Consider the following 60,948-nt stretch of genomic DNA (forward strand, 5'->3'; position numbering starts at 1 on the left):
GGGAGCCGATCCGTGCCGCCCAGCGCACAGTTCTCCGAAGGCGCGTCGGCGTTGGCCGACCACAACCTGGCGAGGAGGTTGTGCCAGGGGATTCTTCTTCCGGCCGACGTTGAGTCGCTGAGATCTCGACAGGTAACCGAGATGCTGTCCAGGTTCTATCCGACTATGGTCGAGGTAAGCTTCGCATCACCTTCTCTTTTTCTTAGAAATTTTTCTTGTTATATGATCCTGACGAAGCATTTGCAATCGGCAGCTGATCTATACAATGTCGGAACTGGAGGCCGGGTACCGGAGGTTCGGCAATGTCCGGGCCGCTTATAAGGAGAGGTTGGCGGCGGCCGAAGCCGAGAGGGCGATGTTGGCCGACCACCTTCAGCAATCGGCCGACCGAGAGGCCAAGTTAGTAGACGAGGTCTTCCGGCTTGGGTCCGAACTTAAGTCGGCCAGGAAGGAGGCCAGACACAAGGGTCGGGCCGTGCGTCATCTTCGGCGCGAACGGTACGGCGCCACCGCCGAACTCCAAGGCGAGCGCGAGCAGCTTCGGGTGAGCCTGGAGAAGCTCGCCAAGGCCGAGGAGGAGCTTTCGATCGCCCAAGCCGACGCCGACATAGCAAAGGCGGAGGCGGAGTCGACGAAGGAGTCGCTCGGTCGGGCGGAGGAAGAGGCAAGGTCGGCGAGGGAGTCGGCCGATCGGGCGGTTGAAGACTTCAAGGTCTCCGACCAATATCGGGAGGAGATGCTCGAGTCGGGTTTCGCCTCGTATCGGGTGGGGTACGAGGACGGTCGGGAGGCAGTCCGGGCCTTGTATCCGGAGCTTGACCTTAGCAGCATCGTCCCACCGGGAGCCGAGAAGGAAGCCACCGAGGAGATGGCCGACCAGCCGTCGGGAGGCGTAGTTGCTGCGGAGGAAGTCATCCCGGAGGAAGCGGCGCCGACTGCCAGTCCCCCGCCGACCGAAGGACCAGCTTCAGCCATCGACCCGGCTCCGCTTGTGGCCGACACGCCAGTCATCCCCGATCTCCCGTCGGTTGAGGAGATCGACTCAGATGGATGATCGGGCCATACCGATTCCTTTGCTTTTTCTGTTTTTTGGAATGTATGTAATCGGGCTTCGACCCGACTTTGTACATTTTGGATGAAAATTTTGAATGAAAATTTCTTCTGCTTTCCCTTTGTTTCCTCCTTCCAAATGTATAGTTGAATGCCTTAGCGAGTCATTAACTTGTGTAAGTCGCTAACTCTTATAAGTCGGTAGGACGTTCGGCAACTCGTGCCGCTACGAAGGAGGGGTAAGTCCCGACTTTGGGTCGGCTTCTGATAGTCAAGCTTGTCAGTCGGGCGCGTCTTGTCGAGTCGGGAGCCGACCGAACCTGGCAAAGGTTCGGTAGTCGGGCTTCCATGGACGCGATTAGTCGAATGTCGTCCGGCGTAGTGTCGGAGGAACGACAACAAGTCGGATCCCCATGCTCTTGCGTCGGGTATTCGTTTTGTGTCTTTCGATATACGGTAGTAAGCCGAATATCGTCCAGCCGGCCGTAGGTCGGTCGGCAAGTCATGGACGCGACTAAGGTCGCGTTGTGCGATAGACGGTGGTAAGCCGAATATCCTTCGACCGGCCGTAGCCTGGTCGGGAGTCGCGACGACAGTCGCGTGGGCTTTTCGCCTCTCTTTTGGTCGGGGCCCGATCGGCTTGTCAGCCGATGGTTTGGCCCGAAAGTTCGACCGTAGAAGGAGTGTTAACTCCCGTCCATAAGGGTTCATCGGTCCTTGTAAGGGTCCGATGCATCGTCGAAGGAGTGTCAACTCCGTCAATAAGAGTTCATCGGTCCTTGTAAGGGTCCGACGCATCATCGAAGGAGTGTCAACTCCCGTCAATAAGAGTTCATCGGTCCTTGTAAGGGTCCGACGCATCGTCGAAGGAGTGTCAACTCCCGACCATGTAGATGAGTCGGTCCTCGCAAGAGTCCGATGGATCACCGGCGATAAGATCGTTGGTTCCAGGAGGACACTAAGTCCACATTGGCATGTCGGGGCTTGACCTTGATGAGCACCGATCATCAGTCGAAGAGTTAAAACTCCGAACTTTCAAACTGAATTTGTATTCCGACTATCGAATTACAAAGTTCAGTGGCAATACAGCTTCAGGTTGTCGACGTTCCAAGTTCGGGGAATGGATCTCCCCTCAAGGGTCTCCAGTCGGTAGGCTCTCGGACCATAGGTGTCTGCTACCTTGTAGGGTCCTTCCCAATTAGGAGCCAGCTTCCCTTGGTCCAAGGGCCTCGACACTTCTGCCTTCCTCAAGACCAAGTTGCCAGGCCTGAAAAGCTTCGGTCTGACCTTGACGTTGTAATACCGGGCGATCCTTTGTCGGTACGAAGCCATGCGAATTTGGGCCTCATCCCGCAGTTCGGGGAGGAGGTCTAAGTCGGCCCTCCGACTCTCGAAGTTGTCCGGCTCTCGATACCGCTCGACCCTTGGAGATGGCAGGCCAATCTCGAGCGGGATCATGGCCTCCGTTCCGTAGGCCAAACTGAAAGGCGACTCTCTGGTCGGAACGCGGGGGGTCGTTCGATAAGCCCACAGAACGGAGCCCAGCTCGTCGACCCAGAGACCTTTGGCTTCGTTTAGTCGGGTCTTGAGTCCGTGGAGCAAGGTTCGGTTGGTCACCTCGACCTCGCCGTTGGACTGGGGGTGCCCGACCGAAGTCAGTCGGTGCCTGATGTGGAACCTGGCGCAGAAGTCTCTGAAGTTTTGGTTGTCGAATTGCCGTCCGTTGTCGGTGATGATGGTGTGCGGCAATCCGAACCTGAAAATGACGGATTTCTGGATAAAGTCCTCCATCTTCCGCTCGGTGATCTGTGCCAATGGTTCGGCCTCCATCCACTTGGTGAAGTAGTCGATGGCGACGACTATGAACTTCCTCTGACCCGACGCTGGTGGGAATGGACCGAGAATGTCGACTCCCCACTGGGCGAAGGGCCACGGAGCGACAATAGGAGCAATTTGGCTGGCCGGTTGGTGTTGGATGTTTGCGTACTTTTGATATGGCTCGCACCTCCGGACCAACTCGGCCGCATCCTTCTTCATGGTAGGCCAGTAGTAGCCCTGTCGTAAGACCTTGTAGGCCAGGGACTTGCTCCCTAGGTGATTCCCGCAAATTCCTTCATGAACCTCTCGGAGAGCGTAGTCGGCGTCGGTCGGTCCCAAACACCTAAGCAGGGGAAGGGAGAACGACCTCTTGTAGAGTCGGCCGTCCATGATGACATATTGTGAGGCCGACCATCGGAGTCGCTTGGCCTCCGTGGGATCTTCGGGACTGATCCCGTCGGTCAGATACCGGACGATCGGGTCCATCTAACTTGGTTCGGACGTTAGCTGCTGTACTCCCTCGACCCGATCGATGCTCGGCTGCTCGAGGTTCTCCACGAACGTCCGACCCAAGGAGTCGAAGGCCGAAGTCGCCAGTCTGGAGAGTGCGTCGGCACGGACGTTCTCCGACCTAGGGATGTGGGAAATTTCAAAATACTTGAGGCGTGCCACGAGGTCCTTCACTTTCTGAAGGTACTTGACCATGGTCGGATCTCGCACCTCAAATTGCCCTTGACCTGCCCTACGATCAGCAGATAGTCGGAGAATGCCCGGAGGCTGTCGACGCCCAGCTCCCTTGCCATCCTCAAGCCGGCGAGGAGTGCCTCATATTCGGCTTGGTTGTTGGAGGCCTTGAAGTCGAACCGGAGGGCGTACTCGGTGACCACCCCATCCGAATTCGTGAGCAGGAGCCCGACCCCGCTTCCCTGAGTGTTTGAGGCTCCGTCGATGTGGAGTACCCAGGTAGAGATCGGGTCTGGCTCAGAGACCGCATCTCGTCCTGGGTCTTCAGCTCCCGACCCTTGGTCGGTTGTCGGGCATTCGGCGATGAAGTCGGCCAAGACCTGAGCTTTCAGGGCAGGCCTTGGTCGGTACTGAATGTCGAACTCGCTGAGCTTCATCGCCCACTTCGCGAGTCGTCCAGATGTGTCGGGTCGGCGCAGTATCGCCCTCAGGGGCTGGTTGGTGAGCACCACTATGGCGTGGGCCTGGAAGTATGGACGGAGTCATTGCGCGGAGACGGTCAGGGCAAAAATCATCTTTTCCGTCTCCGAGTATCTGGCCTCTACGCCGTGGAGCACCTTGCTGGTGTAGTAGATAGGCTGATGGGTTCGGCACTCATTTTCTCGGACGAGCACCGAACTGATCGCCTCAGAAGATGTGGCCAAGTAGAGATACAAGGTCTCCCCGTCCTGCGGCTTTACGAGCAGCGGTGGGGAAGCCAAGTACTTCTTAAGGCCTTCGAAGGCCTGTTGGCACTCATCCGACCAAGAAAACCCATTTGCGTGATGCAAAGTTTTGAAAAACGGAAGGCACCTTTCAGCTGATCGAGAAATGAATCGGCTAAGAGCAACAATTTTTCCGTTCAGCTGTTGGACCTCCTTCTTGATGTTCGGATGACGCATGTCGAGGATTGCCTTTATCTTCTCAGGGTTGGCCTCAATCCCTCTCTGAGAAATGAGGAATCCGAGGAACTTCCCGGAGGTCACCCCAAAAGCACACTTGGTCGGGTTGAGCTTCATTCGGTGTCGTCGAAGGGTGTGGAAGGTCTCCTCGAGATCCTGAACATGGTCCGGGATCTGCGTGCTTTTCACCAGCATGTCGTCCACGTATACTTCCATATTGCGCCCGATCTGATCTTTGAAGACCTTATTGACAAGTCGCTGGTAGGTGGCGCCGGCGTTCTTCAGTCCGAAGGGCATCACCCGATAACAGTAGAGGCCCTTGGGAGTCACGAACGCAGTGTGCTCCTCGTCTTCAGGCGCCATCCAGATCTGGTTGTACCCGATGAAGGCGTCCATGAAGCTGAGCAGTCGAAATCCGGACGTCGCATCCACCAGCTGGTCGATTTTGGGAAGCGGGAAGCTATCTTTTGGGCAGGCTCGGTTGAGGTCGGTGTAGTCGATGCAGATCCTCCACTTCCCGTTGGCTTTTTTGACCATGACAACATTGGCGAGCCAATCGGGATACGTGGATTCTCGGATGAAGCCTGCTTCGAGTAGCTTGTCCACTTCCTCGTCGATGGCCCTTTGCCTTTCTGGAGCGAAGGACCTTTTCTTCTGCCTCACCGGTCTCATCGTCGGGTCGATGCTGAGTCGGTGGGTTATGGTTTCTGGGGGGATGCCCGACATATCTGCTGCCGACCAAGCAAATATGTCGGCATTGGCCGTCAGCAGCTCCGTCAGTCGGCGTCGTTCGGTGTCGGGCAATTGAGACCCGACCCAAACTTTCCTGTCGGGATTTTCTCCTATCGGGATCGCCTCGAGCTGCTCGGCCGGCGAACCTCGCTCTTCCTCCTCCCGCTGGTCCAGCTTGTCGATTGTCAGGGAGCCCTTCGACTCGTCGTTTTGAGCGGAGATTTGGAAGCATCGTCGGGCGAGCTGTTGATCTCCGTGCATCTCTCCGATTTCGTTTTTGGTCGGGAACCGAACAAAGAGATGGTACGTCGAGACGACCGCCTTGAGGGCGTTCAGTCGGGTCGTCCAAGTATGGCGTTGTAAGCCGAAGGGACTTGGACGACCGCGAAGGTTAGGTGGACCGTGCTTTGCCGTGGTTCGGTGCCGACCGTCACGGGTAGGGTGATTTCTCCCTCTGTCGTGACGGTGTCTCCGGCAAAGCCGATCAAGGGCATGGAGACCCTCTTAAGTCGGTCGATTGACAGTTGCATCCGGGAGAAGGTCAAGTAAAACAAAACATTCGTTGAACTTCCATTATCAACAAAAATTCATTTTACATCATAATTTGCTATTGTCGCCGACATAACAACAGCATCGTCGTGGGGAGTTTGGATGCCCCGAACGTCATCCTCCGTGAAGGTGATTACGCCGTCCGGGCGCGGCCTTTTCGTCGGCTCCCCTCCCACAGACGTCCCCAGGCCCAGCCGCTTGGAGATCATGTTGATGACTCCGGTCGTCGGCTGATTGTTCGCCGCTTCTTCAGTCGGCTGGGGTCGTCGATCGACAACTGGTTGGGTCGGCGGACCCTTCCAAAATTTGCCGAGATACCCCCGACGGATGAGAGCTTCGATCTCATCCTTCAACTGGATGCACTGCTCGGTGTCGTGGCCGTGGCTTCGGTGAAATCGACAGTACTTCCGACGGTCGAGGCCTTTTGCCTTCAGAGGCAGAGGCCGTCGCAGGTATTCTTCCCCCTCGATCTCCATTAGGATCTGCGCACGAAGAGCGGAGAGAGGAGTGTAGGAGTCATACCTGGGGCGTGCCGGCCTCGGAGTCTGTTGCCGGGGTGACTTTTGGATTCGTCGGGGCGGCGAGACCCGACTATCGGTCGGGGGCCTGCTGGGTTCGGCGGGCTCCCGACCTTTCCTCCGCTTCTCTTTCGGGCCCCTGGGTTCGGCCAAACGTCGGTCGGACGCTCCTTCGTCCGCGCGCATATACTTGTACGCGCGCTCCAATAGCTCGGCATATGTCCGGGGGAGGGTCTTGTCCAGAGAGTAGGTGAATCGGGACGCCCTCAGGCCCCGCTTCATGGCTGAGATAGCCATGTCTTCGTTGAGGTCCCGGACCTCAAGCGTGGCCATGTTGAATCGCGCCACGAAGTGTCGGAGCGTCTCATTTTCTCCCTGCTTGAGGGAGAAAAGGCTATCCGACGTTCGCGGCGGCTTTCGGCTGGTGCTGAAATGGGCCACGAACGAGTGCTCAAGCTGCCCAAAGGAGTGGATACTTTCTGATCGGAGACCGGAGTACCAGGCCCTGGCAGCCTTGCGGAGCGTAGCGGGGAAGCCGATGCAAAAAAGAGCGTCGGTTGCCCCTTGAATTGTCATGAGAGCTTTATAGCCCTCGAGGTGGTCGACTGGGTCGGTGGAGCCGTCGTATGGCTCCACGTGCGGCATTTTGAACTGACTGGGAATCGGTTCGTCGAGGACCAGTCGGGAGAGAGGTTGGGCAGTCTGAAAGTCGACGTCGTTCGAAGACTTCTGGCCGTCCATCTGCAACTGGGCGAGTCGGCGGTCGATTTCCTCGAACCGACGCTCGTAGTCGTCCGCTCGTCGATGCTAGGAGACCCCGGGAGTAGAGTCTCCGGAAGATTCTGAGAGGGTGGCCGACGGCGTGCGCGGTCGTTTCTCCTTCCTTGCCCGTTCCAACGGGGAAGGAGAGGGCCACTGGGACCATCGGTCGTCGCGCCATGGTCGTCCCTCCTCTTCTCCGTGGGAGCGCTGTTGAGGGCGCTCGCATGGAGGCGACGGGGATCGGCGCGGTCGTCGGCGGCTGCTCCTGGAGGGCATCAGATGGGCCGCCGGTTGCTGCTGGAGGCTTTTGACTGCGTCCGTCAGTACGGTCATCTGCCGTACGATGGCCGCAATCTGCGCCTCCGTGGTCACTGCGGGGCGCGGAGAGCTGGGCTCCGCCACCGACGGTGATGGGGGGGCCTCTTCCCGACGGGAAGAGCGCCTCGTCGATCCGGTGATCCTCGATCGTTGAGCTCTTGTCTTTGTCATGCTGTCCCCCTACCTGGCGCACCAATCTGTTGCGGCCAATCGCCTCGTCGCCCGATCGCCGGGGAGCGTGCACCTGCAAAAACGAGAAGTCCGCACTGACCGGAGGCGGCTCCGACGGGGACCCTCCGACGGTCAAGTCAGAGAGGTGACTGGGCAACAGTGAAATGAAGACAGAGAGCTCGATCGAGAGAGAGAGAAAGGGAGAGAGGGGCGAGCCTGTGGTTTCGAAGTCGAGAAGTGGGAGCGATCCCCCGCACTGTTGCCTTCCCCGGTTTATATAGTGGAGCACGGTATGGCGCCGTCATTAATGGCGCAGACAAATGAGGAACTGTCAACTCACTGTAGACTGTCAGAGTCGCCGTAAAAGTGTCATGTCGCCGTGTGGCCGTCAAATCACCAGGGTTGACAATGCCCCTAGATAGCCGTGCCGCATGTCGCTGTCAGAGCTGACAAGGTCTGGCGGCTGTACGGCGATTGGAGGAGCCGACCGACCCTAAGTCGGTGGCCAGCTGAGTGGCGTCGGACCCCTCCGTCGGTCGGCGAGTCTTTCGTGAGTCGGCCATCAGACCTCTGGGTTCAGTCGGTCGGAAAGGTGCGCCCGACATATCCTCAGTCGGTCGTGAGCCGATAATTAGCCGGTGATGGCGTCCGTCAGTCGGTCGGTCCGGCCGTCGGTCGGTCGGTTCTTCCAGCAGTCGGTCGGTCGGTTCCTCCGGCCATCGGTCGGTCGATCGGTTCCTCCGGCCATCAGTCGGTCGGTCGGTGGGTATTCTCCAACACCTGTAAAATTCGAGAATTTAGATTTTGAATTTATCAGTTCCACTTAGTTTATTTTTCATTAATTTATCTCCATGTTGTCTTTTAAAATTTTTCCCTTATTAATATTAATATTGATGTAACTAATATTAGAGTCACTGTCAAGAGCCCACAAAGGATAGGGATACCGATCCATTTCAAGAGTTTTGTGGTATAATTATTTTTTTCACACATAATGAAATGAATAAGGATAGTTATATTGCAATTACAATAATTTTACTGCATCTATTTTGCCGTGATACAATTGAAGTTGGAGAAGAACTTTGTAGCTTGATGAAAGGAAAGACTTAACAATATAAATGGTAAGAATTTGCATGAGGTAAACATGTGCCATCTTAAAAGAAAACAACTTTAAACAACTAGATTGATAGACTAGCAAATAGACTTGCACAGACCCCGACCATAACTTATGGTCACGGCAACCATTTGTTATGGTTCATCCTAAACGAAGAAGCTAAAAAATAATTGTCTAAGTTTGACGTGTTAAGGCCTCAAGTCATCATTAGTTGTTTATAGATTTTATTGATGCATATATTATTGTTGATAAGTAACCCACTTATATTTGTCCCATCCAAACATCGTCATATCAGTTGACAGAAGGCAGCAAATTATAGATTCGCTTCTGCCTTTTTTTTAAAAAAATATATAAAAAAAGACTTTGGATTATTTTAACATCACCGTGATATTCTTGTAGGAAGACTATGTTGGAAGTGAAGCATAATGCAAAGGATAGAAATGCTTTATGACAAAATAACATTCTTGGTCCTCAAATTATGATGCATTAACTAATTTTATGAGCAAGTAATACCTAAAACATTTTATGCTTTTTATGTTGACATTGCATCATGGGAAATCTAATATTTGTATAAGATAATGAGTTTGCCTACTTTCAATAATGAAAGTAATCAGGCTAGGAATATTTTCTATCAGAAAAGAATATGCCAACTAATTATTTACCAAAAAAAAAGAAAAGAAAAGAAAAAAAAGAAATGCCAACTTCTAAGTTGCAGGTAGAAGAAGCAAACTTAATTTTTACCAGAAGAAATCATGATGTTTGCAATTATTACTTACTTGATCTTCTACAGCCTTAAAGGTTTTGCCAAATCACATTCTTTTGCCAAATGTTTGACTAAAACATCTTCTGCTCTAGCTATATTTTCCACTATTTTGAAGTATGATTTTTATTTTGGGTATGGGAATGCTAAAGGATGCTATATAATTGAAATAAATTCTTCGTTATTATCAATAAAAATCTCACTATGAAGTTCATATAAACCAGGAACCATCAATGATTGCTGTTAGCTGTTAGTGGGTTTGGTTTACAAATCACCAAATCTCACCTCCCCAAGATTTCATGAGTCATCTTTGTGCAACCTATGCTTATTATTTGCATATATTAATATGTTTTGAGACTGTCCCAACTAAATCTAAATCATATATATTTCTTAAGCAAACTCATCTTTCTTACCAAAAAAAAAAAAAAAGCAAACTCATCTTCACATCCCTAATTGGTACCATGATTTTAAAGTTTTTAGTTGAACAAGGGGGCAGCTCCTATATCTAGGATCGGTGTTTCATCAAGCCATTTTGCACTAAGATGTGGTCCATGAGATGGCTAATATTTATTTATTTTTTGAGAGAACGAGTGGTTTGGTTATTTAAAATAGAGAGACAAGCATCTGGTTGTTGATTCCTTTAGCTTAGGGCATAAGAGCCCAAATAACAACTTGTTTAGTGATATTTAAGCTTGAGAAACCATCCATTATTAGATAAAAAGGTAAACTAATCAAGATTTATATTTAGAACAATTAACAATTTTTTCTTATGTAACCATGCACGATAGACAAGAGAAAATTCATCTTCGCAATTGACGTAGAGGTAATACTACCAGATCATCGATACTTCTCCCAAGGATGGAATAATTAAGCAATTTATTATATAATACATAAAATTCAAGCTATCTCCATCACTTTGTCCATTAAACTTTTGCTAAGTCACATTTTTTTAAATAAAGAAAGACTGCAGCATTTTGTGTTTAACTTCCTTCGATTATTTAATTTCTTCTTTTATACATCATGCATTAGGCTTTTTCTTTTGTCAACCATATATGAGTAGTATGAGGACTTCATGTTACACATTAATTACAACTAAGGAAAATGCGTGAGTGGTGGTAGAAGAAGAGAGCTATCAAAATGTGAACTAGTTAGAATGATTTCTAAAAATGACTCCCCTTGAAGTCAACCTACATGCACTTTGAAATGGGTAGGAACATGTACCCATCAACAACTACTCACTGATCACGCTTAAGTTGACTGCAACAACATCACTGGATATCTTAGAGATGAAAGAAAAATTTCATACATTATGCAACGCATGTAACGACCAAATCGCCACCGTGCTCATATGCACGGTGGTTTCGCTTGCATATATGTAGGAATTTCATGTAAAATTCCCAATATTGAAGGAAATAGTGAAATAAATGTTTCATGTGGTACTTAAATGCTTATGGTTAACATGATTCCAAAATGCGTAGTTAGTCTTTTGTCTCTTGTAAGTGTTCTCCTTTTTGTTTTAGGTCCTCTAGGGCCTCCTTCGTGGTGTTGGAAATCATTCATTTTGTAAAACAACTGGTAAACTAATCAAATTGGCCAACTTTTTTGATATTATTTGGATTCTGAATAACATTATCTCCAAGCCCTCCAGATTGACAAGCTCGAAATGATTGAGGAGTTGTTTAAATTCAAAACTTACACATTCATGCAACTGGTTTGGTGCAAACTTCTTTGGTTGTTAATTATGTGTTTTCTTGCATGCTGCTAATAAATGGTTAGTCCCAGCATCCTAGTCCAAGTATCCTGAAATGTTGTCAGGACTCAGGACCACTCAATGCAAGAAGAGGAAGAAGAGGGAAACAGTGTAGCATGGAAGTTCCTAAAATTAAAGGGCCAGGAGCTTAAACCAGATGGACTTTGTTCCATTGCCACCATATCCCCAGGCATGTCTCCCAAACAAACAGCCATAGAAATATACACTAGATGCTGAATGGAACACACCTAGCCACCAGTTTGCTCTGGCTCAAATTGTCCTTTCTTTAATTTGTATCCAGAACTAGACAGACAGGAAGACACAACTCATGCTGCTGCTTTCAATTAAGACTTCCTACTTGATAAATCTTAGAAGTCAGGACTTCAATTATTTGTATCACAGCTCTTTCCATGGTCCATCAGGCTATTTGTTGGTACTCAATTGATGGGATATGTTTCCTCTCAGATTGGGGGTCAAAATTTATAATATAATATAATATAATGAAAACATAAGACTAGGTGATGGTAGGTTCACCGACCTAAACCCAGAATCTTTTCTAAGTCATGTTGGCATCCAACCATTTACACTCTTTAGACAGAGAGGGCATCCTAAATGTCTCTTCTTACCAGCTTTTGTATGCATTACAGAGCTACATTTCTTGTCAGTTTCATTAAGTTTTCAGACAGCAAAAATCATATCACCCCTTTTGAGCACTTTTAAGTCCTAAAGAGTTCAGACCAAAAGAAAGTAATGCAAGATATCACTGATCCATCTAAAGGAGACCCATAAATCTCTCCATTACCAACAGGAGGGTTCTCTGTTGTCTAAATAATCATGTGAAGCAAAAGTTCATTTATGCAGGAAAGCTTGAGCCAAGACGGAGACTCTGAACATCCTTCTCAACATGTCCAAACTCCCAAACATCAATGACTTTATTTTAGGGCTGCATAATCTAAGGGCCTGTTCGGGAAATCCAGCGGGATTGGGCTGGATTACCTATGGAAATCTGAGGGCCTGTTTGGGAAATCCTGCTGGACTGCAGGATGAAAACAAGACTTATGGAGGTCTTTTTATGTTTTTCTCCGACAGGATTTGGATTAAAAAAGGATTGGGTTGACATGGGTCATACTTGAATGGATATAGACTGTATCTTTCGCATGGAAGAATGATCGATTTTTTTCGCAACATCAGCTGTTGGATTGTATTTTGCACGTCTTTCAAAGCCCTCCAACCCTCCCTTCCATCAATCAGCACAAATCATAAGATAGAGATGGTGCTTTGAAAGCTGTGCAAAGCACGATCTAAGGGTTCACAATGCAAAAAAAGATCTACTATTCTACTGCGTGAAGGATACAATCCGTACCATACTTAAACAGACTGTGTAATCCATGATCCAATAGGAAATCCTCCTCAATCTTGCTGTATTTCTCACACATGCTCTAAGCATTGCAACTTGCCAGCAGAGTACCATACCTAACTAGTGATGAGAACACAGAAAGTGGGAGGCATGGTAGGGTCATGGAGGAATAATTAGCATGCAAAAATGGTGGCTTTCTATGCAATGGCATACACTATGAATTGGTAGCTCCTCACCATCTTTATGCTTCTTTGCTTTGGTGCTAGAGATGTTGCTTTTGGCCTTAGTTTTCATGCTCGGTGCTTCTTCCATTTGCTGTTTCTTAACTCTCACCTTAAAGTTGGCTCAATGGGCTAATTATCAGCTTGCATCCAACGTGGCCATTATAAGACTTTGGTATTTGGAGTCAAATTTATATTTTGCCCACAAGATAATTAAAGACTAGACCAAAAGGTTATCTAATCACCCGGGCTTAAATTTGACTGGTCTCAGGGTTGGCATTAAGGTTTGCTTGATTTTAAAGTTAGGCCAAGGAACTTTTTGGTTGCTTGTGAATTCTTTTAAAATATATGACTATAAGATGCTTGTTTATAAAATGGGTTTTCGAAAATTGGGATGGTCTTTCATGTATGATTTACAAGCTCAGGCAAAGAAAATGTTTTATGAAAAGCAACTAAATATATATTTTCATAAGATTAACTCATTTTGGATGTTGTATGAACATCTGTTTTGCACAATTCATCAATTAAACAACCCTTAAGTATAGCTACAGTATGTCAGATAACTGTCGAATTTACATCAAGAACTGGATTTTGACATTGACCTATATTAAATCTTTATCAGAACATGGGCACCTATATTACATCTTAGAATTAATTGTCTTTTGATGATAAACTAAGCCCTATGTCCAAAGAGTCCCCACCCTACGTCCAAACTAAGCCTAAACTAAAGTGACCTAGGTCACACAGGTTAAATATTAATTATCCAAAATCAATAGGTAAATGTAGCCTGACTTGAATGAAGAGAATGAGAGTTTTTATTTTTTTATATTTTTGCTGACTATAGAATTGAGAGATGTTGCGGCTAATCTCCTGTCACTTATCGTCGGTGAAGAGCACCTGCAAAATAAAGTCCTTACAAACCGGAATTGTATCCGGCGGGGATCCTCCGATGCCCAAGTCATAGAGAGTGGTGAACAGTAGATGAAATTTTGAAATGACAGAGTTTCGGTCCAGAATTATTTTACCCATGCTGCTCATTTACCTTCTTTTTATAAATGATTCTGATGTAACCGTCGAGCACGTGGTTCCGCTTTTATGGTGCTACATTATCAGACCATAATCATAAGTTAATGGATCATTTATGCCCACTAATGACCGTGATACGTAGTCGATAACCGTTTATAACGGTTAGATATGTTGAGAAGATAAGCCGACTATATGTCGGTAATAATAATAAGTCGGTAGTCCTGGAGATCCGAATGAACATCGATCGGTAATTCTAATATGCCGATGATCTTTGATCGGAGATTAACCAAGTTGTTCGTTGTCGGTTGATAATACCGACTGTCGGTTGGTCAACTGATTGTTAGTCGGAGTATTGCGTTCATAAGCCGATGTAGAGTCGGAGTCGGGGTTAGTTGATTTGTCTCAACAGTTGCCCCCCACTCCCAAGTTAAGGTGATCTATCATATTGGACGAAGGAGTTGTCACGTGCTGCCTCGAACCCCGACTCGACTGCTGCTATTAATGAGTTTTTGGAGTACGAGAGATCTCCGTCTATTTTTGTTTCGATAGCTGTGAAATCATTATTGAGCCCTCATTTTCGAAAGATAGTTCGGCACGGACGATTTGATTCTGACTAGTAGATTTTGACCACGTGTCAAAATATCATTGGCTCTGAACTATTCATACGGATAATGATGAGGTGGCATGATCGGGAGTAGATGCATCGAATCGTCCGACTAATGGTCGGTCTAGATGTTGCACGTGTCGTTATCTGATGAAATTCAGATTTGACGATTTCATTCGGATGTTGAAGGATCCTATATATATGGAGTCGCTTTCAGCCAGACTTTTACTTTGCATTTGTCACTATTCTCTACAGCGGAAGGTTCTGTTGGAAGGCTGCCCCAATACTAGGAGCTTCGAGTTTTGTTCTTCGCACCCCTCTTTTGCTTCAGGTCAAATTTTCTTATCTTTATCCTTAGGTTCTTCTCCCTTTAGGGTTTTTCTTCTTTCTCTTCTCTAGCTTTCCATTTTTATGGTCAGTAGAAAAGCTTCTTCTTCTCAGATAGTTGTCGGAGAATTCGATCGACGACTCTCCTTCGGATTCAAAATGAAAGTTTCTTCCTTTTTGGAGCTAACATTGAACGCTCAGGAACAGTACCGTATCTCAAGCAGTATCAGTTGTCCGCTCCTGACTCGACGGTCGGATGAATTCTCTCCTTCAGTCAGGTCGTGATTTATGTCGAGGACCTTCGAATCGGTCTTCGATTTTCGATTCCGAAGTTCGTCTAAATTTTCTTGATTACTACGACCTCTGTCCTGCTTAGTTGGCTTCAAACTCTGTCCAGCTGATCATTAGCTTTGCTTTATTATATCATCTTATACCGACTGTTCTCATCCTTTTCTTTTTGATCTTTTTTAGTCTTCATCCTTATCCAAAGGCCAAGGGTTGATGGTTCTTAATCGAGAAAAGGCTTTCTTTTGTCACCGATCTTCCATCATTCATTTATGGATGGAAGAATCAATTTTTCTTCATTTCTTCTTTTCTCCCTGGGGCTTTCCTTCGTGTTGGGGCAACCCAAGATTGGCCCAACGAGAACAGTCGGTGGAGGTGATAATCAGAAAGACTTCATCCTACTGAAAGACCTGACAGTTTCACTGTAGTGAGAGCTGATGACCAAACAAGCTCTCTACGATGTCGGACTTAGTTCGATCACTTCTTTAGGTATAACATAGTCGGCTGTTTACTTTTTGCTTTTGTTTGTTTCTGAACTGTACTGATTTTTTGCTCTGCTTGCAGCCATGCAGCCAAGGATACGAGCATCGTCTGCCAACATTCATTCGCATGCTGTCAAGAAGAAGGCAGCAGCTGAAGCTGGCCCTTCTTGACCGTCGAAGAAGAGTCGGGTTGCCACTCCGTCCACACCAACAAGAAAATCCGACATTCCGTTGGAGTCAATTTCTCAGCCATTTTAGCATTGTCGGGGCAGCCGAGGACACGAGCGTCGTCTGCCAACATTCGTTTGCATGCTGTCAAGAAGAAGCAACAGCCGAAGCTGCCCTTCTCGACTGTCAAAGAAAAGTCAGATCGCTACTCCATCCGCATCAACGAGGGAATCGACATTCCGGGAGCCAATTTTCAGCCAGTTTTAGCATTGTCGGCCCCGACAACACTTCCTGAGGTACCGTCTGTGGAAGATGGAATGGCAAAAAATAATGAGCTACAGCAGAACCATCTGTGGCTCCATCAGCTGAGGTTCGGATCGGGGTAGAAGTCATGGCTAACCAGAACAGTTGTGGCTGCACCATCGTTCCTCCGACGGAATGCTCTCGAGCATAGTCAAGCACCAACTTCCCTACGTTCTCGAGCGGGGCTGCCGATCAGAGATTAGGAGAAGGTGCCGGTGACCTCGAAAATGATGGGTCATCAGGCCTTCCCATCCTTTTTGACATTAGGATCCTCGAGGGTAAGTCGACCTTGGCTAATCCAATTGGCCAAGCGGCTCATCCAAGCTGCCTTCTCCCGACTGATCGAGAGAATAGAAAAATCGGACCGTCATGAGATTTTTCTTCTTTTTATTTGATGATGCTCGGGGTAAGTTTTTCGATATCTCTTTTTTTTTTGATTTGGTCTGACTTGATTATCTTCTGCTTTCAGTAGGCACCGATATGAACGATCTAGAGGTCGGCTATCTTAAGATTGCTGACTTTCATCGGTCTTGGATGGACAAAGTGCAGCTATCATCGTCGAAAAGAATACTGTGTCGAACAACTTCAGGTGGTGACTGAACGGAGAAAGAACTTCTGGAGTAGATCTCCCAAATGATGGTCGACCTACAATCTTTCAGAGCCGAACTTGAGTGGCTCATCAGAATATCTTGTCTCTTGAGTCGCAGATCAAGAGCAAGAAGCACTCCATCCATCAGCTCGGTGAGAGAGGGATGGATGCATTGATAACTTGAAGCCGAATGTGGAAAGCATCAGACCACTCTGGAAAGGTTGGCACTGGCCGATGCTGATCGGCCTCCGCGAGAGCTAAAGCAGAGTCGGCAAAAAAAGTCCTGAGCTTGGCCGTCGAGAACTTCAAAAATTTTGAAGAGTTTAAGGAAGAAATTCTAGAAGGCGGATTTACTTCATATTACGTCAGTACGAGACGATCGAGATGCGGTCAGAAAGTTGTACCCAAATCTGGACTTGAGCAGCATCATTCCTCCTGGCTTGGGAGATGATGCTACTGAAGAAGGGCTGCACAGACTGAAGATGACATACTGACTGTACCAAAAGCTGTTTCAGTAGTCAATGCTGCATCGGAGCAACGGAATGAAGACAACGACTGGTGATCGTGTAGTATTTTTATTTTTCTTTTGTAATCAAAAATTTTGTAATCAAATCTTCGGTCCAATTTTGTAACTTCATTTCAATGAATGAAAGAAAATTTTCAAAGTACCAACTCTTTTTTTTTCTATGCATCTGTAAAGTTATTGAATCATAGTTTGACTATCGAATATCATCGACGAATCGAGCATTCGTAGTAATTGTAGAATTGTTGATTAGTCGAATATCAATTGACATATTTACTCTTTTAGATATTAGGATAAACGATGATGAGCCAAACATCATCGAATGACCTAGTCAAGTCAGTATGTCTAGTTATTTGGTAAACGGTGGCAAGCCGAATATCTTTCGACTGATCATAATCAAGTCGGTATAGTTCCAATTCGATCTGAATCGTATTGGTATTATATTTGCTTAGTTAAAACTAAGTCGGCATAAATAGTCATTCAATCGATTTTTACAGTGAAATGAGATATAGTCGATAGATATAGTCGATATATCACTTTTATAGTAAAAATTGAGATATAGTCGATGTGTCGATTTTTACAGTGAAAAATAAAATATAGTTGATAGAATTGACTATCCATTCATCGATTTAATATTACTTTGTAGTCGGTTGAAACTTTTATGATTCTGAAATTCAATATTTATTATGAGCACTGTACATATGAACAACTTTATTGATAATACATCTTTAAGTTATGAGCATTTCACATTCGAGGAATAACTACTCTCAAGAGTTTCCACCGATATGCGTTCGATCTAAGTATGTCAATTATTCTGTAGGGTCTTCTAATTTGGAGATAATTTTTTTTAATCCAGAATTTTGAACTTTTGCCTTCCTTAGGACATATTTTTTGGATGGAAGATCTTGGCTTAATTTTTGCATTATAGTACCAGACTACTCTTTGCGATATATTGCCATCCAACTTGAGCTTGCTGTTAGACTTCTGGAAGTAAGTCTAGATCGGCTCTCCGACATTCTGAATTGTTCAGCTCATTATATTGTTCCACTTTGCTGATGGTAGTTCGATCTCAAGTGGATCATCATTTTATTCCATAGGCCGGTTAAATGATGATTCTCCCATTGGTATACGAGGAGTTATTCGATTTGCTCATAAGATCGGATATAGTTCTTCCACCAGAGGCCTTTAGCTTCATTCAGTCTAGTTTTGAGTCCATGCAGGATTGTTTGGTTTATCACTTCTACCTCACGTTGGATTGTGGATGGTGACTGATATAGTTTATGTAATGTAAAATTTTGTACAGAACTCTTTAAATTTGATTGTTGAATTATCGATCATTGTCATGATGATGGTGTGTGGTTGATCAAATCTACATATGATTGATTTTGAATGAAGTTTTCTATTTACTTTCAGTGATTTATGCCAGAGATTCAACTTCCATCCATTTGGTGAAGTAATCAATGCGATTACTATGAACTTATCTGATCAGATGCCGAAGGGAAAGACCAAGTATGTCAATTTTTCACTATGCAAAAGTCATGGTACATAATTGATGTCGACTGACTGGCCGGTTGATATTATATATTTGCATATTTTTGACATGATTCACACCGTCGAACAAGTTCAGCTGCATCTTTCTTTGGTGGGCCAATAATATCCTTGTCATAAGATTTTGTAAGCTAAAGATTTATCTCCTAAGTGATTTCACAAATCTTTTCAAAACTTTTTGAGTGCATATCGGCATCTGTCGATCCCAAATACTTCAGTAAGAAAGAGAGAATATCTCTTATATAGTTGACCATTCATCAAAATATATTGTAAGTCATCCATTTGAGCGTTTAGCTTCTGAAAAATCCATAGGTAGAGTTTCATCAGTCAAGTACTGGATAATCAGATCCATCCAGCTTGGTTCATCACTGATTTGTAGTATTTCTTCGACTTTATCGATACTCGACTGTTCAAGGTATTCGATAAATATCCGATCTAGTGAGTTGAAAGAAGTGGTTGTGAGTCACAAAAGTATATCGGCTCGAGTATTTTCTGTCTTTGGATGTGAAAGATCTCAAAATATTTTAGAGTTGATATTAAATCTTTCATCTTCTGAAGATATTTCATCGTGATGGGATCTCGGGCTTCAAACTCGCCCTTAACTTATCAGCAATCAACTGTGAGTCGATGAAGATCTTCAGGTGTCAATATCAAGTTCTTTAGCAATCTTTAAGCTAGCTAAGAGTGCTTCATATTCGGCTTGGTTATTCCAAGTTTTGAAATTGAATCGAAGGGCATATTCGGTTACAACCCTTTGAAATTGGTGAGGATGAGACCAGCTCCACTGCCTTGCGTATTAGATGCTCCATCAATATGTAGCACCCATGCTGATGTTAAGTTGGGCTCAAAGTTGTAGCTTATTTTTTTTGTCATTAGATTCATCCTTAGATTATTATCAGATATTGTACACTCAGCGACGAAGTCGGCCAAAATTGTGCCTTCATTGATGGACATGGACGATATTGGATATCAAACTCACCAAGCTTTATTGCCCACTTTGCCATTCGATCCGATGTATCAGGTTGGTGTAAGATCACCTTCAATGGCTGATCTGTCAAGACGATAATAGGATATGCTTGAAATATGGACGAATCGCTGTGATGATACGATTAGAGCGTAGATCATTTTTTTATTTTTGTATATCTTACTTTGATATTGTGAAGCACCTTGCTGGTATAGTAGATAGGCCGTTGAATTCGATTTTCATCCTCTTGGATAACTACGAACTAACTACCTCCATCGATGTTGCCAAATAGAGATACAAAATTTTTCGATCTTTATTTTGTAAATAATGGTAGAGATGCCAGATATTATTTTAGATCTTCGAAGGACTGTCAGCACTCGTCTGATCATGTGAAGTCTTTTGCTTGTCTCAAGATTTTAAAAAAAGACAAGCATCTGTTTGTCAATCTTGAGATGAATCGACTGAGCGCGATGATCCTTCTATTGAGCTTTGTATCTTCTTCTTCGAGCTTGGATGCTTTATATTGATGATAGCATTCAAAAAAAAAAAATTTTCAGAAGTGACCCCGAATGCACACTTAGTCGGATTCAATTTATCTGATGTCGTCGAAGTATGTGAAGGCTTCTTCCAGATCTCGAACATGATCAATAATTTAAAAACTTTTACCAGCATATCATCTACATAGACTTTCATATTTCGTCCAATATATTTTAAAAATCTTGTTAACTAGCCATTTTTAAGTCGCTTCGATATTTTTTAAACCGAACGGCATCACTTTATAACAGTAGATACTTTATCGTTACAAAGGCTGTGTGCTCCTCATCTTTAGGTGCTATCCAAATCTGATTATAGCTGCAAAACATCTATGAAGCTCAGAAGTCAGTGTCTAGAAATTGCATCAACTAGTTGATCAATTTTCAGTAGAAGAAAATTGTCCTTCGGACAAGCTTCATTCAGATTCGTATAGTCGATGCAGATCCTCTACTTTTCATTGGCCTTTCTCACCATTAGTACATTGGCGAGCCAATCGGATAATTAGCTTCCTGATGAAGCTAGCTGTGAGGAGCTTATCGACTTCTTCATTGATAACCTTCTGTCTTTTAAGTGTAAATGACCTTTTCTTTTGTCTCACCGGTTAACCTTTGGATCAATATTTAGCCGATGAGTTATTACCTTCGGAAGAATGCCTGCATGTCAATAGCCGACCAAGTGAAAATATTGGCATTTGCAGATCAGACAACTGTGATTCAATTTAGATTGTCTTCTCAGAATCTTCTTCTTTTAGTGGGATGAAAATCAATTGCTCAGCTGGTCACCCCTTTCTTCATTTTTTTTGGGTCTAATTTATCAATGAACAAAGTCTTCAGATTGATTATTTTGTGTGAAAATCAGGAAGCAGCATAGACAAATTGTTGATCTCCATGCATCTCTCTGACTCCATTTCTTATCGAGAATTAGACTGGTAGATGATATGTCGAGATTACTGCTCTTAGAGCTTTAAATCCAGATCGTCCGAGTATAGCATTATAAGCTGAAGGAACTCGGATAACAGTGAATGTTAAGAGAATAGTACTCTATCGTGGATCTGTTTCGATAGTTAGTGGGAGAGTAATTTTTTTTCTACAATAACTGCATCTCCAATGAAATCGACTAATGGCGTCGAGACTCTCCTGAGTCGATTAGTCAGTAGTCACATTCGGAAGAAAGTCGAGTAAAATAAAAAATGACAAGCTTCTATTATCCATTATTTTTTTTTACATCGTAATTTGCTATCATTGTCAAGACAACGATAGCATCATCATGGAGAGTTTGAATTCTCCGAATATCTTCTTTCGAAAAAGTAATTACATTGTCAAGTCGTCGTTTCTTCGCCAAATCTTCTTTGAAAGTTGCCCCCTAATTTTTCTGTCATCCGGAGATCATATTGATTACTCCCACCGTTGGTCGATTGTTGAGTATTTTCTCAGCTTCTGACTGAGGTTGTTGGTCGGTGGGAGGTTGAGTCGGATGATCTCTTTAGAATTTTTGAGGTAGCCTCGTCGAATCAGGACTTCTATTTCATCTCTAAGCTGAATACACTGTTCGGTATCGTGATCGTGATCACGATAAAATAGATAGTACTTCTTCCTATCACAGCTCCTCGATGACGCTTTCATTGGCAGGAGGTGGCGTAAATACTCCTTTCCTTCGATCTCCATCAAGATCTACGTATGGAGAGCAGAAAGAGGAGTATAGGAGTCATACCTGTCATAACTATTTGGCTTCGAACTCCGTCGTCGGGATGAAGCTCGTTTATTGATAATCGGTCTACTTGATTTGGTCTGAGCTCCACTTTTCTTCTATTTCTTCTTCTGATCTTTTTCGTTTGCCTGGCATCGGTCAGAAGCAGCTTCGTCTATGCGAATGTACTTGTACGCACACTCCAGAAGTTCAGCATAGATCCGGGAGAGAGTTTTATCTAAAGAATTGTGAATCGGGATCTCCTCAGACCCCTCTTCATGGCCGATATAGTCATGTCTTCATTGAGGTCCCTGACCTCAAGTGTGGCGGTATTGAAATGAGCCATAAAATCTCTCAACATCTCTGTCTCACCTTACTTAATTGAGAAGAGACTATCTGATATTCGTGGCGGCTTTCGGTTAGTGCTGAAGTGGACCACGAAAGATTGTTCGAGCTGTTCAAAAGAGTTGATGCTCTCCGATTGAAGTCCAGAATATCAGGCTCAAATAACCTTTCGAATAGTTGTCGGGAAGCCAATGCATAAGAGGGCATCGGTTGCCCCTGAATCATCATGAAAGTCTTATAACTCTCCAGATGGTCGATCAAGTCGGTGGAGCTATCATATGGCTCCATCTGTGGCATCTTGAATCAAGAGAAAATCGATTCATCTAAAATGTGCTGAGAGAGAGGCTGGGTAGTGTGGAAGTCGTAGTCGTTAGAGGACTTCCGACCTTCCACCTGAAGTCGGACAAGCAGACGATCAATTTTTTTGAACTTACATTCGTAGTCGTCAAACCATCGTTACTGAGAAACTCCAGAGATAGGACCCCCTGAAGAGCTTGAAGAGGGAGGAGCAGAAGGAGTCCGTGGCCGTTTTCCTTTTCTGATACTATATGCACAAGAAAGAGAGGGAGAGCACGGCGAATGATGGGTGGCATGGTGGAGTGCCGAGAACGTGGCTGCCCATCTCGATGAGAGTGTCGAGACGGTCGCCATTTGGAGAAGAGAAAGGTGAGCACCGTGGAGGACAGCGACTGTGCTTAGATGTTACGGAATGAGCCACCCACTCCACCGACGGCTGCTGCTGCTGCTGCTAGGTTTGCTACTGTTGGAGGCTTTGAACCACCTCCGTTAAAATCTTCATTTGCTGCATGAGCGCAGTAATTTGCACATCCATAGTGACTACAGACGCGAAGAACTGGACTCTGCCACTGGAGGTGGGGGAGGAACATCTTTCGGACGGGAAAACTATCTCGCCGATCCCGTCGAATGTTGGGCTATGATTTTTGGCATGATTTATTGTATTATCCCCCTACCTGATATGCCAATCTGTTGCGGCCAATCGCCTGTCGCCTATCGTCGGTGAAGAGCACTTACAAAATAAAATCTCACAGACGAAATTGTGTCCAGCGGAGATCCTCCGATGCCTAAGTCAGCAGGAAGTGGTGAATAGCAAATGAGAATTTTGAAATGACAGAGTTTCAGTCCAGAATTATCTTACCCATGCTGCTCATTTATCTTCTTTTATAGATGATTCTGATATAACCGTCGAGCACGTGATCCCGTTTTTATTGTGCTAAATTATCGGACCATAATTATAAGTTAATGGATCGTTTATGCTCACTAATAACCATGATATGTAGTCGATAATCGTTTATAACGGTTAGATGTGTTGAGAAGATAAGCCGACTATATGTCGGTAATGATAGTAAGTCGGTAGTTTGGAGATTCGAACGAATATCGATCGATAATTCTGATATGTCGATGGTTTCGATCGGAGGTTAATCAAGTTGTCCGTTGTTAGTTGATAATATCAACTGTTGGTCGATCAATTGATTGTTAGTCAGAATATTATTTATAGGCCGATATAGAATCGAAATCGAAAGTTATTGATTTATCCCAACAAGAGATAAGACCAGCAAGGCTTTAATTAGTGCTAGCCTCAGAAAACCAAGCAAAAAAAGACCATAACACGTGCACCCCTGCATCCAGTGCCATTTCGACTACCCAAGTTAACAATAATTGTTTCTTAAACTGAGTGGCTAAGGATACGGTTGAATGAGTATTATTATTTAACTACATCAATTTAAAGAGCATACTGGAGATAAGCCTCGGAACAGTTGGGCTTAGAGCCTTGTTTTTTATGGACTAGTGTGCAGATGTTCTTCTAAAAGAATGCATCAAAAACCAAGCATTGACTTGTAACATTCATTAGTGTCCAGGTAACACAGAAAATATACCTCAAAAAACCACAAAGATGGTGTGTTATATTCTCATTGCTGAGTGATTTTTCTGAGATGTTTTTCTAGGTTACCATAGCATTGCCCTTAAACATTAGGTTGATTAATTAGTCCTCGTAGAGTCTACAGAATTCTTAAGCAACATGTGCAATGAATTGTTTCGATAATTTGTGACATTGTATGACCCCTGCCACATCGATGCCATTCCTCCTCCCGAGGCCTTGATCATTTGACCTAAGATTAAGCTAAGCAATCTCCTACATCGAGCATATGTGGATCACGGTTACTGAACATACCACATGTGCCATTTTCACACGTGCTCTATCAATCATCGTTGTTGTTAAGGGTATAATGGTCTGAATCTTGAACAAATCTAATTTAAAGCTAACGCTGATCCTAGCTTAAATACGAATATATGAGTAAGATCTGAGTCTCAAGTTCAGATACTTTCTTCGAACTAAGTCTGTTATGGTGATAGGAATGAAATAACATGTACAAAATTAGGAGTGACAATCTGATTAGGTTGGATCAGATATGAATCGAATACAGGATATAAAAAATTTATTAATTTAAATTTGATTTATTTATTAAATAGATCAAAAATTTAGATCCGAATACGATCACTTTATCAATCCAAACCCGACTTACAATATGTTGAATCCAGCTAAACGGGTTAATGGTTAAGCATTGCCACCCCTGTCCAAAGTTAATCCAACTAGTGAGTCATAGCCATCAAAATATTGGGTGTGGTCCATTTTTGGACCCACCAGAACCCCACTGGGCGCATTTGCCATGTTACGTTCTAAATCCTCGAAAATAACTATTTTAGAACCAAAACCAGTCATGTGCTCATCCTGGAACCAACATGCCCACTTGCTCCCTGAGTGCCATGACACACCACGCTGGCATTTTGAAAATGGTGGCAGGGTCTCCGACCCAACTGCCAAAAGCCAACTCTGGCTCATGCCTACTGTGAGCCTCCAACAATTAATGTAGATCTTTTGCAAAACCAATGAACCTAGATAACGCCTTCAAACTAGCTTTTTTTGGTTGAGTTCCTGTGTTTGTGATAACCAACGTCATTGATCTCAGGGATTATATTAGAAGCCTGGGGTTTCAAAAGTAATTTGATAGAATAGAATTGATCCATTTGCTGACCAAAAGCAAACACTTTTTTTTTTGGTAAACACTTCGACGTCTGTTCGTAACGGTCCCTTGATGGAAAGCCATCCAAAGACTTTGCATGACCAATGTCAGACAAGCACATGAAGCCATGCTTGTGAGAAAGTTGCCAGCTTGTTTATCCTCATACTTTAAATCATTCAAAAATCTTCCATGAACCGTTTAATCCAAATTCAATTCCATGTTAATTTCATTCAGAAAGTATTCTAGACCACCGATTATGTGCATAAGAAAAAAGTTCATTTGCCCCACAACCACTGAATTAACAACTTCATAATCAACTAACCAGTTTTTGGCAACAACCAATGGGAGTTGCATCAATCTCCTCTTACCACATTGCAAAATAATCATCTATAAGCATGTAGAGAAGCCGAATAGCATTATTCTTTGTGTAATTAGTTTTTCTATCAAATTTGTCATCATAATTCTTTTTAGTAACATGAAGTGTGCAAGTTGTCTTGAGCACTTGTATTAAGCTGGTATCGATTTCATTGATACTATAAACACCATATTTTTAAAAAACTTAAATGGTATCTAAATATATATATATATCGAGATACATACCAAAGCATTAGTTCTAAGAAATCTTGAGTCATCTCTATCTATTGCATGCACACATTATTACTATCAAATTTTTAGCATACCAATATCACTCTTCTACAACTTTCATTTGAGGAAATTTTTAATGGTTTTGGCCAAGGAGTTCTCTTTCATTCATAATTTTTATGTTTATTATTTATAGTGCACCTAATGCTAGAAAATTCTAGAGCTCTAGTTCCAAGCGACCCTATGAATCTATCAAAACCTATACCAAGATCAAGGCTGCGTATTTTTCATTCAAAAAAGGGACAAATTCGCTATATCATGAAAGTTGTGCTATCTACAAATCAAGCTTATCCACAAAACGATATGCATGTAAGGTGGTTGTCCATGTAAGTAATGTGAAAGCTAAGGGCAGATTCCTTGTCCATTCAAATTATAAACCCAAGCACACCCATTCCCAGCCCATCCCACTGTCCACGCTCTCTTACTTGGCCAAGCAACCAAACCCAGCAGCAGCCACCATGCCCACCCCCCTCACCCACCACCACCTTCTCCTCCTCCTCTCTCTCGCCGTCGCCGCCTCCTCCGCCGCCACCCCTCCGTCCTCCCTCGTCACCTCCGCCTGCGCCCACGCCCGCTACCCCTCTCTCTGCGTCCGCACCCTCGCCCCCACCTCCCCCCGCTCCCCCACCGACCTCGCCCGCGCCGCCACCGCCGCCGCCCACTCCGCCTCCCGCAACGCCTCCTCCACCGTCCGCAGCCTCCCCCTCCCCGCCAACCCGCGCGGCTGCGCCGCCCTCAGCGACTGCACCTCCCTCCTCTCCAACGCCGCCGGCCAGCTGGCCCGCACCGAGGCCGAGCTCCGCCGCCTCCGCCCAGGCACGCTCCGCTGGCAGCTGGACAACGCCCAGACCTGGGCCAGCGCCGCCATGACCTGCCAGGACACGTGTCTCGACTCCTTTCGTGGGCTTGCGGGGCCCACCCGGGATGCCGTCGCCGGCCAGGTGGTCCAAGTCTCCCAGCTGACCAGCAACGCTCTTTACCTCATTGCTCGCCTAGCCTCCGCCCAGGGCCGGGGCCGTTGACATGTATACTTTGACCGGCGTCCAGAATCTAGCTGCCGAGATGCCTACTGTGTTATGTTGTTAAAAATGTAATGGGAAACCTTGTGGTGTGGGGGGGCATAACTATCGTAAGTGGGTTTTCCTTTTTTTTTTTTTTTTCCCTTATAAAAAGTTGTAAGATATTGCTGTGTGGAACGTCTGAATCCTGGTGAAAGTAAAGCTTCAGTGAGTGCTTCTGTACCCTTGATTAGTTGCTCTTCTTCTTCTTCTTTGAACTCTTTAGTTTTTTATTTTGATGGGTTTAAGATGGTTTAGAGATTGACAAACTCGAAGTACTAGTATGGCAAACAGAATAGCAAGTTTTTAGTTGATTTGATTTTACAAATATGTGCAAATTTTTAAGCAACAGACCAATTTATTTGAGGCTTCTTTTTTTTTTTCTAAGTTTTTATGCTACATGAGAGTGGGGCATCATAATTAATTAAATTTTATAAGAAAAATAATGGGGATCAATCAATCACCAAAACTTCACGAGTGGAGGGGGATGCGAGCCAATTAACGTTGGTTGGCATTATAGTGACATTAATTGACAATGGTTGGTTTGGAACATGTCAAATCATGCTAGTCATGTATAGCAACACTGAATATTCTCAATGACGAAGAGCGACCCCAATTGTGGACTATTGCCTCATTGGAAATCTGAATGATCTTATTTAGACCTTTCTAAAGAAGGTTTCTGCTAAGTGCATTCTATTGAATCGATATGTATGCCATACCTCTCAACTAGGCTTAGAGAAAAGCTACCAAACATTTGAGGGATACAAATTATATCTTACATCATGTACATGACGTAGTGGTGCACAATGCCAATCACCATCTCGATTCATATGTCTCATTCGTTATGCATTTACCTTGGATGGCTGTTCTATTTGTTTCTATGACTATATGGTGTAAGATAATTGCTCCTGATTTTAGATAATTATAATAATAATAAAAAAAAAATGTCCACATATCCTAAAGTGGGGGAAAATGTATTCCCGCGTCCCTAGACACGGAACTGAAGCAAAGGTATCGAGCGATAGATCGGCAAGGGGAGGGAAGTATTTAACCGGGGAAAGGGCTAAGTCCATTGTCCCGATTTCCACTTTCTCAGTACCTGGCCGCTGCCGCCGCATTCTCTCTCCCTCTTTCACTCCAGAGTCCTAGCCTTAGGGTTTCTTCTCAAAGCTCTTCTCCCCGCCATGGAGGGCCTCGAGATGGAGGGTGAGATGCCCTGCCTCCCCGAAGACGATACCACCGGAGACGACCTCGCCACCGGCGTCCTCGCCCGCTTCCACAGCTCCACTAGGGACGACCACCAGCACCTCTGCGCCGCCGTCGGGGCCATGGCTCAGGCGCTGAAGGACCAGGACATCCCCCGCACCCCTGTGGCCTACTTCGGTGCCACCGCCTCCTCCATCGACCGACTGTCCCGCAACCCGGCCTCCGGCTCCGACCCCGTTGCCACCGCGCTGCTCTCCTTCCTCTCCATGGCCCTCCCCAGGGTCCCTACCGCCGTCCTCAGGACTAAAGGCGCTTTGGTTGCCGAGTCTCTGGTTCGGATTCTAGGTTTTGGGTCGCTGCCGGAAGGTGGCGTGAAGGCTGGGTTGAAGTGCGTCTCTCATCTCCTCGTGGTTGGAGACAAGGGGAGCTGGTCAAGCGTGTCCACTCTCTATGGAGTTCTTATTGGCTTTGTCACAGACCACCGCCCGAAGGTACGCTTTCTATTAAATAGTCTATTGAAAAATTACTGTCTAAATGATGTGTGCTTTTTGTGGGCACTAGGAATACAATTCATGTTGGTTTTTACATTTTTTTATGCATGTGTTAAATGCTCTCTTTTTTGGTTTTGCACGACAAAATTTGGACGAGCTAAGTGGAAACAAAGGTTACAAACTTGTGCACTCCTATCTGCGAACAATGTCATGTCGAGGATTATGTTGTCTACAGATATAGAACTTGTTGCGGCCAATCGCCTCGTCGTCCGATCGCCGGGGAGTGTGCACCTGCAAAAAGAAGTCCGCACTGACCGGAGGCAGCTCCGGCGGGGACCCTCTGACGGTCAAGTCAGAGAGGTGACTGGGCAACAGTGAAATGTAGACGGAGAGCTCTGAGAAAGAGAGAGAGAGGAGCGAGCCTGCGTTTGTAGGAGAGACGGGCGGATCGATCCTTTGCACTGTTGCCTTCCCCGGTTTATATAGTGGAGCACGGTATGGCGCCGTCATTAATGGCGCGGACAAGTGAGGAACTGTCAACTCACTGTGGACTGTCAGAGTCGCCGTGAAAATGTCATGTCGCCATGTGGCTGTCCAATCACCAGAGTTGACAATGCCCTCGGCGGGACAATGCCCCTAGGTAACCGCGCCGCATGTCCGTGTCAGAGCTGACAAGGTCTGGCGGCTGTACGGCGATCGGAGGAGTCGGCCGACCTTAGGTCGGTGGCCAGCAGAGTGGCATCGGGTTCCTCCGTCGGTCGGCGAGTTTCATGTGAGTCGGCCATCAGACCTCTGGGTTCAGTCGGTCGGGATGGATACGCCCGATATATCCCCAGTCGGCGATGGACCGTTGAATGGCCGGTAGTTAGTCGCTGATGGCATCCGTCAGTCGGTCGCCCCGACCGACGATCGGTCGGTCTATCGGCCAGTCAGTCGGGCCGCCAGTCGGTCGGTCGGGCCGCGCAGTCAGTCGGGCCGCCAGTCGGTCGGTCGGGCCGCCAGTCGGTTCGGGCCCTTCGACAGTCGGTCGGTCGGTCGGTGGGTATCCCCCAACAGTTGCCCCCCTCCACTCTAAGTCGGGTGGTGAGCTGGCCGATGCTTTCGTTCGGGTAGCAATTCCGGACGACTGGGAGTGGATTTGCCGCATGCGTGGATCCGACCGTACTGCCGGCTGATCCGATGTCAGACGCCTCATAAACGCCACGCGATCCGGACGTCTAGTCGGTGTCAGAAGTCACGTCGGCGTCAGATGTCAGACGCTATGTCTTGTCGTTGTCAGACGTTACGTCGGTGTCAGAAGATCGGGCGCCGGACGATACGGCGTCAGACGACCGGATATTCGGCGCCGATCGCGGGAGAGTGGGGCGCTGTCAGGCGTCCCTTCGAGAACGCGAATCGGCGCGGGCGCATGAATGCGGAGCCGCGCTCCGCGTGCCGCGTGTCGAGGTAGTTGGCCGGCGCTCCCTCCGGCATTTAATGTGGGCGGTGCGACCGTCCCGGGACGGGGCGCGCCGAATCCTCCGCCAACCGGCGGGCGCCACGCGTCGCGCATCTGCAGGCCTTTGGTCGGCGCGGAAGCATCTCGGCCGTCGGTCGGCCCTATATATATAGGACCTCCCGGACCCCTGACCCACACTTGCCATTTTGCTGGGGAAACTCTGTCCGGGCGATTTCTCAGTCGTCGCGGGCAGAGTTCTCTCGCTTCCGGAGGGATCCATCTGGTTCGTGGTCCCCTCTTCTCCTTCTTCTTCCTTCTCTTCTCTTCCTTCTTCTTTCGGTTCCGGCACAATGACCAGGAATCCGACCCAGGGAGCTCGGTCGGGGAACCCGACCGACGACTCCCGATCGGCTTCGGAAGATGAGGCCTCCTCGCTTTCGGGGCCGAACGTCGATCGGCTTCGGGAGCACTATCGCATCCCGGAGCAGTTTCGGCTCTCCGCTCCAGGGGCCGGCGGTTGGGTCAACAACCCCCCGTCTGGTGATCTGGCGCTATACGTTGAAGACCTTCGCGTGGGTCTTCGGCTTCCGATTCCGGAGTTCGTCCGGAATCTACTAGATTATTACGGACTCTGTCCGGCGCCACTGGCGCCGAACTCTGTTCGTTTAATCATTTCCTTCGCGCTGTTGTGTCAGCTCTCGCGGGGGTTGTGGCGCCGAACTCTGTTCGTTTAATCATTTCCTTCGCGCTGTTGTGTCAGCTCTTGCCGACCAACCCCCGCGCTTCACTCTTCCGGGCATTCTTTGTGCTCCGACCCCACCCTAAAGCCCGAGGGTGGTGGCTCTTCACCCCCCGGAAGGGTCTTGCCTTCATCACCGGTCTTCCATCGTCCATTCATGGATGGAAGAACCAATTCTTTTTTGTTTCCTCCTCTCCCTGGGGCTTTCCTTCTCGCTGGGGTGTGCCCCGAACCGAGGCCAACGACAACAGTCGGGTGGAGGCGGACGACCGGGAGGACTTCCACCGACTGAAAGATATGTCGGTCCCGAAGCAGAGGGAGCTTGTTACCGAACAAGCTCTCTATGATGCCGGCTTGAGTCTGGTCCCCCGAATAGGTATCGCCCGATCTCCCGGCTTTTCTTTTTGTTCGGCTCTTGGTCCGGCTTTTAACATTTTTGTCGGTATTGCAGGGACACCACCAAGGATGAGGCCGACGGACGCCGAGATTCGGCAGTTCGCGACGAGGAAGAGGCCAGCGTCAGGGGCCGGCCCTTCACGCCCTCCAAAGAAACCAGCTCCAGCTCCGCCGACCGTCGAGGCGTCGGCGACCGACCAGTCGGAGCCGGTCATAGCCCTCGCGGCTCCGACGGTCCAAGTAGAGGAGAGGCCGACTGAGGAGGCGGTCGAGGGAACATCGGCGGCTTCGCCGGTGCGGGTGGAGCCGGATGACGTTCGGGAAACCGAACATCGCCCGGCGGCGTCCGTTGGCGCAACGGGGGGCGCCGGGTCGAACTCCAGCGTCCCGTCGCTGCCGGTCCCGTCGGTCGGGGCAGCTGATCGGGGAAAGCTCCGATGGAGCCCGCGGAGGAGGATAGGTCGGGGAGCCGCTCAATGCCTCCCAGCGCATACTACCCCTAGGGTGCGTCGGCATTGGCCGACCACAATCTTGCGAGGAGGTTGTGCCAAGGGATCCTCCTCCCAGCCGACGTAGAGTCGCTGCGATCTCGGCAGGTGACCGAGATGCTGTCGCGGTTCTACCCGACGATGGTTGAGGTAAGCTTCGCATCACCTCTCCTTTAACTTAGAAATTTTCCTTGTTATGCGATTCTGACAAGGTTTTTTCCATCGGCAGCTGATCTTCACGATGTCCGAACTGGAAGCCGGGTACCGAAGGTTCGGCAACGTTCGGGCAGCCTTCAAGGAGAAGTCGGCGGCGGCGAAGCTGAGAGGGCAATGTTGGCCGACCAGCTTCAACAATCGGCCGACCGGGAGGCCAAGTTAGTCGACGAGGTCTCCCGGCTTGGGTCCGAACTTCGGTCGGCCAAGAAGGAGGCCAAGCACAAGGGTCGGGCCGTGCGTCGTCTTCGACGCGAACGGGATGGTGCCACCGCCGAACTCCAAGGGGAACGCGAGCAACTTCGGGTCAGCCTGGAGAAGCTCGCCGAATCCGAAGAGGAGTTGTCCATCGCCCAGATCGACGCCGAAATGGCGAAGGTCGAGGCGGAGTCGGCGAGGCAGGAGCTCGCCGTGCTGAGGACGAGGCAAGGTCGGCGAGGGAGTCGGCCGATCGGGCGGTGGAGGACTTCCGGTCGTCCGACCAATACCGGGAGGAGATGCTCGAATCGGGCTTCGCCTCATACCGGGTCGGGTTCGAGGACGGTCGGGACGCCGTCCATGCCTTGTACCCGGAGTTGGACGTCAGCCGCGTCGTCCCGTCGTTAGCCGAGGAGGAAGGAGCCGAAGGAGAAGGAACCGAGGAGATGGCCGACCAGCCGTCGGGAGGCGTCATCGTGGCGGAGGAAGCCGTCCCGGAGCAGGTGCCGACCGAAGTACCCTTGCCGACTGAAGTCCATCCTTCGACCGCCGACCTAGCGCCGCTTATGGCCGAGACGCCGATCATCCCCGATCCTCCGTCGGTCGAAGAGATCGACTAGGACAGATGATCGGGCCCTGCCGACTATTTTTGCTTTTTTGTTTTCTGAAACAATACATATGTAATCGGGCTTCGACCCAACTTTGTAATTTCCTTTCAGCAATGAATGAAATTTCTTTCTTTCTGCTTTTGTTTGTAATGCCGAACATTGCTGCGATGTCGATCGTTAGTCGCTAACTTAAGTAAGTCGCTAACTCACGTAAGTCGGTAGGACCTCAACAACTTGTGCAGCCCCGCAAGTAGAGTGCTCCCGACTTTAGGTCGGCTTCCGATAGTCGAAGTCGTCAGTCGGGTGCATCTTTGAGTCGGGAGCTGACCGAACCTGGTAAAGGTTCGGTAGTCGGGCTTCCATAGATGCGTTTAGTCGGTCGTCGTCCGGCGCAGCGTCGGGGGAACGATAGTAAGTCGGGTCCCCATGCCCTTGCGTCGGGTTCTGTGTCTTCCGGCATACGGTAGCAAGCCGAATGTCGTTCAGCCGGCCGTAGGTCGGTCGGCAAGTCGTGGATGCGACCAAGGTCGCGTCGTGTGATAGACGGTGGTAAACCGAATATCCCTCGACCGGCCGTAGCCTGGTCGGAAGTCGCGACGACAGTCGCGTGGGCGTTTAGCCTTCCTTTGGTCGGGGCCCGATCGGCCTGTCGGCCGGTGGTCCGACGTAGAAGGAGTATGAACTCCCGTCGCAACAGATGCATCGGCCTTTGTCAAGGGCGGATGCGTTGCCGAAAGTCGAAGGAGTGCAACTCCCGTTCCTAAGAGTCCGTCGGCCCTTGTGAGGGTCCGACGCATCGTCGAAGGAGTGTCAGCTCCCGTCATTGTAGGTGCATCGGTCCTTGTAAAAGTCCGACGCGTCGTCGATCGTCGAAGGAGTGTTGACTCCCGTAATTGTAGATGCATCGGTCCTTGTAAAAGTCCGATGCGTTACCGATGATGAGGTCGTCGGTTTTAGGTGGATGCTAGGTTCACGTCGATACGTCGGGGTTTGACCTTGATGAGCACCGATCACTAGTCGAAGAGTTAAAACTCCGAACTTTCAAACTGAACTTGTATTCCGACTATTGAATTACAAAATTCACTGGTAATACAGCTTCAAGTTGTCGGCGTTCCAAGTCCGGGGAATGGGCTTCCCCTCAAGGGTCTCCAGTCGATAGGCTCTCGGCCCGTAGGTGTTTGCAACCTTGTAGGGTCCTTCCCAGTTGGGAGCCAGCTTCCCTTGGTCCAAGGGCTTCGACACTTCTGCCTTCCTCAAGACCAGGTCGCCAGGTCTGAAAAGCTTCGGTCTGACCTTGGCGTTGTAGTACCGGGCGACCCTCTGTCGGTATGAAGCCATTCGGATTTGAGCCTCATCTCGTAGTTCGGGGAGGAGGTCTAGGTCGGCCCTCCGACTCTCGGAGTTGTCTGGCTCTTGGTACTGCTCGACCCTTGAAGATGGTAGGCCAATCTCGAGCGGGATCATCGCCTCTGTCTCGTAGGCCAAACTGAACGGCGACTCCCCGGTCGGAACGCGGGGGGTCGTTCGGTAAGCCCACAGAACGGAGCCCAGCTCGTCGACCCAGAGACCTTTGGCTTCCTTCAGTCGGGTCTTAAGTCCGTGAAGCAAGGTTCGGTTGGTCACCTCGACCTCGCCGTTGGACTGAGGATGCCCGACCGAAGTCAATCGGTGCCGGATGTGGAACCTGGCGCAGAAGTCTTTGAAGTCTTGGTTGTCGAATTGCCGTCCGTTGTCGGTGATGATGGTGTGCGGCAATCCGAACCTGAAGATGATGGATTTTTGGATGAAGTCCTCCATCTTCCGCTCGGTGATCTGCGTCAAGGGCTCGGCCTCGACCCACTTCGTGAAGTAGTCGATGGCGACAACGATGAACTTCCTCTGGCCCGACGCTGGTGGGAATGGACCGAGAATGTCGACTCCCCACTGGGCGAAGGGCCACGGAGCGACAATGGGAGCGATTTGGCTGGCCGGTTGGTGCTGGATATTGGCATACTTTTGGCATGGCTCGCACCTCCGGACCAACTCCGCCGCATCCTTCTTCATGGTCGGTCAGTAGTAGCCTTGTCGCAGGACCTTGAAGGCTAGAGACTTGCCCCCCAAGTGGTTCCCGCAAATCGCCTCGTCGCCCGATCGCCGGGGAGCGTGCACCTGCAAAAGGAAGTCCGCACTGACCGGAGGCGGTTCCGGCGGGGACCCTCCGACGGTCAAGTCAGAGAGGTGACTGGGCAACAGTGAAATGTAGACGGAGAGCTCTGAGAAAGAGAGAGAGAGAGAGAGAGAGGAGCGAGCCTGCGTTTGTGGGAGAGACGGGCGGATCGATCCTTTGCACTGTTGCCTTCCCCGGTTTATATAGTGGAGCACGGTATGGCGCCGTCATTAATGGCGCGGACAAGTGAGGAACTGTCAACTCACTGTGGACTGTCAGAGTCGTCGTGAAAATGTCATGTCGCCGTGTGGCTGTCCAATCACCAGGGTTGACAATGCCCTCGGCGGGACAATGCCCCTAGGTAACCGTGCCGCATGTCCGTGTCAGAGCTGACAAGGTCTGGCGGCTGTACGGCGATCGGAGGAGTCGGCCGACCCTAGGTCGGTGGCCAGCAGAGTGGCGTCGGGTTCCTCCGTCGGTCGGCGAGTTTCATGTGAGTCGGCCATCAGACCTCTGGGTTCAGTCGGTCGGGATGGATACGCCTGATATATCCCCAGTCGGCGATGGACCGTTGAATGGCCGGTAGTTAGTCGCTGATGGCATCCGTCAGTCGGTCTCCCCGACCGACGATCGGTCGGTCTATCGGCCAGTCGGAGTTGTCCGCCGTTAGTCGGTCGGGCCGCGCAGTCAGTCGGGCCGCCAGTCGGTCGGTCGGGCCGCCAGTCGGTTCGGGCCCTTCGACAGTCGGTCGGTCGGTCGGTGGGTATCCCCAACAGAACTCTTTTTATCTATGAGCATTTTCTTCTTTCTTGTTTCATTCTTGTGTAAAGTTAACAAGGAAATTCAATGATTGTATTATTTTTTATTTTGATTACCTGACCTTCTTATAGTTTCTATGGTTTTCTTTCTACTTAAGACTAACAATCATTTTAAATTCATTGTTATTCTCTGTTTCCTGTTGGGTGGCTGTTGCAAATCGCTTATTTTTCTTCAAAAAATCCCACTTGTACAGAGTCAAAGTTAATATCACAAGGTGCCATATATAATCACTTGGGGTACATTACTTTGTTACATTTTCATTTATGGGCACATTGTGACATTGCTAATGTTAAATGAATGGATCGCAGGTCAGAAAGCAGTCTCACTCATGCCTGCAGGATGTACTTCAGAGTTTCCAAGGGCTGGCAGTTCTGGTTTTGGCAAGTGAAGGAATCACAGGCATTTTTGAGAGGTTTCTTCTGCTTGCTGGTGGATCTAATTCCACCAGTTCAGCTGCAGAGGGAGAAGGGCCCAGGGGAGCTTTGGAGGTCTTGTATATTTTGAACGCTTTGAAGGACTGTCTTCCTCTTATGTCAATAAAGTCTATAAATGTCATTCTGAAATACTGCAAGCCGTTGTTGGATCTGCGACAGTCAGTTGTTACACGGAGTATATTGGAGATTTTGGTGTCTTTCTGCAGCAGTCCAACTTCGGAGGTTGCTCCTGAAGTGTTGTTAGATCTGCTATGCTCATTAGCGTTATCCATTCCTGATAAGGAAAAATCAGCAGATGGGATGGCATCAACAGCACGCTTACTCCATGTTGGTACAAAGAAGGTTTACCAGCTAAACAGGAAGATGTGCATCGTGAAGCTTCCTATCACATTTAATGCCCTTGGAGGTTGGTTTAGGTTCTCAGCAATTTGTGATTCTCGTTCATTTTAAATTCTGGTAATAAAATGATCCATTTTTTTATTCTATCATCTGACAGAGATCTTAGCCAGTGAGCATGAGGAAGCCATATTTGCTGCTACTGAGGCTTTAAAGGGCTTGATAGGGTCTTGCGTTGATGAAAGCCTGGTGCAACAGGGAGTTGATCAAATCAAGACTAGCGATGGAGGAACAAGAAAATCTGGACCCACAATCATTGAAAAGATATGTGCCATTATCGAAGGCTTCCTTGGTTATCGTTACAATGCTGTCTGGGACATGTCCTTTCAACTTCTTTCAACAGCATTTGATCAATTAGGTACCCTTTTTGACTAGTGTTTCTTCTGCATGCTAGCCATCGGGGAACCTAGCTGCTAAATTAATTAAATTAATGAGAACTTGCGATACTTATGTTCTTTGTCATTTAATAAAAAATAGGGGCATCCCTTGTATAGAAAATGACACAACTTTTGCCATGAGTAAATGACTGAGCTATTGCTGGTGATGACTTCACTGGAAATGGAATTCCAATTTAGTCACAGTAGATCAAATAGCAAGCTTAACATCTATTTCAACATAGGCACCATGATATTGAACAAATCATCTAATTAATTTGGGGTCTTCATCCTTCTTCACCATTCTATCTTTATGTATATCTAGGTATTTATGTATCATGTATTGCATGCATCTATCACATTTTTGAATTTGCAACTAAAATAAAAACCAGATTTATAAGCATTCATGCATGACACTCTATGCACACTGGTGGAGAAAAGTACAGAATGCTCCAAAAATGAATAGTCTATGTTGCTAGAGGAACCTCAATGTACTTATGAAATCACACACCATGAGATTAAACAAGTTTGAATAGAGTTGCTACTTAATCCAGTAAGTTTTGAAAATTCATATTTATAGAATGGTTCATATTGGTTATGACCCTAACCATTCAAATTTTGTTCCATCTGGCTATGCGAGTTATTGTCTGATTTGACCCGAAACTTTTCCTTGTGGTCTTACTTGTCTTGTCCAATTATAGCTGGTCGTTATAAAATATTTTTAGGTGATCTTGGTTTTTATTTTTTAGCTAACACAATGCGAAGAATAAGGGAGGTGAAGCAAAGTGAAATAGGAAAAAAGGTTAAAAGAGCGAAGACCATAAGTTTATCAAATCAACTCAAAGAACTAATAGTTGTATCAAGATTTTTTCTGTGACAAATATTGTTGCATCCAAAAATGTAAAACCTTAAATGGTCTTTCTTGGATCATATATGTCTTGTAATTTTTTCTAACATATTTTTTATCTTTTTTGTCCCTTACTAAAAATGCTTCATGCATGAGAATCCAAAAAGCTGATCCCATTAGTTGTGCCAAGGTTGGATGATCATAGCTATGATTTTTATATTTCTATCTTATTTCTTTCTCCTCCAATTTGTAGGTAGGATTTTATTTACTGCTTGTTATTGATCCTTGCAATGTACTCTTATTGGGCTTATTTGGTATTACCAGTGCCATCAAAACATTTAGGCTGCCCAAGGTGATGACACCTGGGTTTCTAGGCATCATTATCAACAGGTATAATTCTAGGCATTGCAGGCTATTTTTTTGAGAGGACCCTTTCAAAGTTGGTTGGCCATCTGTTTGTGTCCCTTTTGTAGGTACAATACTTGGTAGAAGAATTTGAAGCCCTCATTCTGTAAAGTTGGTTACGCATATTGTGGGGTAAAATCAGTAAACCTTTTATTCAATGTCGTTTCTTAAATTAATTTCTGCGGCAAGTGATTAGATTAAATTGATCTGTTTATGGAGGGGACAACACTTCCCTGTGATTTAGAGATTGATTCAGTTCATTGAATTTTTTTCCAGACTCCAAAAAATGTCCATTCAACTTATCCCCTTTATATTCTGGTTCCCCTTCCTTCTCCTCCATCAAATTTTAATTTTCCTATGGCCACTCAACTAGGATTCATAAAGCATAACCATTTGGCATCAAAGATAGTTCGTTCATTGTTGTCATAAAGGATGATTTGTCATTCTAAATTTATGGCTATCTCACAATGCTGCGTCCTTCAGATCCAAGTTTGTATGATCTCTTTCCGCTGACAATGAAAAGGTCTATTTTTCTTTTTCTTCCTTTTGGTTTCTCATTTATACTTGTAACATGAGACGAGGCGTGTGAAGAAGCATGCATGTTGAAGACTTTGAACAAAATTTGTCTTGATGATTTTAAAGATCCCGTGCTCCATGATGTCCATTCAGCACCTGTGACTGAGGATTGGAAAAATCTCTTTGTCCCACCAACTTTCTTCACCGAAGACGAAAGGAATGATGCTTCATCAAACTGATATCTCTATCACTGTTGTGCAGCAATTCAAGATGTTCACTAGGATTTCTGGTTCATTATAAATGATCTCATGCTAAAACTTATTTTACTTGCTGTTCTACATATTCTTAACCTATCATTCTTAATGGGAAACATTCAGGGGAATCTTCATACTATCTGATGGCTGGAGCAGTTAGAAGCCTTGCAGATATGCAGAACTTACCGGATGAAGACTTTCCTTACAGAAAGCAGGTAGATTTTTTTTTAAAAAAAATTTAAAAATCCCATGCATTTGCTAATGTCTGTTACTTCCTTCTTCTCAAATGGAGGTGTTACCTGTACGGTTATAGACACATACAGAAGGTGCAAAAAACTAAAAGTTCAATAATCTTAGATTTTATTTATATCAATATGTTTGAGTGTTACTTACACATGACACAGATCCAAGGTAAAATGTTGAAGGATTTGTGAAAAGGTTGAGGATATTTTGAAAAATTGTTAGTGATAGTCTGAAGTCCAAGCCCAACTTAACTTCTACTAAAAAAATGAAAGGTTGCTGATGCCTTGCAGAGAGGTTAGATTGGATGAAAACAGTCATTTACTTTTATAAGGAGCTTGACTAATCATGTAAGGATTAATGCTATAAATAATTCTTCTAACTCAGAAGTTAACTAGTTGCCGAATTGTATATATAATGAAGCAAGTGGACAAGGATATACAATCTTATCCTTCTGAGCTGCAACGTTGGTGCATTGGGTGGAAAAATTGTTTTTCACATCCTATATTGTCCACTATTGGGTGGCTTCATACTATTAGCAGTGAATGTTAGATTGAAGCACAGAATTCGGAACAAGAAAAGGGGGAAAAAAAAGCATAGATGTGTCTGCACAAACTTGTATTTATGCCTATGCATGCATAGTGAGGGAGAGACTTGGCTATATTTGACTTGATTTGAGGGCAGAGCTGGTTGGGCCAAACTGAACAGCAAAGACCCAATTTGAAGATTCCCCACTGCAGAAAATGGTCTTTGGTGTCTAACACTGAATTGCTTAAAAACTAAAATTGAAAGTTTGAAACCATAAATTTTGGAAGTTGCTTGTTTAAGCTATCCGTCCCAAAATGGACAGTCTTAATGTATGTGTCTTTATGTGCCTAGATCGAATCAAATGTTTGTAATATCAATTTTATAGCCTACAAGCTACATTTACACATTAGCTCTATTAGTTCCATCTATTTTGGGATAACTTGATGCACAAGGCCTCTCTGGAATATGTGATATTTAGTTTATTAAGCATTTTAGCTGCTACAGATCATCTTCAATTGTGTGGATCTTCATTTGAGAGACTCCAATGTTGAATTGGAGCTCTCACAATTTGCCCCCAAATATAGTCAACTCTCTCTCTCTCTCTCTCTCTCTCTCTCCATACAGGCAGAGATATTCATAGACAGGTCTCTATTCATGTGCAATGACAGTCTATGATGTTCTATTATTCAATAAAACCGTTGTGATAAAGGTCATTTGTTTACGTAGATTTTGTTAGAAGCAGATGGAATGATGCCACAGCTAAATTGGAAGATAAGAAGAACAAAATCAAAATAAAGGCACAGGTAGTAGCAAAATTGTGATGGGTTATGTCTCAGGTGGACAAAATTCTAGGGTTCCTACGATATGCTGAAAATTGTGTGGAGCGAATGCTTATGTCACTTGGTGAGTCTGCTATGCAATTTGATTAAATTTAGCAAATTGGCTCATGATGCTTGATGCAAGGGTCAAGTATGTGTTGATAATAGGATTGGAGATGTTTGCGGGATTCGAGTTTTTGGCCTAGAAGTAGCCTATTACATCACATCTGTAAATAATTTAAGAGTCTGATTTGTCATTTTGTTATCATCTCAAGTTTGGCTTCATGTAAAAGCATCTCTACTTATCATGGCCTTTTGTCACCCTGCATCTGCTTCTTCATGCTTATCACTATGGGTATACTTTTTTGCATTCAGGTTGCTCAACCATGTTCCTATACTTGGTACCGTCTTTAAACAAGCTACCCATTCAGCTAATGGCTATAAGTTTTCTCCTTTTGTTTGTCATTGTGCGATTAGCAGAAATGGAAAATGCCCATGCCATGTTAAGAGAACAGGTTAGAATATTCTGTAGTAATGAATGTTTGGAAGCTTCCACTGCCGTTGCTTGATCAATTCTTTGTACCCATGGTCCATCTTTAGTCCTTTCCTCTCAGCTTTACCATCTTCTACCTTGTAGTCTAGGCTATTCAAGGCTGTTGGTCTGTCAGAGTTACTGTTTGCTATATATGCATCTAGTATCCCAGTCTTTTATCTAGAATATAATTTGGGGTGCTAGCTGATGCAGATCTGGTGTACATCAGATTTGCAATCAGATCTGTGGAATTGAAATCTTTTTATTATTCTTCATTAATCTGATCTGATGACAATAACCTGGAATCTGGATAATAGCACACTAAATCTGTGGGAACTATGGGAAGAAGGTTAAGTTAATTCCTTGAGAGTTAAGATGGCTTCTGGTCAGCCCAAAATTTGTTTGCCTATGTATAGTAGTTCAGTGGAAAATATTTGCCTTTATATAATGCTTATTGCTTCCTTTGGTGGTGTGTAATTGATCTGACTTTTACAATATACTTAAAATGTTAAAACCAGATGACCATCTTGTATCTATGTTATGTGATCACTTCATCAATCTGCAGCTTCATGACTGTGTTGGCTCAGCACTTGGTGCCTTGGGACCTGATGCATTTTTACACCTTTTGCCTCTCAATCTGGATGCTGAAGATATATCTGATGCTAATGTTTGGCTGCTTCCTATATTGAAGCAATACATAATTGGTGCCCGTTTAAGTTTTTTACAGAAAAAATTTTGAAAATTGTCAGCAGAATACAGCAGAAATCCCTCAAGGTATCAATCTTTTCATATAACCAGTTGATGTCTGTCTTTTACATGGCCCCTATTATAATGAAGTTCTGTTATGCCACAGCTTGAAAAGGAGGGACGGATTTATTCAGCTAGGAGTGCAGAAGGCCTTGTATATTCACTATGGTCTTTGTTGCCTGCCTTCTGCAACTATCCTGTTGATACTAGCAGTAGCTTTAAAGTTCTTCAGAAAGTGTTATGTAATGCCCTTCGTCAAGAGCCTACATTGCATGGCATAATATGTTCAAGCCTGCAGGTTTGTCTCACATCCATGATTCAGATTCTAATCCTTTAATTAGGTACATTATTAGCTGCTCATCTTGTTTCTTTCTTTTTCTTTGCATTTGTAGATTCTGATTCAACAGAACAAAGACATAGCATCTGGAAACTCCAGCAAGTCTGATGATGAGATAAGCAAACCTGAAAGAAAAGCAAGAGATCACTATACAGTTGATGTAGCAGACAAAAATTTGAAGGCAATACGGTCATTTTCTTTAGAGTTCTTCTCAGTTTTATCTGAAGTCCTCTTGACATCGCCAAAAGATAGTGGTGGATGCTTACAGGTATATGGTTTTCTTACATTCCCAATTAATGTATATGACATTCCTTATTTGGCATCAAGTGCAATTGTGCTCCCTTTGTTTTTAAGTATATTATATGCATACTGGCATGCTGAGAGCATCTTCAGACTTAGTTGTGTTCTGTTTTTGCTGCCCAGAATTTTACAGATGTCATGTGCTTTTAGATCTGAATGTCAGAAACTGGTAATTTGAATGCACCTTACGGATTTATCCTCATATATATTACTCATATCTACTTTCCAAGTTTGGGTAGATCACCATTTAGACTCAATGAAATATATTAGAGACTATAGTTTGACAGGTTGCTTAAATTTCTAGCTGCCTATTAGTTTATTTTCTGTCTTCCAAGCATGAGCATTTTTCCCCTTTCCTGTAGCTGTAAAACATGGCTTTTGAATTCTTTGACTGTAACTGCTTTAGAAACACGATATTCATGCCATTTGTTGTGTTTGTGATATGTTAACTTTGAAGAAGTGAACATCGTGTTTCCTTATCTTCCAGTATACGATCCACGATTTTGCTTCCATATCAGATGAAAGGGTAGTCAAGAAATTTTTCATGACCACTATGCATAAGCTATTGAAGGTGACTCAGGAAGTGATTAAGGTGAAGCACAATAAAAATTCTAATTCAATGGAAATTGACAGTCCATCTGCCAAGGTGTCACTCTCACATTCAAGGTATCAACTTATTATGATTATTTTTTGAAGTTTGCTTGAAAATAGTTCATCAAAACCTTAATTGGATTTCTGCAATACTTGATGCGGTACCTTTCACCTGTTTGCAGGGCTCTCTTATTGGACTTGGCAGCTGCACTTCTGCCAGGTCTCGGTAAGCAAGAAATTGGTTTATTATTCAGTGCTATTAAGCCTGCATTCCAGGTGCATCAATGTTTAAATACTAGTTTGTTTGTTTGATTGGTAAATTTTATGTTTGCAATGACATTAAGATTTGACAAATTGCAGGATGAAGAAGGGTTAATCCAAAAGAAAGCATATAAAATTCTTTCAGTTGTACTCAAGGTTTGATTTTGCCCTTCATCTCTGAAATCATATGCATTTTTTTAAACATATGAAGATGTCATTAGTTATATTTGATTTGTCATTGCTAAAAAAAACTAATTATATCTATTAATATTCATGTCAATGCTGTGGTCAGGAATGTGATGAATTTCTTCCTAGTAATCTGGATGAACTACTTGAGTTGATGATAGCAGCACTGCCTTCTTGTCATTTCTCAGCTAAACGCCATAGACTTGAGAGTTTATATTTTTTGATTGTCTATGTTTCAAAGGTTGGTGATAATAGTAATTATGTTTTGAGCATGCTAAATTTAAATGTTTGTTGATAATTAAAGATGTCAGATCAATGAATTCATTGACTGTTTGATTATAAGAGGCATTCTAAAACTGAACATTTACTTTGTTTGCAGGATCCATCAGAACAGAGGAAGAGAGATGTGATCAGCTCCTTCCTCACTGAAATAATACTCGCTTTAAAAGAGGTATCGATAAATCTCCTTACAGGAAACATAGCCTCATCATTGCTGTTATCATCATCATTTCAATGGCTTGGTTTCTACTTTCCTTATATAGTATCTACACTCACAAAGAAGCCCATCTGGATTGTTCTACAATTGGCCGAATGCACTGTCATATACTCAATACTTATAAAGTCCTCTCAAGAACAGTAGGGCGGTTTCTAGATTCTTGGAGGTTGTACTTCTGTTTATTTTGATTTAGCACCTGCTTACTGCCACCGGCATAAAGGGCGGCCTTGGCACAACGGTAGGGTTGTTTCATTGTAACCCAGCTGTCATGTGTTTGAAGCATGGAAATAGCCTCTTCATCCACAGGGGTAAGGCTGTGTACATCTGACCCTTCTCAGATTGTGGGAGCCTTGTGCACTGGGATATCCATTTTTTTTCTGCCATCGGTTAAATGTGTAAGAGTTATCCATCCATGCATCAAACGTTGGAGTTGGAGAACTATATGCTTAACAAGCAGTTGCCGGTTCTTACAATCTTACTTGAAGCAGTAAGAGCTGCATGAGTATATTAGTTCCTTAAATATATCAAACCATCTCACTGTTAATATTACACACTTGGGATATTGAAGAATGATCATTTGCTTAAGAGCATGTACAATATTGAGAGGAAGGTGTGGAAATATTACCTCGTTAAACTATATTTATTCGCTAACTTTGCGGAGTTCTTCTATTTCTAAAATTGTTGATGCATATTCTGCTCATCGTTCTCTTCATGATACTTCAATTTAGATCTTTGGTTCCAATATCCTCCTTTGAAAGCATTGCTTCAGCTGTCACTGGCCAGACATTGTTCAGTTGTTTTCTGATGCTTTCTAGAATCAAGTTTGTATGATCAGCACACAATTTTGCAAGTAGCTTGATGCATATAGTGGTTTCTGCATGAAGACAATTCCTCAATTGAGGACTTGCTTGTAAAAATTTTGAAGTTCTTACCAGTGTCGGCAGCTGGGATAAATTTAATTTTGTAAAGACCTCGCTGGACATTTTTTTGTGGTAGTTTGGTAACTTAGCCTTGCAGTAGAATTTTAGGAGATAATCTACTAATTTTAGTATGAGACAGGACTATATACTTCTTTCCTAGCCATTTAAGTCTAGATTCCAAATTTTATTGGTGGAAGTAGAAGGATTATTAGGTTCGTAAGCCGGAAACATAGCTTCTACTATTTGATACTGAAAGGACTCCTTTGGTACCAGAACATGCACTTGCATTGATGTTGTATATGAGGATCTGGCTAGTGGGAAATTCTTGTGTTAAAGTAATTGATCTTTTTTGTGAAATGGTGACAGCCATGCTTATGGTTTTGTTTATTAGCTTGACATCTAGTTATATGTTGATTGATCGTAATTGGTAAATGGCTGGGACTACTGGGATATTTTCTTATGTTTCCTTGGTTAATAGGGGCCCTTTTGGTGCTTACCCTTCTTGTGGATTGCTAACTTGTGTCGGTGGTATGACTTTGTTGCCACTGCTTGCAATTGCTCATCGCTGCTCAGTATTTGCTGATTAGAATATGCTCATCTGCTGTATTTGTCTTTGTTTTTTATGAGTGCATTACTGTTTCTTGCTATCCTGCTTGCTTCCCTGCAGCTGCTGGACCTGCTTGCTTGCTATGGTTTGGTTAGCTTTTTTCTGATCTTTGTTTCCAGTTCCTTCATGCTGCCCAGACAAATAACATGATAATGCACCTTCCGCCTTGGGTAAATTAGTTTAGGCTGTACGGATAGATCAAAAGGCTAAAAATGTTTTGAAGTGTATGTTGAGCAAAGACATCTGCTGACTTCATAGCCACCTGTCAGGCAAATGTTTCTGTACACAAGCTCATGCATAAATATCCTGTGGGATTGGGGTCCAAACATGTATCTGTAGCTAGTAAAATCTTGGTGTGCGCATGCATACACATATACTGTGGATTTTCATCGTGCATGTTCATCTCTTTTCTGAGGCTACCTTTTTTCTTTTTCGTGTGTATATGTGTTTGTGTCTGTGTGTGCGCCAGGTTACTTCTCTGACTTATGTCTCTGAACATCCCTTATTGATGATTTGTTATGTCTATACTCATTTTTGTGCAAATTGAACAGATGCTTTGCATACTAGTGGATGATGGATTTCTCTATGCAGGCTAACAAAAAAACAAGAAATAGGGCATATGACTTGCTTGTGGAACTTGGCCATGCATGTGAAGATGAAGACAAGGGCGGGAGAAAAGAAAATCTACAACAGTTTTTTAACATGGTATTGTCAATGAGATGCCTTTCCTTGAATAACTACATGTGCATTGGAGAGAACACTGGGTTTATCATGCAAGGGTAGCGTTAATGTTATTTATATGATGAATGGTCCTGATCTTCCTCTATTGACTCAGATTGCTGGAGGTCTTGCCGGTGAAACACCACATATGATCAGTGCAGCAGTAAAAGGATTGGCACGGCTGGCATATGAGTTCTCGGATCTCATTGGTGCAGCTTACAACTTGCTCCCATCTACTTTTCTTCTCCTGCAAAGAAAGAATCGTGAGATAATCAAAGTACCTTTCTTTTCCCACATGATTTTTGAGTACTAAATAGAAATCTGACTATTTTTCGTTGGCTTAGACTCTTTCAGTTGTTAACAGCATACACTTCCCTCTTCTTTTCTTCTCCAGTAGTTGGCTGAGCCTAATGACTGTTATACTTACTGTAGGCTAATTTAGGTTTCATGAAGGTATTGGTTGCGAAGTCCAAAGCAGATGGGTTGCAAATGCACTTGGGGGCAATGGTTGAAGGACTGTTGAAGTGGCAAGATGACACCAAGACACATTTTAAAGCCAAGGTGTCTCTCTTTAGACATGTCCAGATATCAGTTTTCTAATAATTAAAATCGTGAGTGTTGATCACAGGCACGGTCCTTATCTGGGATTTCCACGGGCTGCATAGCTTCAAGTCATCTCGCCCTGCTTGTCTATATGATGATTAGTTTTACATGCAGCACCAAAGTATTCATATAGTTATTTAGCTAAATTTTCTGGTTTTAGTAGTTTGATATTTGCTGATGCGGACTCCTACATTAATTTCGTCCTTTGCATGACAGATTGTCTCATAAGAAAATAATCATATTCAGGTGATTTTTCATTTGTACTTCATCTTGGTTCTGCATGCCCGAGCCGAGTAACCATTGCTAAACTGATTGATTGGCCAATTTTAAATTCCATATATTCCTATTCCTTTTCGAGCAAAATCCCTGTCAGCAAATTTATGTGTGGCTTGAGCCAATCAACAGAAACATCAATACCACTTGATGGATGCATGTGCCATGGAAATGCCACGATATTCCTTTTTTTTTTTTTCAAGTAGTTAGAATCAGTTGTCCGTTTCCTTTTTGAGGAAAATCAGTTGTCTGGTTCTTGCATGTTATAGTTGTCATGCTGTTTTGTCTATGATGTTGATTGCACATTAAAGAGGGATTACATTATTCACCACATCTGAAGAAAGTTTAAAAAATGAGGAAATCAACTCCAACTGAGCATGTTATAACACTTGCTTCTGTTTCATGTTGTCAGGTAAAGTTGCTTATTGAAATGCTGGTGAAAAAATGTGGTTTAGATGCTGTTAAAGCAGTGATGCCTGAAGAACATATGAAACTGCTTACCAACATTAGGAAGGTAAAATTTCTGTCTTAACGTTGCTTCTATTCTGATTGTTGAAGTGTCCTCTTGAGTTTTGGCATGAATGACAGACCAAGGAGCGAAAAGAACGAAAGCCAGATCTGAGGCAGATTCAGAATCACTTCATTCAAGAATGTCTATCTCCAGGTAGCATCACTCAAATGGCAGCTTACAATTGCAGTTGTACCTTATGATGATATATACCTCTAGAATAGTCCAGATGGTCCTAACCCTTTCAGAAAACAGCCAACAGAAAATTAACTCCTTTAATAATAAGTTAACCATGGGCTAAGTTGTCATTCTTGATCAACAGTAACTGAGGTAGAAAACAAAGTTACCCGTATATTTCATATTTGAGGCTGTGGCAAAGAAGAATTATGACACTCCTACCTTTATCTGCTGCTGGAAAATTTAAGCATTAACATATACATTATTAAGTTGATATCCGGTGACATTTGACACTGGGTCCAGTGTGCTTGAGGTAACCATATTTTCATAAAATCATGCATTTGAAATGGTAACTGCCATTACTGTGATCCCATGTCATATCTTTTGTTGGAGCATGATACTATTCTGTAGCATATGCTTTACTAATGTATGGAGATGCTAGCTGAACCGTTCACCTGTTTTCAGACAAAGTAGATGGAACCATACTCGTATTTTTTCTGATTTTGGAGATGAGGATGGGGAAGATGATAGTGATGCAGAACTTGGGGTACCCAACGCTTTTTCTGGCCAATGGACCAAGGCTTCTCTGTTGCATTCTCGAAAGCTGCTTCTTTGAGGTACAGAACTACGTTCATCTTTCTTCTTTTAAAAAAGAATGCTAGAGGATAAACTTGATCCACACAAGGGAGGGAGGCTTGCACCTGAATGCTAAATTTTATTTACGAAAATGCTTAACTCTCCTTTAAAACCTACCTGAAATGGCTGCAACTCACAGTTTGTATGAACTGTCAAGGGCAAAAGTTCGCATTTGGGCCCAACTGAACAACCGAACCCTCTGTGTATCACCCTAAAAAAATTGGGTATGGATCGCTTCAGCGGAGGTTGTAATATGTGGTAGAACTTGCTTCTTGAATGTGTATAGTTGGTTATATGCTCACTTGGTTTCTGGATAGGTCAAACCGAATGCATCAAGCAGCTAATAGCTTACCAGAAGATTTGCTTGACCAGTTGGAAGCTGATCCGCTTGACTTGCTAGACCGACAAAAGACCAGATCAGTCCTCCAATCATCAGCACACCTCAAAAGGAAGCAAACATCTTGTGATGAGCCAGAGATAGACCCTGAAGGGCGTCTTATTGTTCATGAGGACAGTTACAAACCTAAAAAGGAGAAAAGCCTTTCTTTAGATCATGATTCAGATGCAAGAAGCTATATTGGCAGCCGTTCAATGGCAAGTTCTTCAAGAAGAACACAGAAGAAACGCCAGAAGACAACAGATTCCGGGTGGGCTTACACAGGTGGTGATATACGAGTAAGAAGGCTGGTGGGGATGTCAAGAAGAAGGATAAACTGGAACCATATGCATACTGGCCTCTTGACCGAAAGCTGCTGAACCGTAGGGCAGAGCGTAGGTCATCTGCACGCGAGGGTATGGCAAGTGTTATGAAGTTCACAAAGAAGCTTGAAGGAAAGAGTGTTTCTGGTATACTCTCTCCCAAGGGGATGAAGCTCAAAAAGAAACATAAGAAGGGAAGCAAGAACAGGTGAGTAGGAGTGAATACTCATGGCGATTAGGATGAAGGCTTGCTTTTGCTGATGTGTGCTCAAGCAAGGTCAGTTTATGATAAATGACCTGCAATACTTGGAGCTTCAATTTTTTTTTTTGGCTCAATTTTATCAGGACAGAGAATTCATGCACAAATTGCATCGTGAATTCTGGAGATAACTTGAGATTGTATTTTTAGCTTAATTCTTTTTCTTGTATTTTTATAGCTTTGACCAATGTCTTATGACCTTAAGTTATTTAAATTTTGGAGAAGGGTTTCATCCTTTTATTGGTAACCTGAGGTTATCTTGGATTTCAGCCTGGAAGAAATTTTTTCTAGTGCTTAGCAGTGTCGAGTCAGTTTGGGGGAACAGATGTTGAGCAATGCACGTCGAGCCTTCGATGCGGACATGGATGTTGAGCAATTCAAAATGATAATTATCAATTTTATCGGTTTCTTTTTTCCCAAATGAGTATATGGATGTTGAGCAACGCCTCTACCAAAAGATGTCAAGCAATGCAAAATGGACCCTCTATATTCCAATCAATTATTTCATTCTTCATTACTGATGCCTCCAGCACTATCAGGGAACTACGGTAATCATATTTTCAATAAAGGGCTGCTATTCATTTGTGTGAAGCATGGAATATTGTATCGCTCATATTATACCATATCTATCTCATACTGATATATTATCTCAAAGCATAATGATATTATCATATTGAACTGCATATCGATATTAAGCAATATTTTATCGATTTGGGATCCGGTATCGAGACGTGAATTTTGGTGTGAAGTGGTAGGATATGGCCGTGGGTTTTATTTTTTCTGCATGCAAGCGCTGTAATTTGTGCATGGGGCTCGTAGCATCATGCAAAATTATAAGATAGTTATGAATGGTACGAAGTGTATAAACTGATGGCAAAATCAACAAATAGGCAACTTTTTCTCTCCCTCTCTCTCTTTTGAAGGAGGGGTTGGGAGGGTAAATTGGGGAAAGATCCTCCTTTCCATTATACGAAGAATCCAATGGATGAGTACGTCATCTTAGAACTATTGAGATCTGATGGATCAAAATCACTTTCAATATCCGTATTCAAGCCGTCAGGATCAGCTTCCTTCCGATCATTCGCATCCTGCCATTTGGTCAAAAAACCCAGCATCCGTCGTGACTCGAACCCGGATCACTCGCAAAAAGCTAAAGCCCGTTTAGCCAGACCACTCCCTCAATGACGGGGGTTTATCTCTTTGACATGCAGGAGATATCTGAGTATCTATCGGGCACTAGATTTTGTTTCGCAGGAGATAGCTGGTTGTTGCTTTCTCAGGTATATGATGTTAGTGAATTCCCTTACTGGCATATTAAGTGGCTTCCATCCTTGGAATCTTTCTATTTAAGTTTTGGATATTGTTGCAAGTTTCATTGTTCATGTGAATTTACTTCTCAGTTATCAAAAGCATGGAGGCGGTCCTCGTTTGCCTGCTATTAAAATCTTCAAGGATATCAATGGGAGAGAAGTATGGGATCTTAATGGAAGGGGTAAATAGGCCAAAGGCTAATGCCACCGGCGTGTACTGGTCCAAGTAATGGGGAAATGGGAGCTCATGTTTTTATATGGGTTCACTGAAAGGATCGAAAGCCTCCCCTTCCATATTTCTTGTCCTTTTTGATCCATGAATGGGAACGATGTCTACGGGTTAAGGTAATGCTGCCATATGTTGACACTTCAGCAGTAAAACTAATGGAACACAAAACAGTTGAGGAAGCTTGCTTTAAAAATAGACCAACATCTAAAATGATCATTATTACCATGTTAATTTTCAAAATTAGAATAATTTTAAGTTCTGAGTGAATCTGTCCGGAAAGAAGGTTGACTCTTTCCAATCATGTTTCATACTGCTGAAATAGAAATAGAATACTGCATACGAGAAGGCTACCATCGATGTTTATCAAATCAATTCAGACATTATCCAATTGCAATCTGCTGATAGGTCTCATCAGTTCAGAACAATTTCTTACCAATTAAAATCCCTACATTTTATCAAACAAATTCAGAAACCACGTCGATCAGCACAGGTCCAAATTCTGCAAAAATACATGCTGGCACATCCAAAGAAAGATTACAGCAGGGTAATAAAGTAGAAAGCAGCAAATTTCTCTGCATGGTGGGAAATTTCTTCTGACCTTTGCATCATTCAGCTAGAAGTAAAACAACAAAGTAATGATATCGTTGCAAGGACATAACACTACCAAAAACAAATGAGCCCTACACAACAATCAGGGGCCTAGTTGCAAGCTAAGCAAAACTATGGCTTGGAATTCTTCAGATGATCTTGGAAACCAACAAAGAAGCTGCGTGCTATCTTTGTAACATCTGAAGTTCTTTCCATGACTATTTGTAAGGTGCAAACAAGATAGACGAGTTGTGACCACCAAAACCGAATGAGTTTGATAATGCCACCTTCACATCCAACCTTTCCTTTCTGAGCCCACCAGCACATTTATATCCTGAATTTGTCTTGAAGTCAGATAAACTCCAGAAGGCTCAAACATGATGGATTGAGGGGAAAAAGAGAAAGAAAAAGAAAACAAAGAGAATGCAAAGGTTAATAACTTGAATAATATAATTGGAAGACATTTTGGTGAGTTTCTTGCAAGTTGCACAACCAGAAACAGTATATGAAGCGTTCTTGCATTCATAATTGTGCAAACAATGTTTTCCACAGCCATCATATCTTTAGATTGCATTGTTTGCAAATGAGATCCAAAACTAGACTGAGGATCTGTGGAATCATATAGAGTAATTGCAACATATGTATCAAAAATCGAGGAGAACATACCACACTTTTTTCTGGGTTTTCGAGATTGACATTTGGATGGACCCACCCTGTTCGAATTGCCTACATGCAGAAGACTTAGCTCAGAAAATAATCAGAACAAGATGTAACAGAAATCATATCTTGCTCAGGAAGTGAACAAGTGCAGTCATGCTGCATGTAAATATACATAAAAACCCTTTTTTGAGCAAGCCAGCAGTCTAGTTTCAAAATTACGGACAGCAAGGCAATACAGATATACACAATTACAGATACTGCAGAAAAAGAAGACATGAGCTTTCTAACTAGTGAGAGACTGAAATGGATATGTACTAGGATTTAACTCCCGATAGTCAAAAAGTCAAAGTTTGAAACTTATATAGCACATGCAAAATATTAGAGCACAGATGGCTGTTCCCAAATTCAAAATAGAAATATAGGATAGCTGGTGTCGTTTAACTTGTTCATCAGTATGATTTTGTAAGGTCCAACAAAAAAAAAAAAAAAAACATTTTACATACATGACGGTAATGAAAATATCTTTTAATATAGTAAGTTAGTATCTTGTAAAACATACAAAAAAAAAAAATACAGAAAATGTGCTCATGTTTGGTTAAAATCTGGCTTTGAAGTCGCCCAATTAGTAAAAGTTAACATGAATGTGTTGAATACAAGCTGGGGCTAGCTCACTCCTGCTCAGCTCGATGTAGCTTGAAATAAACAAATAATGATTTATTATTTATTTCAAGTTATAAAAATGTGCAGCATTAAGATCATTCAGAAATCTCATGTAATAAAAGTCACAAATCTGATGAGTAATTATCCTCACACTAGCTATTAGCCTTCTTTAAATTTTAAATTATATGGCTGCTTTACCATTTTAAATTATTTTTTTATGTTTTAAATATCTTAGCTGTTACATTCAGCTGAGATAGTAGATATAGGGTTAAGAAACTAAAATGGATTCTGCCAATGCTAACCTGATGCCCTCTTTTGTGGACTCAATGGTTGCCTCCTACCTTACCTTCTCTCTCTCTCTCTCATGCGTGCACACACATACACTAATGAAAAAAATGACTTTTGTATGTCAGCATATGCCAGCACTGTGACCAAACCTACTCCCCAGCTAATTTCATTTGTCATCAACATGTCAAAACATGGCCACTGTATGTGAGCAATCAACGACTTTTGTAATCAACATACCACATTTCAAAACATACAGCCACCTAAGCAGGGGCTTATGTGGTTTGTATCTAAAAAACACTAAAAATAAATAAATTCATAACGACAAACAAAAGAATAAAAAGTTTAGAAATAATTAAATAACAATTCAATAGAAAAAGAAAATTATGGAGTTAGAAGGCTACATGTCCAAGGCTTAGGCTTATATAGGACAGTTGGGTGCCACACTGTGGCCCGTCCTCTTACAGAAGTAGCCTTGCACAGGGTGGCTTGGAGGCTGCATATAGATGTAAGGGTACATAGATTGCTTTTGAAACAGTGGTTGATATCAGTTATTGGCTTCCCCAACATTAACTCTTTCATTCCAAGCTGCTTCTACTGACCTTAACATGCCACCTCCTGTAGAAGTGACAACAATATGGGGTCCTCAACAACAGGTCCTCCATCGCTGTCATGTTGGCTTGCCAACATCTGTGTCTGCTTGCTTCCACCACTGAGTCTGATCTGTGCCCCTTATATCCCCTTCTCTCACTTCCTCTCAGCCATTTTCAAGCCTTACCAACCTAAGCTCAATGTAGGTCAGTTTGACCGAGCCAAGCTTAAACTCAGCCTTCCCAGCAGCACTAAGCTAACCCCTCTAAATACCAAGATGAGCTTGAGATAACCCTGGCTGCTCTTTCATGTTATGCTCATGTAGACCCCTACTAATAGCAAGGATTTCACCAAACAACCAGGACATTTTAGGATACGAATTGATTTTATTCATAATCATCTTGAAGCACAGACCTTCCACAACATGGTACTCTTAGCACAAGCAAATTAAGCACTTTGAAGTTCTCCCATATGAGATTGAAGTATTCAACAAAATACTAAGTTTCCATCAAGGCCCTAACTCTCCTCTTTTATTTCCTTGCAAGAATTGCCGCTCATATTATCCAAACCAAGTCAGATTTTTAAAATGAAAATGACATATTTTCAGTGATGTGATATCATGTTGGAAAATTTGGAAGAAATGTTTAGGTAAAGACAACCAAAAGTTCTAAAACACTATATGCTAGTGTACATTACAAATCAACATAAAACAAGTGTACAAACATTTTGCACCAGTCCTGTTTAAGGGGTAGGTGAAATACATCTATTTCTTGAAGAAGATTGCAAGACACGAGAACACAAGGAAGCAAAAGCTACTAGTCCCGACCACTTCATAGAAATACAAAGCATCTGTTGAAGCCACAAAAAAGCCCAAATTGTAAGACCAGTTCGTCACAGAAAATGTAGTTCTTTCCATAAAAAAAAAAAAACTCTAGGGAGTATTCATAAAAAATGCTAGCAACCCATGCTTTTCAAAAGATATCCCCTTGACTGACCAAATAAGAATCAAATAAAACTCTACTTGCCATTGAACACCCATCCTTGCAATCCTTCCAAAGAGCTCAACAAAGACATGGAGTTGCAAGTTTCTACTGCAACAATCCTTTCATCAAGAACAATATAAAAGACCAATAGCCCCCAAGAAATAATGTAGCATAAACCACTCAAGAAACACCTAATAATTCAAAGAATTAATTCTAAACTCCCCAAGCATGACAACAATTTAAGAAGATGTGCTGAGACATCTTCATACAAGTGAGGCAGAAAGGCCATCCATATTTAACATGTCGAAGAACATTGGATTTGCCTCTTTTCATCATCAAGCACCTTTTCTTTAATACTAAGAAAAGTAAATAAGAAGATGATGCTTCCAGCTAACCCTAATGTTTTAGACAAATAAAATGTAATTAGGCCACTAAATTTAGCTAACTCATTAGAAAAATCAGCATGACTCAATACTAAAGACCTGGTCTCCATCCACTAGGAAAGCCCAAGCAAAATAGTTGGGCATGGTATATATGAAAATGTTGAAACTGATACATCATAAAACTAGGGACAGTGAGAAACCATTATATTGAAGGAGCAATAGAAGTCATGCCACTTGAGATCAAAATGATGGTCAGCTGATTGTTGTGGCATGGCCATGTGCAACAAAAATTTCATGATGAGCTCATAACAATGGGACTTAAATTTGTAGAGAAAGTTCAGAAGAGAGGAAAAAAATACCTAATCTAACATGGATGAGAATTGTGTAATTGGATTTGAAAAGTTAGGAGGGACACTAGCAACAGACTTGCTAAGAGCTTGATCAAAAGAAAGCTCTAAAAGTTGAACCCAAACACTATGAATGAGGTTTAATGGTCGTAGATTTGCCATTATGGACATGAAAGTTAAAATAATAGCAAAACCAACTACAGCATGGGAGATATCGCAGTATGAATCAAATGAGTATTGATGATACAAACTGTCTTTAAAGCACATCGAAGAGGAGGAATAATGATTCTATCAGTAATAATTATAAAAACCATGTATTAGCTAAAAGTTTTCCCAAAATTATATTATAAAAGCTAGAAAGTTTCACCTGAATTGCAGCAACAGCTTCCACCGCACCAGAAGCTCCTAGTAGGTGACCAATCATTGATTTTGTAGAGTTCACTCTCAGCTGTCATACAATTTTAGTCAGTGGTCAAATGACAGCAAAACCCACTTATGTAATTTACTCCTCTTACCTCAGGATTCTGCCCAAAACAACGAATGAGAGCTTGATACTCTTTTAGGTCACCAGCAGGTGTTGAAGTTGCATGAGCATTTACATAATTAACATCTTCTTTGGCTACCCCTGCTTGTGCTAATGCGTTCTCAATGCAAAGAGCAATGCCTGCCCCTTTTCACAAGATATCAAAAAAAAGAAGTGTGATAACAATATCAACATAAAAGATCCAGAGGAAAGAAGGGGAAATCGCATATCGAATGAATAGCAAATTTGATTCCTTACCCTCAGGATGTGGCTCAGTCATGTGGTAAGCATCACATGTGAAGCTTCCCCCAAGAAATTCAGCATAGATATTTGCTCCTCTTTGCTGTGAACAGAAGATAATGGATAAGACAAGTACTAACAAAAAAACATATTCCTAAACCTTTTTCATATATTTATTCATGGAAAACTGCAAATTCTTAAACCTTAGCATGCTCTAATTCTTCCAGTAGAAGCACGCCAGCCCCCTCCCCCATCACGAATCCATCACGATCCTGTCACATGGTGTCAGCACAAAAGTCAATAAACAGATGAAAATTATAATAAAAAATAAATCCATTAGTTATAATCACTGCAGTCCATGTGAAAGAGAAACCTTCATACTTAACTGCCAAAGAATGTCATCTTCCATCTTGTTGGCATGCAGATATACTGTCAGTGCATTGCATAATTTTTTTGAATAAACTAAAACATGCTTAGTTGCACCAGCTATCATGATATTGCAGTATTTTGCTTGGTCTAAAAAGCACATTATGATAACACACATGTGTTTGTAACTGTTTGAGATGCATCGGTTGGCACAGTGTTAAAAATTACAATTCAGTAGAATTCACAATGTTGTTTCAAAATTATTTTCTTCCTCTCACCTTATAGTTCTTCCTATTCGCAAACAAGCAACTGCAATATCCAAATTTAAAATTTCACAATATACAAAGCAACATGATAATTTAGGAGGCCAGAGGGTTCAAAATTCTTTCAAGAAACATGCAAGCCCGAAAGACAAAGTCCAGCCAATTCAAATTAAGACCAAAGCATCAGACGGTTCATCAAGAGCTTAAATCTGAAAAATGAAGACATAATATTCTATGCTTACAATGTCCCAAGGCCGTGACGCTTTAGTCGGATCACTATTTCTCTGCGAGAGTGCTCTGCAAGCAACAAAACCCCCCAGTCCTGCAGTATATCCAGATAGATATAACTGATCATGAACTCAAAAAAAAAAAAAAGGTACAGGGTTTATGTTGAACTAATAATGGATATATACCAATTGGTATAATAGCAGCATCTGATCCACCACAAAGCATCACATCCTGCAAGATCATATAAATGGAGTAAAAAAAAAGCATATTAAAGGTAGAAGTATACAGAGACTTATGAACACAAGTAGCCAAGGCATAGAAAGCAACTTACAGCTTCCCCTCTTATTATATGGTTTGCTGCATTCAGGATACAGAAATTGCTTGTAGCACAAGCAGTTGAAATAGAGTAATTTGGGCCCATCCAACCCTGCAATTAACAGAAAGAATGATATATATCACAAGTATTCCAGAAAATCACACTACTAAGCTTTATTTCCTACAATAGGTGGATTGACTTACCAGATCCATGGCAAGGATTGCAGAACCCATATTTGTCGTTGCAAATGGAACACAAAATGGATTCATCTTCTTATATGAGACCCTTAAAGCTTCGATGGCATCATTAAAAACCTGTTAAAAAAAAAATACCCGCAATTTTCATAAATATTGCTTAAAAGATTCAAAAAATAATATGAGGTAGATGTGATGACTTCCTCAAAGTAGCACATGAACTGATAAACCCTTGACAGAAGCCATCTCACCATCCTAATGCAATGCTTTCAATTTACCATTTCTTTTTACCCATTGATATCCAGCAGTTAGATATCAAGGATCAAATATCGAAACTATACCTTCATTCCACCCATCGCAGAGCCTATGAGCACTCCGCATTTTGCCTTGTCAAGCTGACTCATGACCTCTTCAGTAACCCCACCATTGGCTAATGCTTTCTTTCCAGCAATAAGTAAATAGAGCATGAATTTGTCCATTCGTTTAGATAATTTAGGTGCCACCAATCCATCTGTTGAAAAAGATTTAATTTCTCCTGCAATTCTCTACACAAAGTTGCCTGTATCAAGAACTTAAGAAAGGGCTTTGGAACTCTGAGATTTAGTCTCCATATGTCTATATTGCAAATACTTCAGAAATGATATAAATAATAATAGATATAGATATAGATTTAACCATTACTTCAAACTATTAAAACAGGAGTGGGTTCTGAAGAAAACCTACTGTTGGATAGTTGGTACAGTCAAATGTTTCAATTTGACTTATACCACTGACACCATCAAGAAGGTTATTGTAGAAGATATCAGGATCAACGCCCAGTGGAGTCACCACACCCATCCCTGTCACGACCACTCTCCTCTTCTTTGTATGGGTTCTCTTCTTTTCTGCAATTTCCTTAGCAGGCTGCACAGCTACTGCCATTGCTTTGCCTGAGACCATGTAAACTGAATTAAAACCTGGCAAAAATTGATACATAATCAGAAGTTATACTTAGCCATTGTTCCACAGGTGTCAGCAAACAGAATGTTTAGGAGTTTTATCTACATAGAATAGTTAGTACCATCTTTGAGTATGTCTTCATGGCCTTGAATAAAGAGTGCAAATTATGAAAATCATGGTACTCTACCCCAGCATGCTATTGGACCACATAAGTTGCAGTTCACAGTTCATTCTATTACTTGGATCCAGGAAAAGTTTTTTGTGACTAACTCAACATTTCTTTTAAGGTTCGATCAAAGTCAAATGTGATAAACATTTCTAACTGAGTTCTCTTCTCAAATTTTTGGTCAATCAAGAATAAAATATGAATAATCGAATATCATATAGAAAATTTTACAGATGAAACATCCCACAAATCATTTCTCTACTAAATTAATAATATCCTTTACTACATTAAAACAGCACAAAAAAATGATAAAAACAAAAATTCTACTGAGATAATAAATAAGGACTTGGATACCTATAAAAAATTATATCTTCCTTTCAGCAGAAGAGTAAATATTTATATTTTGTTGTCAGAATGATTTCACTAAGTTATAAGTCTAAGTTAATATGATAACTGAAACAGTTCTATTTGCTCACTCAAAAACCATGGTAACCGGCATTCTACAAGACTAAAAAGGCTCCCCTACAAACAGTTTCATCATTGATCAAAGAAAAGAAAATATCCCCAGGAGCATCAAGTTTGCTATGACCCAGGATCTTAAAACAGTAGGCCCAAAGTATAACTATTTTCTTTATAAGTAAATTAAAGTTTATTCCCCCTAATTTTATTACATTAGCATATGATAAGAGTGGATTTTTCTCTACCTCAACATCACTCTCAGAATCCGTGAGAGCAACATATCACAATTAAAACTTAAATCTACTTCAAAGGTTATAAAACATCCGCAAATTCTATCTTAAAAAACAAGATATTTAGGTCCAAAACACATATTTCCATCTAATTCCAATATTCCAACTACGATCTCCTTAACAAAATGGACATGTAAGATCCAAAGATATCGAATCTACTAAAGCTATCATCTATCACAATTATTGTACGAAATCACTTCTGCAACAGATGACAAATTATACTGGGGAAGATTAATTCAAAGCTATCAAACAATAAAAAAGGCATCTTTTTTTTCTTGAAAAAGGGAAAGAAGCAAATTTTTTTTCCTAAAACAAGTTAAAGAATAAGTCCATCAATGGAGTACCCGAGACGCAAGAGGCGCGCGCGGCCCTTCGCTGCCTTCTCGTAGTCTCCGCCTTCGACGTCCCAAAGAGGGAGAAGCCACTCTCTCCGAAGAAAGCCGACGCGCCCTTAGAGCCGTAGAACTCCGCGCAAGGCTCGAAGGCGAGGCAGGAGCTCATCAGCCCCTGGATCCCCGATCCACGGAGCGCCGACATCAGTCCTCCAGAGGAATCCCGGGCGTCGAGGCGGAGCGCCGCCGCCCTCCGCCTCCTCGCCGACCGGCTCAACCGCCTCGCCTCCCCGACCGCCGGCGCCGGCGCCGCCAAAGGCCCCTCCTTTCCACCCGACGCCGTCACGCACGCTGCCACCAACCACGTGCACAGCGGCGCCGCCACCGAGTATCCCGCCATCGGAGAAAGAAGAGAAGGAGAGGAGACTACAAGGGTTTATAAGAGAAGGGAGAGGAGAGGGTTTAAGAGATAAAGGATTTGGGGTTATAGTGGGGAGGGGGAACCGGCCTTTTATATTCTTCTCCTCAGTGTGAAGGGGAGGAGTAGTGATGAATCTGAGAAGGAGCTTGCCATTGCCGAACGCTTTTAGAGAGAGAGACAGAGAGAGAGAGAGACAGATGAATAAAGAATGTCGAAAAAAGGCACACCAGACATAGAAAGGAAAAAACAAGGGAATCCATGACCGTGAAAAAAAAAATCAGTTTTATAAATCAAATATTTCAATTTTTAAATATTTTATTTTCTGATTTTTATAAATTTATTTATTTTGGATTGATTTAGTAAATCTAATTTACTAAAGAAATAAATAACAAATAACTATTACCATATGGGGGAGACTTTTGGAGTAGGAAATATTATTGACATCAACATCAACTATATGTGACACCCACAATCATCATTTAACTAGGATTGCAAATATATTATGATTTTGAATCTTACAGTATTAATCAACTTTGCCTAAATCTTCTTTATGGATTAGCTTTTGAGGGCTGGATGATAACTAATCTAAACTTAAAATAATAATTAGCTGGTGAAAATAGATCCAACTTTTTTTGGTACTTATAATTAAGTTTGGCTTGAGATTGAGTATAACTTCGGCCTCTTTTCCTTTATATATATAACTTAGCCAGGCCTAATGATCTAGAGAGTTACTAAATTGGATTCTTTTTTTTTTGTATAAATGTTCAACTGAACTGGTGCCTCAAGCTTTCTTTCAAAATAAAGATTGCTTTGATGGTAGCAATCTAGCTAAATTTCTATATTTTGTCAAAATCAAGTTATTGTTCTTTTAAGCTATCACTCTAGTTATGATAGTAAAATCT

The 60,948-nt window shown here is 43.5% G+C and overlaps 3 protein-coding genes across 3 annotated transcripts; 2 read left to right on the forward strand and 1 right to left on the reverse strand.

Moving 5' to 3' along the window:
- Positions 1–26,227: 26,227 nt before the first annotated feature.
- LOC105053316 (pectinesterase inhibitor 3) lies at positions 26,228–27,100 on the forward strand. Its single transcript, XM_073244586.1, has one exon. The coding sequence runs from the start codon at positions 26,268–26,270 to the stop codon at positions 26,829–26,831; it is 564 nt and encodes a 187-aa protein (XP_073100687.1). The 5' UTR covers positions 26,228–26,267; the 3' UTR covers positions 26,832–27,100.
- A 750-nt stretch (positions 27,101–27,850) lies between these two features.
- Positions 27,851–49,520, forward strand: LOC105053056 (uncharacterized). Its single transcript, XM_010934073.4, is given in 23 exon segments — positions 27,851–28,564; positions 35,918–36,449; positions 36,540–36,797; positions 38,959–39,050; positions 41,519–41,666; positions 41,669–41,727; positions 41,807–41,998; positions 42,093–42,305; positions 42,825–43,003; positions 43,111–43,204; positions 43,289–43,345; positions 43,482–43,616; positions 43,755–43,826; positions 45,990–46,103; positions 46,234–46,395; positions 46,551–46,679; positions 47,407–47,508; positions 47,583–47,604; positions 47,607–47,658; positions 48,145–48,257; positions 48,260–48,296; positions 48,633–48,979; positions 48,982–49,520. Coding segments are annotated over 23 exon segments (3,867 nt in total). The 5' UTR covers positions 27,851–28,051; the 3' UTR covers positions 49,227–49,520.
- Positions 49,521–51,360: 1,840 nt separating this feature from the next.
- Positions 51,361–60,229, reverse strand: LOC105053055 (3-oxoacyl-[acyl-carrier-protein] synthase II, chloroplastic). Its single transcript, XM_010934070.4, is given in 14 exon segments — positions 51,361–51,713; positions 51,716–51,734; positions 52,067–52,126; positions 55,677–55,757; positions 55,825–55,979; positions 56,091–56,175; positions 56,276–56,344; positions 56,944–57,023; positions 57,115–57,160; positions 57,261–57,356; positions 57,449–57,559; positions 57,781–57,984; positions 58,163–58,395; positions 59,638–60,229. Coding segments are annotated over 14 exon segments (1,722 nt in total). The 5' UTR covers positions 60,026–60,229; the 3' UTR covers positions 51,361–51,618.
- Positions 60,230–60,948: the final 719 nt, after the last annotated feature.

The sequence above is a fragment of the Elaeis guineensis genome, chromosome 10 (genome assembly GCF_000442705.2).
Source record: "Elaeis guineensis isolate ETL-2024a chromosome 10, EG11, whole genome shotgun sequence".
Taxonomy (NCBI): Eukaryota; Viridiplantae; Streptophyta; class Magnoliopsida; order Arecales; family Arecaceae; genus Elaeis; species Elaeis guineensis.

Excerpts from the sequence above, each read along its gene's own strand:
- LOC105053316 (XM_073244586.1), top strand. The coding sequence starts at position 26,268 with ATGCCCACCCCCCTCACCCACCACCACCTTCTCCTCCTCCTCTCTCTC.